A 72089-nucleotide genomic window follows, 5' to 3' on the forward strand; every position below is an offset into this window, starting at 1 on the left:
CAGCCGCCCGGCTCCCGGGCGGTCGCCATAGTTACAGATCCGACATGCGCCGTACTATTACGGCACATGTCGGGAAGGGGTTAATAGTCTTTGGGGTCTCATGTTCCCCTCATTTGGTGACAACTGGACACATATTGGGCAGCGATCTCCACAGTGGCCTCTTCTCCCAGTAGGATGTAGAGTTTCCTCTTCTCATCTGCAGATTTGAAGTCTGGAATGTGGGCAGAGAGTCTCAAAAAGTAGATGGCCCTCATTGCTGAGTATTTGGTGCAGTGTAGCAGGAGGTGGGTCTCGTCTTCTAGGACCCCTTGGTCACATTGTTGGCACAGTATGTTCTTCCGTGGCTTGTACGACTGCCTGTGCTGCCACGTTTCTATCTCCAGACTGTGGGCGCTCAATCTTTACCAGCTCAGGGCTTGTCTATGTTTGGGGTGGGGTATTTTTTCCAGGTATGTGGCCATGGTGTAGTTCTGCAGTGACTGGTATACATTGAGTTTCTTGAAGTTATTTATTTTGTTTCTCCATTCTTCAATGTACCGCTCTTTGTTTTCATTTATGGTCACCTTTATTTGGACCTTGGTCATTGTCTGTTGGTGGTTCTGGTTTGGCGGTTGGCTGTTGTTTGGTGCCAGGTTTTTTTTCCGAGTTCTGTGGTTTAGCCAGGCTTGGTGGTGGTAGGAGTCGGGATTGCTGCCTTGAATGTGCGCCTGGAATACTAGTATTCTGAATGGTGAGGGTCCTTAGCCTTAAAGATATCATCCCTGGGGGTCACAGGCAGCAGAAAGGTTAACATTGGTAATTTAGGGTTAAGGTCCCTTACCCTGGAGGGAAAAGTGGGTTTAATATTGCATCACCTTGTGATAAAGGCTAATAGAAGAATAGAAATCTAAGCCACCGCAATACCAACTGGACTAGAGAGACTGATAAATCTTCCCCTGTTTTTTTTTTCCATACAAATTTGTAAAACTCATGGCACAGACACAAAGTGAATGAACCCATAAGCAAGTCATGGAAACCGCTGAGCATTTCACAATGTGTGATCACAATGGTCGGAGGATGGACAGAAGGGCATTTTTGGCCACTAGGCAGCAGGTTGTGCCCCCTTGCTGTAGAAAGTAGAATTTAATCCCATTATGTCTTGTTCAGTTTTTCTTTAAAGGCTATTTTGTGAAAAACGGGAGTGAAGAAGTGGTGGAATGCAATTTCAACCTTCCCGGGCCGGACGTTTGTGAATATTACGATATACAGAATGAAGAAAAGTGGGTGTGTCAGAGGCCAAAAACTCTACCGTGTGACGCCTATCGGGACCACGCATCTGGAGGCCGCCGAGATGTCCTAAGTAAAATAGAGAAAACGTTTTTCTCAAAGTAATCAATTGTTTTATTCCCATCTAGATCATTCTGCTTACAGTTACAGGACACGTTCAGCTCTGTTGTGTATATCACGTCACCCAAGAATGGCATTCCTTTTGACAAAAATTTAGATTAATCCATAGAAAATTAAGGTCAGACTGCCAAACAACACGTACGCCCCACCACAATGGCCAATGGCAGCCTGACCGGGTGGACCGATTCTTGACTTTGTATGTTACGCTGTGGTTAGGGTTGAGCGATCGGGATTGGAAAAGATTCTGATCAGCGATCGAGCAAATTTTACGATCGCGATCGGAATTCCGATCCCGATCTTTTCTGGTGGGATCAAGGTCAGAGGTTATTTCAAGACCAACCCAACCCTATTCATTTATATATCATTAATGGGGTTGAGCGATCAGGATCGTGAAAGATTGGATCCCGATCGGCGATTGAGCAAATTTTGCGATCAGGATCAGCTGGAAAATGATCGGAAATCAGATTTTAAAATCAATCCTGAAATCTCAAGATTGTCTCAACCCTAGCTGTGGTCTTACTCTCAGTACAGCAACAGGAATGGACCGATTGTTGACCAACAAATGTGACAGATGTCTCACAGAATTGTGGCCTTAAGGTTTAGAAGAGAAATAGTCGCTGCCCCTCATGGCTAAATCCCTGTCCACATGTGATGGCCACTATCGGAACAATTTTGTTGGAAATTCATTTGTCAGTCCTTTCCCTTATTTAACCGGTTAAGGACCAGGCCCAGAAGTACATTAAGGACCGGGCCTCTTTTTTCAAAACTGACATGTGTCACTTTAAATGGCAATAACTTTGAGACGCTTTAACTTACACAAGTGATTTTGAAATTGTTTTCTCGTAACACATTATACTTCATGTTAGTGGTAAACACTAATCAATATTTTTGTATTTATTTATAAAAAAACTAGCAAATTTGATGGAAATTTGGAAAAAATTGCAATTTTCAAAATGTGAAATTCTCTGCTTTTCAGGCAGATAGTCATACCATCCAAATACATGAATAAATATTATCTCCCATATCTCTGCTTTATATCGGCATCATCTTTTGATCGTCTTTTAATTCATTTTGGACGTTACAAGGCTTACAAGTGTAACAGCGATTTTCCAGATTTACAAGAAAATTCCTCAAACTAATTTTTTAGGGAACACTTCAGTTCTGAAAGGAATTATAAAGGCCTATATAATAGAAACCCCCATAAATCACCCCATTTTCAAAACTACACCCCTCAAATTATTCAAAACAGCATTTGGGATGTTTGTTAACCCTTTAAGCATTTCATAAGAATAAAAATAATATGGAGGTCAAATTTAGACATTTCATTTTTTTTCACTAATACATTCATTTAGACCTAAAATTAACACATTCACAAAGGGTTAAAGGAGAAAATGCATCTCACATTTTGTTATGCAATTTCTCCCGTGCACAAAAATACCCCACATGTGGGTGTAAACTGATTTTTGGGCACACGGCAGTGCACGAAAGGGAAGGAGTGACACTGGGTGTTTGAACAGCATATTTTGCTGGAATAATTTTCAGGCACCATGTCACATTTGCAGAGCCCTTAGCGTACCAAAACAATGGAAACCCCCCAAAAGTGACCCCATTTTAGAATCTACACCCCTCACAGAATTCATCAAGGGGTATAGTCAGCATTTTGACCCTACAGTTGTTCCACAGATTTTACTAACATTGGAATGTGTAAAAGAAAAATTACTAAAATGTCACTTTATCCCCAAAGTTTTCATTTTCACAAGGGGTTAAAGGAGTAAAAGCCCCCCAAAGTTTGTTAAACAATTTATCCTGAACACGGCAATACCCCATATGTGGCCATATTCTGCTGTATGGGAACATGGCGGGGCTCAGAATGGAAGGAGCGCTATTTGGCTTTTGGATGGCAGATTTTGCTGGAATAATTTTAGGTGCCATGTCGCATTTGCAGAGCCCCTAGAGAACCAATACAGTGGAAACCCCCTAAAAGTGACCCCATTTTGGAAACTACACCCCCCACAAAATATATCAAAGGGTAGAGTGAGCATTTTGACCCTACAGCTGTTTCACAGATTTTATTAACATTGGGACATGAAAATGAAAATTTACTTTTTTTCCAACAAACTGTCAATTTAGCCCCAAATTTTTCATTTTCACAAGAGGATAAAGGAAAAAAAGCTCCCTAAAGTTCGTTACACAAATTCTCCTGAACACAGAAATGCCCCATATGTGGTCATAATCTGCTGTATGGGAACATGGCGGGGCTCAGAATGGAAAGAGCGCTATTTGGCTTTTGAAGGGCAGATTTTGCTGGAATATTTTTCAGGTGCCATGTCGCATTTGCAGAGCCCCTAGTGTACCAATAAAGTGGAAACCCCCTTTAAGTGACCCCATTTTGGAAACTACACCCCTCATAGAATTTATCTAGGGGTTTGGTGAGCATTTTGGCCTCACAGCTGATTCACAGATTTTATTAACAATGGGACGTAAAAATGAAAAATTACTTTTTTTTTTCCAATTAATCGTCCATTTAGCTCCATATTTTTAATTTTTTTAATTTTGCAAGTAGCTGAAGAATTAAAAGCCCCCCAGAGTTTGTTACACAATTTCTTCTTAACACGGCAATACCCCATATGTGGCCATAATCTGCTGTATGGGTATACGGTGGGGCTCAGAATGGAAAGAGCGCTATTTGGCTTTTAGAAAGCAGATGTGGCTGGAATAGTTCTCAGGTGTCATGTCGCATTAGCTGAGCCCCTAAAGTATCAATACAATGGAAACCCCCCATTGTGACCCCATTTTAGAAACTACACAGGTGACAGTAAACTGGAATTTACCAAAAAGTGACCCCATTTTGTAGGGACAATTTTAGGGCCTCTGCAAATGTGATGTGGTGTCCAAAAACAAAGAATATAAATCTGCACTCCAAAAGCATATATCGCTCCTTCACATCTGCGCCCTGCTGGGTACCCAAATAGCGGTGTATGCCCACATGTATGACACTGGTGTACCCCGGATAATGTACTTAATGCCATATGTGGGTATAAATGGCTGTTTGGGCACAGCCGGGCACAGAAGGGAAGGAGCGCTATTTTGGTTTTTGGAGCACAGTTTGGTTTTAGGACACCATGCCACTTTTGCAAAGCCCCTGAATTGCCAATAAAGTGGAATCCGCAGACATGTCACCCCATTTTGGACACTAGCCCACTCATGGGATTTATCAAGCGGTGTAGCGAGCATTTTTCACCCTTGAGTGTTGCATTTATTTAGTTTCCAGAAATGAAATCACAGCTGATAATGAGAAGTTAAAAATGAAAAATTTCCAGAGATTCGCCATTTTAGTGCCCGATATGTTGTGCCCAACTTATGTCAGCAGAGACACTCCAAAAACTGGTAAGCGGGTATCCCGGGCACAACAGCTTTTAGAGCGTTCATCTCTGATACAAGGCGGGCACAACATGTTACGCACAGAAATGACGTATTCCTGGAAAAATTGGCATTTTCACTTCTCACAATCAGCTTCGTATTCATTTATGGATAATAAGTTATAGCAACACTTGGGGGTTAAAAATGCTCTCTGTACCCCTGGAGAAATCCTTCAGGGGTGTAGTTTCCAAAATAAGGTCACATATCAGGGGATTCCACTTTACTGGCATTTCAGATCTACAAAAGTGTCATGGCATCCAAAAACCAAACCGTCTGTGCTCCAAAAACCCAATAACCCTTCTTCCCTTTTGCGTCCAGCTGTGCCCTAATATCAGTTTATACCCACATATGACATTACGTCCGTTATCCCGGGTACACCAGTGTCATACATGTGTCATACATGTGTCATAAATTGCAGTTTGGGCGCACAGCAGGGCGCAGAAGCGATGGAGCGCGATGCGGCTTTTGGAGTACAGATTTTGATGTTTGGTATCTGGACGCCATGTCATGTTTGTAGAGCCTGTAAGGTACCAGAAAAGTGGATTCCCCAAAGGAGTGACCCCATTTTGAAAACTGCACCCCTCAAAGAATTTATCAGGGGGTGTAGTGAGTATTAGTATCCCAGACGTGACTGCACAGCGGATGGCGAAGAGGGAATGTATAAGCGGTGCGGAGAACATTGCAGACACCAAATTCCCTACTATGTCCCAGTAGCTCCTATGATTGGGGGAGTCACTCTGGGGGTCACTTTGGGGGTCACTTCTGGTGTTTTTTCGCTCATAAGCTGTAAATCTGGGGTGTCCCCTGATATTCGCTCGCACAGCTTATATATTCCCTACCTGCCGCAGCCAGTTGTGTTCTAATAATTTGGCGATTTTTGGGGGGTTTTGCCTTGACATTGCTAGATGCTATATTTTCTTTATTTTTCTGGTGACATGGCCATATAAGGGCTTGTTGTTTGCGGGATGAGATGCATTTTGTAATGGCACCATCTTTGGGTGCCTACAACTTATAGAATACATTTTATTAACTCTTTCTTGCTGGATTAAAAAAAAAAAAAAAAATCAATCCTGCATTGAGTTTTACATTTTAAATTTTGCGCCATGCAGCGTACAGTATAAGTAACATGTGTCCTTTATTCTGCGGGTCGGTACGGTTACGGCGATACCTCATTTATGTTATTTTTTTATGCGATACTAAGTCTGCAGAACAAAAACACATTTGGGGACATAAATCAGTGATTTTTGCATCGCCATCTTCTGAGAGACATAACATTTTTATTTTTCGGTTGACAGTGTTGGTTGAGGGCTTATTTTTTGCGGGAAAATGTGCGCTATTTTTTGGCACTGTTGTGGTGTGAATATGACTTTTTGATCACTTTTTATAGCATATTTTGTAGGATGAGATGGCAAAAAATCATTATTTCCGGCGAGTTTTTTCCGTTTTTTTTTTCCGACGTTCACCGTGTACATTAAATATTATTTCAGTTTTATTGTACAGGTTGTTACGGACGCGGCAATACCAAATATGCATTGCTTTTTTTAATTTTTAGTGCTTTTTTTTATATAATTCATTTTGTATAGAAAAAAGGGATTTTTGGACTTTAGAACTTTATTACTTTTTTCATACACTTTTTTTTTTTTTTTTTAACTTTTTTTTTACTTTTTCATGTGTCCCTTTAGGACACTTGAATCAGTTGATGCTTTGATGAAAGCATCAGCTGATTCTACACAGTAGCAGACAGGACACGAGCAGGACATGAGCCTGCTCGTGTCCTGCAAGCTGCAGAGGAAGTGAGACACATCGCTCACTTCCTCCATCGGTCGGCAGGATCACCAGGTATGTGGGGGCTCCGGTAGTCTGGGGTCACTGGCCAGACCCCAGACTACCTTCTACTGACATCGGCACCCCCCGATCTCGCCGCGGGGGGTGCCGATCGGGTTAACTTGTCGGCGGATCCCTTTCGATCGCGCCGTGATGTTTGACGGCGCGATCGAAAGGGTTAACACGTCCAGTCGGACTCAGTTCCGACTGGACGTTATGGAGGAAGGGGTTAGGTGTTAGTAACACCTAACCCCTGTCCCCCCCACACCCCTCCCCCCGCCAGAAAGGTACCTAAAGGCCGGACGTATTTCGGCAATAGTCCGGTCTTTAGGTACCAGCACATGAGGCCGTAAATTTACGTACGGCGGTCCTCATGTGGTTAAACAATGGAGACAACAGGACCTAGGAGGTGTCTAATAGTCTAATACATACCTTCACTGATAGTCATTGTAGCCACGTATGGCTACCCATGTTTTTTTGATACCAATATAAAGTCATTGACTTTCTTCATAACTCTCTTTGACTACAATGGAAAGCACCTTGGTGAATGCATGGGTGGCCAACTCTCCGCTATGTTATATGGGTACTAATTTTTTGCTTAGACTCTTCTACCAACATGGCCTTGTTGTCTCCTAGTTGTCATTTCAGTCTCCTGGTTGAGTCAAGTCAGTCTAAGATATGTTAGTCTATATTCTATTTATATACATGGTACATAACCCGACGAGGACGTGAAGAGTTTAGATGAAACCAGAAGCCAAAACCAATTGCAAAACTCAAGTAATTTTTTTTTCCTTTCTTTACAAGTTCATTGATTGAACAAGAAATTTCTTCAGAAGTCAAGTCTTTTAATGTTCTTCCTCAAAAAGAAGATTTCAAAGGTATGTTCTATCTATCTATCTATCTATCTATCTATCTATCTATCTATCTATCTCCTATCTATCTATCTATCTATCTATCTATCTATCTATCTATCATCTATCTATCTATCTATCTATCTATCTATCTATCTATCTTCTATCTATCTATCTATTTCCTATCTATCTATCTATCTATCTATCTATCTCCTATCTATCTATCTATCTATCTATCTATCTATCTATCCATCCATCTCCTATCTATCTATCTATCTATCTATCTATCTATCTCCTATCTATCTATCTATCTATCTATCTATCTATCTATCCATCCATCTATCTCCTATCTATCTATCTATCTATCTATCTATCTATCTATCTATCTCCTATCTATCTATCTATCTATCTATCTATCTATCTAACGGTCTATCTCCTATCTATCTATCTATCTATCTATCTATCTATCTATCTATCTCCTATCTATCTATCTATCTATCTATCTATCCATCCATCTATCTCCTATCTATTTATCTATCTATCTATCTATCTATCTATCTATCTATCTCCTATCTATCTATCTATCTATCTATCTATCTATCTATCTCCTATCTATCTATCTATCTATCTATCTATCTATCTATCTATCTATCTATCTCCTATCTATCTATCTATCTATCTCCTATCTATCTATCTATCTATCTATCTATCTATCTATCTATCTATCTATCTATCTATCTATTATGACCCCCCTCCTATGTAGTACATCCCCAACCCCAGAACCCCTTCTCCATCTGGGTCCCCCTCCATACACCCCTGCACATCAGCATGACTTCTATGATTTCTCTGCTGACATTTAGGACTATTGTAATTATTGCCATTCATTGAAATACTGTATGTGAACATGTTTGATCATAAACAAAAGAAAAATTTAAATTCAAACTTTATTTTTTTTATTTTTTTTCATAAAAAGGTTACACAGGCTTTTTGCAATTATCTTTGATTGTTGACATTCTGCACACAAATAATAAAGAAGCTTTACATTACTATTACTAAAACATGAAATTTAACTTTTTGAAAACAAATTTTATAAATCAACAAATGAAAAATCATAAAAATTTCAACCATTTTAGAAAGAAAAAGGAAAAAACTGAACATGTTCATGTGTTTTTACGTTGAGTACAATAATAAGACACATGTCCTTTACAGATATTTTGCACATCCAGCACATGTCAGATTAGTCTTATTGTCACAGGAAGATGGACAGAAGCTCCATCTCTTCCTTTTTTTGCTGGTCGCTGTGCTGGTGGAGGCCGTGGATGTGGAGTCTCTTTCTTGAGCATGCTGGACACTTTTTACAATGGCTGCTGCTCCCTCACTTCTGGGGGTCACTTTTCTGCTCTCAATATATGGCCTCACCAGGGATTTTCCCAATTCCTCAAGAAATAATCTTCTTTTATGCAGCTTATTCCGGTTCCAATCGGGGTCGATTTCTCTCCATAAGACAAATGCATTGTATGCAGAAACGTCCAGTATGTTATAAAATAAAATCATTGGCCACCGATTGGTTTTGCGTTTGCATGTATATGTTGATATTACTTGGTCTAAAGTATCAACTGCTCCCTTTGTGGCATTATAATCCAGAATAATGTCAGGCTTTCTGTCTTCTCTATCACTTACGGCATTGTCATAGTGCATTGTGCTCATGAGAATTACCTGTTTGGTTTTTTTCGGAACATAAGAAACAACAGTTGTATTTCCAGAAAAATAAAAAGTTGAACTGTACACCTCTCTCTTGCTAAGGATACCTTGCGGTAGTTCAGGTTTGTTTTTTCTCAGAGTACCCAGCATGGTAAGTTGTTTTTTCTTCAACATCTGGCCTAGTTGATAGGATGTAAAAAAGTTGTCACATGTGACATTTTGTCCTTTTAGTCCATGAGTCAAATCTAGAACAACACGCATACCCTGATTTTTTTCAGGTCTTTCATCAGGGGCTTTTCCTGTATACACTTGAACATTTAGAGCATATGAACTTTTCCTGTCATAAAGTGTCCAGATCTTGATGCCATATTTTGCTGGCTTACTTGGTCTATATTGTCTGAATGGGCACCTACCTCGGAATGCCACCAGTTGCTCATCAACAGTTACATTTTCACCACTATTATACAGTTTTGGTAGAATCTCTACCCATTGATTCCAAACATTTCTAATAGGGGCTAGTTTATCTTTAGCTCTTCTTTCCATTCTATCTGTTTTAGAATCAAACCGCAGTACTCTCGAAATGTCATGAAACCTTTCAAGACACATTGTAGCTCTAAATATGTGGCGACCGGTTTCGCAATTCCACAATCTTTTACCCTTTGAATGATAGACAACCAGTCTCCTCTCTCACAAACAGACTAGTAATTACTTGCTTATTGATAAGAACAGTGAAACCACCACCAGTTTGGAGACGAAGTACACATAAAAAAACATAACTTTTGCAGTCAGAAATAATCAGAGACCCGTAGAACAGTATAAAATGCTAATATAACAAAAGAACCGCTCAAACCCCTTTAAATAGAAAGGAATGGAAACATACTTGATTGAAGGCTGCTGCGGATAAATCCCCGACTGGAGAGGATGCAAATGCACGATGATGGAACCGAAGAAAATAAGATATCCAGCGCCAGAAAGATTTTTTAAAAATTAAAACTTCACTTTTACTTCATAAAAAATAAAATGATTGCAAAAATGGATCCACTGAGTAATACAAAGATAGTAGCTTACGCGTTTCGGGGCTTCATAGTATGCCCCTTACTCATAACTTACTAGTTACCAACTGAACCCACATTATATAGCTAGTTAGATCCTCCCACATTTGATTTCAATTTAACCCTAGACATGCTATACATATAAGGACATGTAAAGTTCACACAATACAAGGAACAATGATCAAGGAGCATAAGAGATGCAATTGTCACATTTGTATAATACAAATATTGAGGAAACATAATATAAACTCACCAAGACCTGTCTCAAGTTGTGAAAGTCTATCCAAGTCGGCGTATATCGCCCAAGGCCCGCCGCACGTCTAGCGAAACAGTCTCGCGATACCGGATCACATGGAACATCACATGACGTGCAGCGGGATAAACTCAAACACCAGTGTAGTATAATTGACATAGACAGAAAACAAACACAAAAAGAAAAAAGGCCGATGAATAGACAAAAAAAGAGTATAAAATGCTATCGGGTCATATTGACCCGAACAGTACAAGTGTAACAATCAGCGTGTAGCAAAAAGTAAACAAAAAAGATAAACAAAAAAAAAAAAAAAAAAATGTAGAGCTCCACAAATGAGGAAAAGTCAAAGAACCACTAGTTTCAAATCCTCATTAAAAAAAATCTGCAGGGTCTCAAAAATCATTTCGGGTCATATTGACCCGAACAGAACAGCAGGGTTAAAATAAAACTTTGCAAAATATTAATGGTCAAATCAAATAATGTTGCGTCATTTACATAACTTCTACCATCCAAGCAACAAAACTTTTTATTTTTTTAGCTAAAAAACTTTGTGTAATGGGGCTGAAAAATCCAAATCCCTCAGGATTTTATTACCAGGACACTTGGACTTCCCACGTCTGCTCCAACCGAGAATTCAAAAATGTCACTGATGTAACAGAATGTCTCTCTGGAAAAATGCTCTACATGTTCGGAGACTCCACACTGCGCCAGTGGTGGGAATATCTGGTCAAGTTTGTTCCAAGTAAGTGACCTACATAACCCTTGGCTTCTGAGATGGACTGTTGCTGTTTTTGTTTTTTGTTTTTTTAAAAATTCTGGAACAGAACAAAAGCTAAATGTGTGCTCGCTAAGGTTTTATATTATATATACTAGAGTGATGTCTAGCATGATGGAAGAAGAAGTTGTATTGTATCCTCCCCCAGTGAAAAAAGACATGAAATATACAAGTGGCCGTACAGTACTATAGCACACATTTCTGAAAAAAATTGAAAATTTTTGAGTACAATTCCATTGAGCAGGAATGAAGCAGCCACTGTTTGGCCATTGTGTTACACAATTGTTTTTTTTTTTTTTTTTTTATTAAGTCGGATTCCACATAATTCACAAAATAATGGAAAATCACATCAAAATATTCACAAGATTTTTGTCTGGAAAATATTAAAAATTTTAAATATACTAAATAAGTTGACATAAAAAAAAATATATAGAAAAAAAATATTAAAGGGGCTCTATCGGCAAAATTATGCTGTATGAGCCCCACATACGTCTAAATAACTGTAAAAATGAATATGCAAATGTACTTACCCATGCACGGTGGACGGTCTTGCACTGTTCGACGTCATCTTGCTGTCACGCCTTCCTCTTCTTTCCTCTTCCAGCAACGCCCTCCTGTCTTGGCTCTTCCAAGCCTTGATCTTCTGTTCTTCTGGAATGAAGAGGTTTGCGAGTGTACTGCGCATGTGCAGTACGCTCGTGTAGTTCTAAGGGGAACTTAGAACTACTACAAAAATGGCCCTGGAGCATGCGCAGTGCAGCGCACACACGGGATTTGAACCAAACCCGCCAGAAGAACAGAAGATCAAGGCAGGGAAGAGCCAGGACAGGAGGGCGTTGCTGGAAGAGGAAAGAAGAGGAAGGCGTGACAGCAGATGACGTCGGACAGTGCACGACCGCCCATCGTGCACGGGTAAGTATTAGAGATGAGCGAACACTAAATTGTTCGAGGTTCGAAATCCGATTCGAACAGCCGCACACTGTTCGACTGTTCGAACGGGTTTCAAACCCCATTATAGTCTATGGGGGGAAATGCTCGTTTCAGGGGTAGGCAACATTCAATCAAATTCTACTTACCAAGTCCATGAGTGAGGGTCTGGCTGGATTCTTTTCCCTGCGCAGCGTCCCCACGTCCTCTTCTGGCCTTGAATTCACACTGCTAGGCATCAGGCCTAGGCACAGGCGACTGCGCATGCGCGGGCATGCGCAGTGGGCTCTGCCCAGGCCTAATGCCTAAGCAGAGTGAATTCAGAGCCGGAAGAGGACGCGGGAACGCTGCACAGGGAGAAGACTTCTAAAGGTAAGAGAAGAACCAGCGTTGATTGGCAATGTATAGCATTCTGCCAATCAACGCTGGTTCTGCATCGAATCCTAACTTCGAACAGCTAGTAGTGTTCGATCGAGTACGAGTATTTCGAATACCGTAGTATTCTATTGAATACCTACTCAATCGAATACTACTCGCTCATCTCTAATAATATATATTATAATTATTATTTATTTTCTTTCTTTTTTTTCAAACAGCTTTGAGGCAAATCAACCTTCACGTATTTCACCAGACAGGTCCGCTGTTAGCGACGGACCCGGATCATAATTACGTAGTAGAGTGGAGAGCACATCAGAAGCCGCTCCGTATGGGACGCATCGCAGTTAAAGAGCTGCACTACATTGCTACAGAGGTGGATAGACTGGGAGCTCGTCAAGGGATGGTCGTCGTCTTGACTTGCTGGAGCCACTTTCTGACCTACCCTATAGCATTTTATGTGCACCGCCTGCGGCACATCCGGGAGGCTGTAATTCAACTCATGGAACGCAGCCCCGATACAAAGATTCTCATCAAATCGGCCAACACTGGATATAAATTCCCCTTTGGCAGTGACTGGTTGTCCTATCAGTTGGACATAGTCATGAGAGCTATGTTCTCCGAGCTGCCAGTGACCATACTAGATACCTGGCAAATGACGACTTGCCACCGATTACCAGAAGATCTTCATCCACCAGAGATCATAATCAGAAATGAGGTGGACCTCATGCTGTCATTTATATGTCCTAAGTAATTGTAACATCTCATGTATACAGCTCCTATGCAGAACCATGTGTCTCTCATGGTTACAGACTGCAATAAAGTCTTTATAATCTGATTCTGCCCTCATACTGCCATCTACTTGTCTGCCATCTCAGTCATACACATCTCTAAGTCCTTTCCAATTGGCTGGGAGTCTCAGTAACAGCTGGACATGGCACTGCTACTCTCATAGAAGTAAATAGGAGCCATTGAAGAAGATATCACTGTGGGATACATTGCGGGTGATGTATGAAGACCAACCTGATGATGAGTTCTGTATATATGCTTAAATATATAGTTAATTAGAAGATATTGAATGAATTGTAGACAGTCCAACTAATGTACGGGTCAATACTAAGAAGTAAAGTGTCTTTGTGTAGGGGTTTCAGGTCAGACACCATGACTATCTTTTCGGTTTGGTATACTACACTGCACAAAACTCTCTATATCAAACAAAGAAAGCACATAGCATCAAAAGGCACGGATGTCATAATGCATGTTTTACAACCATCTTTGCGCAAGAGTCAGGGAACCAAGAACAGTTTGACATCAATCATGCTACAGTCACCCCAATAAATTGCTCACGTGCACAGGGCAAAGATGCACGTTTCCAGTTGAAACATTGTGCTGTTGAGAAGGTCCAGACACTGAACTCATTACCCAAAGGGGATGAGGTGTCATCCTTGGTGTCTACATGATGGCGGTCTTGCCACAAACCACATTGTACCCCTTGCCTCGGGTGAGAAATTATGACTGTGCATAGTTATTTGTTTTCAAGATGGCGGGGGGGCTGGGACTTCCCTTCTAATGATATTACTCAGGGAGGAAACTGGGAGAGTTATCTGGCCTCATCTGGGGAAGAAGGTCTCTTTGTCCTAGCCATCATGTAGGAGACACATGCTCTGTGGTCTCTCCAAAGCGTTCTACTTGAGGAAGCCATGTGAGGAGGTGGAGAACTCTTACTGACTACGTATGTACCCTGAAGCCTAGGAGACAAGCTTCAGAAATGTGTTTGGTATTTCCTTTCTATCTTTTATTCCCATTTTATTTTATGTATTGTATTGCACTTTAACTGTATTTGCTTATTATCTACTGATACGCAATTCTGTACATGTCAGTGGCCAGTGTCAACCCACTCGGGTTAATAAATATATAAAATGTATAAGGCTTGTTTCATATTATCCTATAAGACCCAGACACACTTGTGGGGTGCGAGTAGAAAGTAAGGAAGAAGGATGATCGAAAGGTGTTCCAAAGTGGCTTTGGTAAGGTGGTATCCTTCACACCTGGTCAAAGGTGTAAGGCTTTCTAAAGGGGGCTAGGTTAGGCTTCCTTCAAAAAATGTTCATGGAGTGGACCCCTTTATCAGATACCTCGAGCTGCAGTGAAACCTTTAATCTTCCCAACTTCCTGCCAAGCTTAAAAAAAGGTCCCATCCGTGGTTACATGTGTTTGTGTGACTGAGGGACTGTTGGGTCCCTGGGATATGGAACGCCAGCCTTCCAATTACTGGTTCCAGCGGAGGGTGCACCTCATTGATAGAAAAATGCATGACTCCTCTTAAATGAAGTGAATTATCCATAGCCTAATTTTTTACACAAAGTGTCTTCACAGTAGCTTTTCATGACTTATACGCCGCAAAGCCTCCTTGTAGGGTATCATAAATGTATGCCATTTTTTTGTATCTCTGAAATTATAGAATAAGCTTAGCTTGCTGTGCTACATTGTATCCATAACTCCTATTGGCCTCTATGGAACGTATGGAAACAGTGTAGAACATGTGGCTGTTACTCCAAATCCAAACTGAGATGAAATGAGAAGACGCCCTTAAGTGGAATTTTACAATTTATTCTGCACCCCTAACCAATTATTGGGGATACCTGTGTATTATTATTATTATTATTATTATTATTATTATTATTATTATTATTATTATTATTACTATTATTATTATTATTATTATTATTATTATTATCATTATTATTATTATTATCATTATTATCATTATTATTATTATTATTATTACTATTATTATTATTATTATTAACTTTTATTATATATATATATATATATATATATATATATATATATATATATATATATATATTTTTTTTTTTTTTATTTTTTTTTTTTTTTTTTCAGTTTACTAGACACCCCCTTTGGCTTGCGATGCCTCATTTGCTATTGATCAAGGGTAGAGATGAGCAAACTGATTCTAGCAAGCCAAGTTTGTAAGGGCAAGCCCAAAATTTTCTGGATTTACTATCTATGACCACATTTATACTTGAAAGAGTCGGAACATCCCATGTGACTGTAGAAAAGGTAGATAGACTGTAGCTTACCACTTGGACGGACTTTCCTGGAGGTGCAAGGGATGTGACTGCTGAGGCCCAATCACAGACCTTAGCAACCCCCATGGGGCCTGGGATATCACATAAGTGTCCTGAAGATGCCTGAAACTGACCAAACATGCCTGGGAATGCACAACAGATGTTGCAAGGGAGCCGGGGATAGATGAGGAAGATGAGTAGCAATTTATATTATTTTATTGCACCTCAGTCTGAAGTGAACGTAGCAGCGAATCTTGCAAATATTCACAAAACAAATCTTGGAACAGTAGAGCATGTCTAATGAAGGGTTAAAGGAGTTTTTCTGGGATCAGGATATTGATGGACTATCCTTAGAATATGAAGTTGGTGGGAATATATATATATATATATATATATATATATATATATATATATATATATATATATATATAGGGATATGGGGATAGGGTGTTATGAAAAACTACCAAGTACCAAACTAGATATCCCCAACAGGAACATTATGCAAATCACTTTCCAAATGAATGTGAAAGATACTGTATGTTGGGATAAGGGTGGGAGACTATACACTGTCTACCAATAAGTATTTGGACACATGTGGTCCGAGCGGCAATTACAGCCTCAATCCTCCATTCCATTCGGCTTGGAGAAGACAGGTAAGTTCTTTCACCGATTTTGGACAGCTGCTGCACCCCTTAGTTTGGCAATCCAACTCATCCCTGAGGTGCTCGATAGGGTTCAAGTCTGGGCTTTGGACAGGCCAGTCCAGTCCGTTAACCTGATTGTCACTGTACCAAGCCATGGTAGACCTCATTACATGACAGATGGTGTAACATTGGCCCGACCCATAGAACTGCCATAATGTAAGAAGCACACTGTTATCTAAAATAGTGCAATAGACATCGGAGTTGAGTTTACCATACACTGGGACCAAGGGTCCCAGTCCATTCCAGAAGAAACACCCCCAGACCATAACTCTACCTCCGCAGAACTTCACTGGGTGTCCAAATACTTATTGGTAGACCATGCGTAAGACTAGTGACTAGAGATGAGTGAGTAGTATTCAATCGAGTAGGTATTCGATCAAATACTACGGTATTCAAAATACTCGTACTCGATCGAGTACCACTTGCTATTCGAATGGAAAAGTTTGATGCAGAACTAGCATTGATTGGCCGAATGCTATACAGTCGGCCAATCAACTCTGGTTCTTCTCCTACCTTTAGAAGTCTTCTCCGTACAACTTCCCCGCGGCGTCTTCCGGCTCTGAATTCACTTTGCCAGGCATCGGGCCTGGGCAGAGCCGACTGCGCATGTCCGTTTGTAGTGCCTGGCAGAGTGAATTCAGAGCCGGAAGACGCCACGGGGACACTGTACAGAGAAGACTTCTCGGAGGATCCAGCCCGACCCTCACTCGTGGACTTGGTAAGTATAATTTGATCAAATGTTGCCTACCCCTGAAACAAGCATTTTCCCCCATAGACTATAATAGGGTTCAATGTTTGATTTGAGTAGTTGAATATTGAGGGGCTACTCGAAACGAATATCGAACCTCAAACATTTTACTGTTCGCTCATCTCTACTAGTGACCCCACTGACTGTCATGTGTATACTGTACAAAGTATAGTTCTGATGCCTTTAGCATAGTGATAGGGACCCTATGACTACGAAAATGTTCTTGGATCCACAGGGACCTTGTTATAGAGCAAGAGGAGAAAATTACTAAATTATATCTGTGTACATTAGAGATAAAACAGTCCCTCAAGCTACTTATTGCTTCAGGACAATTCCTGGTGGGCCCCCCTAAGATGTATAAATAGGGGGATACATTGTGCCGTGATTCACAGAATATTATATAAGACGGAGATGCTTCATAAATAATACAAAAAAATATTCAAAAATATTCACAAAAGAATTGATTTGTAATCCGGTCATATCACGTCACATTGAGGTCTGGTCTTATTTTTTTTTATTATTTCTCCCTGAATTTATAAGGCCGTGGTGGATCAGGAAACGACCACAGAAAAGTCATGTTTTTGGTCTTCAATGGACGTGTCATCTTATTCTGCTACGATTTGTACATTTACAAGGACTGTTCAATGTTTTTATATTGTTGCTTATATAAATATTTATTTTCCAATGTTTTTTTCCACTAAAGTATAAGTGCCATGCAATTTCTTTTTAACTATTGTGTCAGGGTGCCGAAAGGGTTGAAGCTGTATCTCTGGTTTGATCTTACAGTTTACGTTTCATACGAAAATCTGATTCCCATTTGTGTTCTTAACTAGTGATACTTCTGTTTTTCCCCAAATTTATTTATTTATTTATTTATTTTTTGTAACAGCTACATCTGTATATACTGGCAGTACACAGTGTATACATGGCAAATTCTCACTAGCAAATCTTAGAGCACTACTAGGGACGACTTTAGAGCCTTTTTTCTACCAAATGTAAAGTAGGTTAAGAAAGTGTATTACAAAAATGTTCTTTAAACACAATACTATAGAAAAGTTAAAAAAAATACACTTTGTTTCACATCTGTGTAAAACAGTGGAAGGCAGGCTACGAAAACTCCCAACACTTAGACCTTAAAGGGTGGCGTAGGAAGGTTTTTGCAATGACGACTTGGATACAGTATGTCCTATTACGGAGGTTTCGCCTTACTTTTGTACAGGTTTGGCTCTGTGGGAGTTGGATGTGTTATTATTGTTTATGTGTGAATTATTTGGAGGGTTTTTTGCTCTTTCTGGACTCAGAACTTCGGCACATTAGCCACCTCGGCACCATCTATAGCTACTCCCTTGGCACTATGGGCATGAAGACAAGTTTAGTTTCCATCTCTACCTAAGACCCCTTACACATCGGCACTAAGCCTATACACCATTGCCCAGAGCCTATACAGCTCCTATATTTCAGAGCACTGGAGTCCATTCTCCTTCAGACTGTATGAGTATAGAGGAATTCTCCATTAGAAACCTTGATGTATCCTTCCTCTGTATATTCAGAGCCCAATAGATCATGGCAGAATGAAATCAGATGTATATACAGGTTGAGTAGAGGTCTTGTGTACTGAACCCACCTCTTTACAGTTTTCAGGGAGACATAATCATTTATCATTGTTTTCATGTTGTTTTAGATAATGCAGGAGATAAATCTGACCGCCATAACTGTGATCCATCTCCTGGGGTTTCAGGACACCCATAGCGTTACATTCACAATCTTCTTCCTGTTGTTGGTGGTTTATTGTGTGACAATAGGTGGGAACCTCCTGATCATTGTACTTGTGTCCTACAGCAGAAGCCTCCATACTCCAATGTACTTCTTCCTCACACAACTCTCGGTGTCAGACCTCATCCTGGCCACTGTTATTGTTCCCAATATTCTCCATACGATTGTGGATAAGGACAATATCCTATCTGTTCCAGGCTGCATCACTCAGTTCTACTTCTTTAGTGTCTCTGAGTCTGCAGATTGTCTTCTCCTGACTGTCATGTGTTACGATAGATATTTGGCAATTTGCCGCCCTCTGCACTATACACTTATTGTCAATCGCCGATTCTGCCTGACAATGGTCGTGGTGACTTGGATGACGAGCGCTTTCATGATGTTAATTCACACATTGACAATATCCAAGCTCAGTTTATGTGGCCCCAATAGAATTGTTCATTTCTTCTGTGATCTTGATCCCATCCTTCAGCTTTCATGCTCGGACATCTCAGTGGTTAAGATAGAGGTGATGATGCTGAGTGCGGTGTTGGTGGGAATCCCTTTCTTCATCATCCTTATTTCATATATTTGTATCATAGCCACCATATTACAGATCCCATCCACCATTGGCAGACACAAGGCTTTCTCCACCTGTAGTTCCCACCTGATTGTAGTGTCCATGTATTATGGGACTCTTCTTTGTGTTTACTTGGCTCCAAACAGACCTCAGTCTATGAACGTAACAAAATTCCTGTCCTTGATGTACACAGTGGTGACTCCATTGATGAATCCCATTATATATAGTCTTCGAAACAAAGATTTACAGAATGAGGCCAAAAAAGTCATTTGTGGATTCTATAGTAATATAAATTAACAGTGACTTAGACAGACCACACACCTGCTACGAGGTCTGTAGGCCAAGGGGGACCAAGAGCTTTACTGTCCCATGTTCTATCCAATACCCAGAATTTTCTATACAATAGAGATGTGGCTATAAATGCCATCTGCCCCTTTTTGTGCATGGAGAGGTAGGTAAGAGCACCCCCTATAACTCAAAGACCTGCAATAATGATCTTTCCTCTGTATTCGAGGGATGGTGGTGTCATATTGGTGACATATACTGGCTGAGAAGGAAAGACTTCAGCGATCCTTCATCACTTACTACAACTAGGAGAAGTGGTTGCTACTTAAAGCTCCTAAGCAAGTCAATGATGATGTTGAGTCACTGATAGGAGAACATGGAGCTCGAGAAGCTAGTTTTACTCCATACAGGGGGCAGATTCAATAAAATTATTTTTTCTTTTCTCCTGAAGAACCCCAACTACCCAATGAATCTCACCAAGTCTACTTTACTGCCTCTCCCTTCAAAAAGTTCATGGAACCCATTTGCCAATGGCAACATAGTAATAGTAATATTCCTTCGTAATCCATCCTGACAATTGTACAGATCACTGGATCTACATAGTAGCCATCCTGTATATTTAGCTAATACGTGTTGTCTAACGTGTTGGCTATTGATACTATAGGTGAATATGAGAAACGTTTTAATGTATTATAGAAGGAAACACCTTTCTCTACTTGTCATGTTCTCTACCAGAAAATAAGTATAAAGAGTAACACAAGTAATGGATAGTATCGGCGAACTGGTGAGGTCAACTGTGCATGAAGAAGACTGAAACTAGCGGGATGGAAGCTACAAGTCCTCATTGTATGGCAACAATGTTCTCTCATCTCTACTGCTGATATCTTTGTCCTCACTATTCTGAGAACCCGCCATAGAACATTATTAGTAAATGGGTTGAAACATAATAACATCTGTATAAATCTGGTATCACCGTAATTGTAATGACTCGCCGGACAACGTTTCCATGTTATATCTAATGTAGAGTGAATGTAACAGGAAAAAAAATTGCAAAAAACATTGATTTGTATACACTAAGTGTTACTGTGTATGGAGTACGAGGCTGTGTAACAGTGGGTTCACACCTGTGCCCGGTCTCCGCTTTAGGCAATCTGTCGGGTTTCCGTCTTCTGCCCGAGACACTGGACAGGAGACGAAAACCCAGCAGTCTGTTTACAAAATCATTTACTTGACCGGCCGTGAGCGTCTTGTGCCTCTCTGCGGCGCAACAGTTTTTTTTTTTTCCTGCATGTCCGACTTTGTGTCCGGTAATAAAAACTGGTTTCACCGTGGAGAAGCACAAGACGCTCACGGTCGGACACTTTGCAAACCCATTCAAGTGGGAATACACTTCTGTAATTCCTCCCTATCCTTTCCTTACACTTCTAATACTCTTTCCCTAAACTTTGAGCAAAATATTAGCTTTGAAGTCTTTTCTACCACTTTCCCTAATGCCTGCTGATGTTCCTCCCTGTACTAAGTAGAATGGAAAATGCCTGAACCTAAGATGGCGGAGGGTATTTATAGGGCTGGTACATCACAGGGCTGGCTGGCTGCTGATTGGCTGCAGGCATGGCATTGTGGGTGATCCCTCGTTCCCAGAGTACCTTGAAACAAGTCTTAACATGTGCAGCGGCCATTTTATAAAAAATGCATTTTGTTACCAATTCGGATTAGTATTGAATCTAATTTTTCCTGAAATTAGGAACAAATTCCACTTCATCAGCTTCAATTCGCCCCTCTCTAATCATCATCATTTCAAAACAAATAAGGGTCATCCTCATCTCCTGCCTGTGAAATATCAATCCACCCCCCCATGCTTCCAAAGTCTTCCTCCTCCCCCTCCAGTCTAAAAGTCCTAGATCCTCTACCATGATGACCCAGACCCAGTACTTTATACTCTTACAGTTCCTCTTTTCATACAGATTCCCAACATTCCCTCGGTGGGGACGGCACCCATGACCTCTGAGGGTAAGTTCACATGGTTATTTTTGGACCGGAACCTAAGGCGGAGGCTGCCACAGCTTCCGCTCCAAAATACGGGTACAGTGTTGGCCAAAAAAGTATTGGCACCCCTGCAATTCTGTCAGATAATACTCGTGTTCTTCCAGAAAATGATTACAATCACAAATTCTTTGGTATTATTATCTTCATTTAATTTGTCTTCAATGGAAAACCACAAAAAGAATTGTCAAAAAGCCAAATTGGATATAATTCCACAGCAAACATAACATGAGGGTGGACAAAAGTATTGGCACTGTTTGAAAAATCATGTGATGCTTCTCTAATTTGTGTAATTAACAGCACCTGTTACTTACCTGAGGCACCTAACAGGTGGTGGCAATAACTAAATCACACTTGCAGCCAGTTGAAATGGATTAAAGTTGACTCAACCTCTGTCCTGTGTCCTTGTGTGGACCATATTAAGCATGGAGAAAAGAAAGAAGACCAAAGAACTGTCTGAGGACTTGAGAAGCAAAATTGTGAGGAAGCATGAGCAATCTCAAGGCTACAAGTCCATCTCCAAAGACCTGAATGTTCCTGTGTCTCCTGTGTGCGCAGTGTCATCAAGAAGTGTAAAGCCCATGGCCCTGTGGCTAACCTCCCTAGATGTGGACGGAAAATAAACATTGACGAGAGATTTAAATGCAAGATTGTGCGGATGGTGGATAAAGAACCTCGACTAACATCCAAACAAGTCCAAGCTGCCCTGCAGTCTGAGGGTACAACAGTGTCACCCCGTACTATCCAGCGTCAGCGTCTGAATGAGAAGGGACTGTATGGTAGGAGACCCAGGAAGACCCCACTTCTTACCCAGAGACATAAGCCAGGCTGGAGTTTGCCAAAACTTACCTGAGAAAGTCAAAAACCGTTCTGGAAGAATGTTCTCTGGTCAGATGAGACAAAAGTAGGAAAAGGCCTCAACATAGAGTTTACAGGAAAAAAAGAGGCCTTCAAAGAGAAGAAGACGCCCCCTACAGTCAGACATGGCGGAGGTCCCTGATGGTTTGGGGTTGCTTTGCTGCCTCTGGCACTGGACTGCTTGACCGTGTGCATGGCATTATGAAGTCTGAAGACGACCAACACATTGTGCAGCATCATGTAGGGCCCAGTGTGAGAAAGCTGGGTCTCCCTCAGAGGTCAGGGCTCTTCCAGCAGGACAAGGACCCAAAACACACTTCAGGTCAGCACTAGAAAATGGTGGTGAGAGAAAGCCCTGGAGACTTGTAAAGTGGCAGCAATGAGTCCAGCCCTGAATCCCATAGAACACCTGTGGGGGAGGGGGAGAGATCTCTTGGTGGCAGTTTGGAGAAGGCCCCCTTCACATCTCATGGGGGAACCTGGAGCAGTTTGCCAAAGAAGAAGGGTCTAAGATTCCAGCAGAGCCTTGTAAGAAACTCATTGCTGGTTACCGGAAGCGGTTGTGCGCAGTTATTGTGTCTAAAGGTTGTGCTACCAAGTATTAGGCTGAGGGCGCCAATACTTCTGTCCACACCAGTTTTGGAGTTTTGTGTAAAATGATCAATGATTTGACTTTTTTTTCATTCTCTTTTGTGTTTTTTCATTGCAAGCAAAATAAATGAAGATATTACCAAAGAGTTTGTGCTTGTGATCATTATCTGGGGGACACTGAGGATTATCTGACAGAACTGCAGGGGGGCTAATACTTTTGGCCAACACTGTATAATAAATGGTTAAGTTCACTACCATCTTAGTTGTTTATTCTGTGAACCCCTCTGAGAGCCCCATAATATCAGGACGCTGCCGGTGACTACTGGGACCAGCAGTCTCTTTTGCAATTCCTTGTGGGGCCCTTAGTAATGTCATGCACCAGTGTATAAATGTGGGCACCGGTAATTCATTGTCACGTACAGGGGAATCGCTGTCGCTTTGATCTATGAGATATATTTTCTGTTTTTACATAAAGGATTGATGTTTTGATGGGAAAGAGATCCAATAAATGCAAATATCAGGGAACGTGAGTGAAGGGAACACTGTAATGATGAAGTCAGAGGTGAGGATTGGTGCTCATAGTGCATATATGAAGAGATTATCATTGTTACTACATTCACAGTGAGACGATCAAATATGCAAATATGTGAACGTGTTACAGATTTCTTACGAGTTCTCGCTTTGTTCCAGTCATACCAGAACAGGAAAGGATCTTCTCCAAACTGTTCCCACATAATGGGAAGCAACAATATCCAAGATGTCTTGGGCTGATGAAGCATTAAGATTGCTTTTTATTGGGAATAAAGGGGAGGACAAACTCCTGAAGAATAACTCCATCGCATTACTATTATTAACCATTATTTCTGTGATCTTTCTCCCTTGACCCAACTCACTTTCATAACTTCTACATATATTTGCATTATCTCTTCTATCCTTGGGATTCAGTCACATACCCGGAGGCAGAAAGCCTTCTCCACCTCTAGTTCCCACCTGACTGTGGTTTCAATATTCTATGGGACACTCTCCATCACGTATTTACTTCCCACCAAAGTGCAAACCTTGAAATTCAGTAAAGTCTTCTCCATACTGTACACTGTGGCCACCCCATTGTTAAACCCCATTATATACAGTCTGAGGAATAAAGACATCAAGCAGGCATTTACTAAATTGACTCACAAGTGATCTTTCTGTACAGAGAACTTGTTCATGGTGCAAAATAGAAGAGTCTTTAGGGACAACACACTTGAGAAGTAAGTCTAGAACCTTCCTGTTAGATACAACAGTATCATTGCCGATTCTGAGGCTCCTTGCTATTAGACACTGCCGACTCACCAGTAAGTGTACTATATATTGTGTGATGAAGTATATTTGTGGCTACAAGGCTGGTTGTGAAATCATCTAATGTTTCTGCACACCTGTCTCTGATTTTATACTTACTGAAAGTTGTTGTAGTTGTAGTTGGTCTAGTGATGGACTAAGAACATTATGAGAGTGATTTTGTAAGTATTTGGTTAACCTTCAAGTTTGGTTTCAGAAAGTTATACAGAAAGATAATTTGTGAAACTATTTAGTAAATGCTTCCTGGACATGTTATTATTAGAGATGAGCGAACAGTAAAATGTTCGAGGTTCAATATTCGTTTCGAGTAGCCCCTCAATATTCGACTACTCGAATCGAATATTGAACCCTATTATAGTCTATGGGGGGAAAATACTCGTTTCAGGGGTAGGCAACGTTAGATCAAATTACACTTACCAAGTCCACAAGTGAGGGTCGGGCTGGATCCTCCGAGAAGTCTTCTCCGTGCAGCTTCCCCGCGGCATCTTCCGGCTCTGAATTCACTCTGCCAGGCATCGGGCCTGGGCAGAGCCGACTGTGCATGCCCGCACTACAAGGGGACATGCGCAGTTGGCTCTGCCCAGGCCCGATGCCTGGCAGAGTGAATGAAGAGTCGGAAGACGCCGCGGGGAAGCTGCACGGAGAAGACTTCTAAAGATAGGAGAAGAACCAGCGTTGATTTGCCGACTGTATAGCATTCGGCCAATCAATGCTGGTTCTGCATCGAACTTTTACATTCGAATATCGAGTAGTACTCGATCAAGTACGAGTATTTCGAATACCGTAGTATTCGATTGAATACCTACTCGATCGAGTACTACTCGCTCATCTCTACTTATTATTATATTCTAGTTATCATCAGAGCTAGGGTTGAGCGATCGGGTTCGGAAAAGATCGGATCCCGATCGGCGATTGAGCACATTTTATGATCGGGATTGGCTGGAAAATGATCGGAGATTTTAAAATCGATCCTGAAATCTCAAGATTGGCTCAACCCCAGTCAGACCCCAAAATATGATAATGGTAAGTCCAGAGAATCTGCTGACCTCCCCACCCCAAAAAAAAAAAAAAAAAAAAACAAAAAAAACACTGATACGTTCCTAGGTTCTTCTGTGGTGGTCTTCTATCCTTTGTGACCTTGGTGTCTTCTGGCCTTCTCACTACCATCAGGTCATCACTGAGGCCTGATTGGGCCTTAGCAGTCACGTGGTGGGGAACATCAACATTGTGATATCACACCGCCATATCAACAATGCCCCCAAGTGACGCAGACTCCAGCGGTGACCTGGGTCTACTGGGGGACACATATGAAGGACACATCCAAATTTTAAGTGTAAAGGTGTGATTTCTACAGTCATATAGCTATCTTGTACTTACTAATTACTTATCTACTAAATGTCTCAGCCATGAGGAGTATCACAAACCATTGAACATGAAAAGGCCACAGTGTTTCTGTAAATTTCTATTTCTTGTAATAGAAATAAATAGGAGCTACATGAAACCCCCATAGCACAACATGCCGTACTGTTTTATAATCCCTCTATGGGACTTACCATCTACTCAATTAAACTAAAGTGGCGCCAATCATCAATGTCTGCTGCTACATGGGCACAATATTCCAGCACATAGAATTAAAGGGATTCTACCATTAAAATCTAATTTTTTCTCACTAACACATGTATTGTACACAGGTATTGTAAGCGGCCATTTTCTTGTGGCCTGTGGGTATGCGCAGTCGGCTTTGCCCTAGGCCTGAGGCCTAGAAGTTTGATGTCAACCCCAGGAAGAAGACGCGTGAAGACCCCATTCCTGAAGAAGATGGAAGTGGCACTGGAGAGTTCTCTTGCAGCATTGGGGACACTCCCAATGCTGTGTGAGTGCTGGAGCCAGCCCCCAAGTGCTGTGAGAGAACTCATTTGCATACGGGCAAAAACTGGGATTTCTATGGAACGGCATCGCGGGGAAGACATCTAAAAGTAGGAGACGAATAGTCTTGCTTAAGACTATTCCTACGTGTTAGCGAGAAAAAAAAAAAGATTCTAATGGTAGAATCCCTTTAAGAAAGACGTAATTCAAGGTGAGAGTCAGGCAGCATGCTACAGATCGGACCCCAGGGTAGAAACAATTAGAGGCAAGTACCGGGCAGGAGCCTGACTCCAATGCAAAACCTGTAACATTTGCCCCTACAATCATAACATGTGTGATTTATACGCTCTGTCTTCTTATGTGACCGAGGGACCTTTGTAACAAGCACATACTGCTCTGTGCACGAGTCATGATTATTCTGCTTCACGGAATTCTAAAGAAACATAAGATATAACAACTTATCATTTATTGTTTTAGATTTCATGTTGTTTCAGATAATGCAGGAGATAAATCTGACCGCCATAACTGTGATCCATCTCCTGGGGTTTCAGGACACCCATAGCGTTACGTTCATAATCTTCTTCCTGTTGTTGGTGGTTTATTGTGTGACAATAGGTGGGAACCTCCTGATCATTGTACTTGTGTCCTACAGCAGAAGCCTCCATACTCCAATGTACTTCTTCCTCACACAACTCTCGGTGTCAGACCTCATCCTGGCCACTGTTATCATTCCCAATATTCTTCATACGGTTGTGGATAAGGACAATATCATATCTTTTGCAGACTGCATCACTCAGTTCTACTTCTTTGATGTCTCAGAGACTGCAGATTGTCTTCTCCTAACTGTCATGTGTTACGATAGATATTTGGCCATTTGCCGCCCTCTGCACTATCCACAAATTGTCAATCACCCATTCTGCCTGACAATGGTCGTGGTGACTTGGATGATGAGCGCTTCCGTGGTGTTAATTCACACTCTGACAATAATAACCAAGCTCAACTTTTGTGGCCCCAATAGAATTGATCATTTCTTCTGTGATCTTGATCCCATCCTTCAGCTTTCATGCTCCGACATCTTAGTGGTTGAGATAGAGGTGACAATGCTGAGCGCGGTGTTGGTGGGAATCCCTTTCTTCATCATCCTTATTTCATATATTTGTATTATAGCCACCATATTACAGATCCCATCCACCATTGGCAGACACAAGGCTTTCTCCACCTGTAGTTCCCACCTGATTGTAGTGTCCATGTATTATGGGACTCTTCTTTGTGTTTACTTGGTTCCAAACAGACCTCAGTCTATGAACGTGACCAAATTCCTGTCCTTGCTGTACACGGTGGTGACTCCATTGATGAATCCCATTATATATAGTCTTCGAAACAAAGATTTACAGAATGAGGCCAAAAAAGTTATTTGTGGATTCTATCGCAAAACAAACTACCCATGACTTATAGGACATTATAGTCAACATATCCAAAAACTCTAGAAGAAATCCTGTGGTCCTAGATAGAGATGAGTGAAGTTTTGAAAAATTTGAAAAATGGTTAACGGAACATTCGACATTTTGTTGGCATCTCATTGTTAAACCCAATTATATATAGTCTAAGAAATAAAGCTATCAAGCAGGCATTTACTTATTATTTCACACAATATCTCTCTGTACATGGGGCTAGTTCATGAAAAAACAAACAGAATGTCTTCAAAGGGAAATTTATTATAGAACCACATCTAGCACCTTCCTGATAGATCATGAGTAGGGTTGAGCCGATCTTGAGATTTCAGGATCATTTTTAAAATCCGATTTCCGATCATTTCCATCTGAACCCGATCCCAATCCAATTTCCGATCCTAACGCAAGTCAATGGGATTTTTTAATGATCGAAGATCAGATTTTAAAAACGATCCTATTCACTACACAGCATGGAGCCCAAAAATTGAACGCTTCAATTTTTGGACTCCACGCTGTGTAGTGATTGAAAAAAAATCCCCCAGCTACTTAGTCCCTCCCACTTACCTGCAAAGAATCACTGCGGCTCCCCGTTCTTCTCGCTATTCTTCTTTCTCCTTCACATGTCTTCAGAGCGTCGTGTGCACCCCCGCCTCCCAGGCTAGTGTTAGAGATGCTGGGAGTAGGCGGTGCTTGTTGTGGCTTAGGAGAGTGCGGGTGGCGACATGTGAGTGCATCACTCACGTATTCCCTCCCAGTACCTGCCCACACTCTCCGAAGCCACAAGCCCTGCTTTCACTGAAGGCATGTGAAGGGGAAAGCAGAGGAGCGAGAAGAACAGGGAGCGACAGCGGCAGCAGATCTGTGCAGGTAAGTTGAGCTATCAGTTTTGGAATTCCGTTCCCGATCACAGTATTGCCTGATGACCACAAGTGACCCGTCCCATTGTTCCTGTGATAAATAAACCAGGGCCACATGATTTAAATCGTGTATTCCTGAGTTGCACTATAATGTAAGGTAACTTTGAGTTTATTACAATTTCTGTGTTTTTGTTTGCCCATCCACATTTTGCAGTTGTTCTCAATGGGATGCTTTCTGGCCATGGACCCAAAACTTCAATGCTTTGTTCACCAAGCAACCTAGTTACTTTTTCCTTAAAATGATGATCCATCATGCTGGGAAAGCATTGTTCATCTCAAAATTGCTCCTGGAACATTGGGAGAAGTTGCTTTTGGAGAACATTGAGATACCATTCTTTATTCATGGCAGTGTTCATAGGCAAAATTTTAAGTTAATCAACTGCCTTAAATTAAAAGTAACCCCACCCATGAATGCTCAGGTTGGTTTACTGTAGACCTAGCATAGAACTCATGGTAACATATCCAGACCATCATTCTTCTAGATTTCACAAAGGGAGTTTTATCAGAATAATACGTTTACTACAGTCCTCTGCAGTCCAATCTCTGTACTTGCTGTATAATAAATAGTGTGTGACACTGTCAGGGCTCCTAGAACTATAGATATCTATAATACATAGTGTATGACACTGTCAGGGCTCCTAGGACTATAGATATCTATAATACATAGTGTATGACACTGTCAGGGCTCCTAGGACTATATATATATCTATAATACAAAGTGTATGACACTGTCAGGACTCCTAGGACTATATATATCTATAATACATAGTGTATGACACTGTCAGGACTCCTAGGACTATATATATCTATAATACATAGTGTATGACACTGTCAGGACTCCTAGGACTATATATATCTATAATACATAGTGTATGACACTGTCAGGACTCCTAGGACTATAAGATAAGATAAGATAATCCTTTAATAGTCCCACATTGGGGAAATTTCAGTGTGTTAGAGCAGCATAGTAATACAGGTACAGGATAATACAGAGTAATATATTACAGACGTAGACACAGATAAGCTGAGAAGAGAAGATATACTAGGAGGCCATAGCAGGTAAGGAAAAACAGAAGAGAAAGAGGAAGACCTCATGGTCATCGTCATAATCATTAGTTCTCTGTGCGGAGTGATCTTCGCTTGGTCTGATGTAGATTATACAGCCTGGTCGCGGTTGGAAGGAAGGACCTGCGATAGCTCCTTCTCACACTTGGGGTGAAGCAGACGGTTGCTTACAGTGCTGCCAAGTCCCATCAGGGTCCCATACATGGGGTGGGATTTGTTCTCCCACATGGAGGTCACCATGGACAGTATCCTTCTGTCACCCACCACCTGTACTGGGTCCAAGGGGCTCCCCAGGACAGAGTTGGCCCTCCTGATCAGCCTGTCAAGTCTATTTCTGTCCCTGGTTGATATACTGCTTCCCCAGCAGGCCACACCGAAAAAGATGGCTGAGGCAACCACAGAGTTGAAGAAGGCCCTAAGAAGTGGCCCCTGGACTCCGAAGGCCCTCAGCCTCCTGAGCAGGTAGAGTCTGCTGTGGCCCTTTCTGTGCAGCGCCTCCAGGTGATCAGCCAGTCTAGTTTATTGTTGAGGAGCACACCCAGATACTTATAGGTCCTGACTATCTCAATACATGTTCCTTGGATCTCCACCGGGGTCGGAGCACCTCTCCGTTTACTAAAGTTCACCACCATCTCCTTGGTAAAAGGAAAATGTTTGTTTTGGTACCGTGTTAGCCAGTGGTTATAAAATATAAAAAACAAAAAAAACTTCGCAAGTCTTCAGTAGGTGATACCTTTTTTAATGGCTAACTCATAATGATGACAGAATATGACGTTTCGAAGCTTTCCTCTGAGCTTCTTCTTCAGATATAACTAAAAAACACTCTGTAGAGGCTGCATATTTATAACTGGACACAGGGCTAGAATTACAGGAGGGAGGGGGGAAGAGGCTTATTACTATATACTTATAACAACAAACAATCAATTGCCAGATCCCCCAGTTCTTATCTTAATGGCTGTCTTAATGATGTGTATAAAAAGACATAAACCCACGTGAGATGTTCATCCCATTGTCCAACGTCTGGAATAGGGTCATGGCCTTGTACTCATAAATCAGTCGCTGTTTCCTTGATTTAAAGTTCCCTTTTAAGATCAAGATTTTCAATGGTGCTTTACATTATTATATTAATCCCATGGTGCTCTGTACATTATTATATTAATCCTTTGGTGCTGTACATTATTATATTATTCCCATGGTGCTGTACATTATTATATTAATCCCATGGTGCTCTGTACATTATTATATTAATCTCATGGTGCTGTACATTATTATATTAATCCCATGGTGCTTTACATTTGGGGGTTACATACAGTACACAGAATATACAGGTAGATATAATACTAACAATGACCGACTGGCACAGTGGGGTAGAGGGCCCTGCCCGCGAGGGCTTACAATCTATGAGGGAAGGGGGTAGAGACAGAAGGAGAGGGGGGGAGACTGTACAGGTGGGGGTGCGGTGATAGTGTTATTGGAGGTTGTAGGCCTTCTTGAATAGGGGAGTCTTCAGGGCCTTCTTGAAGCCTGTGATTGTGGGGGTCAGTCTTATGTGTCGTGGTAAGGAGTTCCAGAGTATGGGGGATGCACGAGAGAAATCTTGGAGACGGTTGTGTGAGGAGTGGATGAGAGCAGAGCGGAGTAGGAGGTCATTGGAGGATCTGAGGTTACGTGTGGACGGGTAGCGGGAGATTAGTTCAGAGATATATGGAGTGGACAGGTTGTGGATGGCTTTGTATGTTAGCGTTAGTAGCTTGAACTCAATTCTCTGGGCTATAGGTAGCCAGTGGAGGGACTGGCAGAGGGGAGCAGCCGATGAGGATCGGGGGGTGAGGTGGATTAAACAAGCAGCACAGTTTAAGGTGGACGGGACGGGGGCGAGGGTGTTAGCTGGGAGTCCATGGAGAAGGGTGTTGCAGTAGTCTAAGCGGGAGATTATGAGGGCCTGGACGAGCATCTTAGTAGTTTTGTGGGTGAGGAAGGAGCAGATTTGGTGGATGTTTTTGAGTTGGAGGCTGCAGGAAGTGTTGAGGGCTTGAATATGTGACTTGAAGGATAGGTCAGAGTCCAGGGTAACCCCAAGACATCCGGCCTGTGGGACAGGGGTAAGTGGGGTTCCATTAACTTTGATAGATGGGTCAGGTGGAGGGGTCATACGGGGTGGGGTGAAGATGATGAACTCTGTTTTCTCCATGTTGAGTTTGAGAAAGCGGGAGGAGAGAGGCTACAGCTGCTAAACAATCTGGAACTCTGGCCAGCAGGGAGGTAATGTCTGGTCCAGAGATGTAGATTTGGGTGTCATCGGCATAGCAGTGGTACTGAAAGCCATGAGATTCTATGAGATGGCCCAGGCCAAGGGTGTAGATGGAGAACAGGAGGGGTCCTAGGACGGAGCCTTGGGGGACACCTACAGAGAGCGGGCGAGGTGAGGAGATGATGTGCGAGTGGGAGACGCTGAATGTGTGGTCGTTGAGGTATGAGGAGATCCAGGAAAGGGCCAGGTCTGAGATACCAAGGGATGAGAGAATTTCTAACAGGAGGGAGTGGTCAACTGTGTCAAAGGCAGAGGAGAGGTCGAGGAGGAGGAGGACAGAGTAATGGTGCTTGGCTTTGGCGGTTAACAGGTCATTGGTGACTTTTGTTAGGGCAGTTTCAGTGGAGTGCTGGGGTCTGAAGCCTGACTGAAGTCTGTCAAAGAGCAGGTTGGACGAGAGATAGGAGGAGAGTTTGGAGTGGACGTGTTGCTCAAGAAGTTTTGAGGCGAACGGAAGCAGTGAGATGGGACGATAGTTGGCAGGAGAGGACGGGTCGAGGCATGGTTTCTTAAGTATAGGAGTGACAGTGGCGTGTTTGAAGGCTGAGGGGAAGGATCCATTGGCTAGAGATAGATTGAAGAGATGAGTTAGGGCCGGAGTAATGACTTCAGTGAGCTTGGGGATGAGATGTGACTGGATCGGGTCGAGCACGCAGGAGGTGAGGTGGGATTTGGAGATTAGGGAGGAGAGTTTTTCATCAGTGATGGTGGAGAAACAGGTCAGGGATGAGGAGCATCAAGTAGTTGGGTAGAGGGGTTGTCAGGGGAGTAGGGTGAGACTGTCAGCTGAGATAAGTGATGTTGGAGGGGGGGCAGGAGGACGGAGGAGGGAGTTGAAGGTGGAGAATAGCTGTTTGGGGTTGCGAAGTAGTTACGAAGTGAATGAGATTCTGGCTAATCCCATCTCCCCTCAACACATTGCAGTATGGCAATTATATCTTCTGAAATCCAGAAGGTTTCCCTGTAGGTATAATAAGGGAAGAAACTCGGCAGAGAAAAACTTTGCGAAAATGCATTGAAAAACATTGCGGAAAAATATGCGTTGTAGTTCCGCTGTGGGTTTTTTTCCGCAGCCTCTTTGAGCTGTATTTTGTTATGTAGGGCTGCAGCCTAACTCAGTATTTCACAATATTGAGTTGGACATGAGGACTACACAGTTGTGGTCTATTATATGATTGTGGGTGGTAACTACAGGAACGACTTTCTTCATCAACCATCTCCAATTAGTTTTAACTAGTCACGTTATAATGGATCACTATCTCAGGCCTCGTTCACATATAAGTTGGTGATCTGTTCAGGGGAGTCCTCATGGGGACCCTCCCCAAATGGACTACTAAACGCACTGGCAAGCAGTGTGCAGTGAAAGCAAATGGACCCCACAGACTATAATTGGCTCCATACGCTTACCGCGAGGTCTTCACAGGGAACATGGAGGGGGCGGAGCGAAGGGGAGGGCGGAGCGAAGGGGAGGGCGGAGCGAAGGGGGCATGGCAGAGCAGTGTTAGCAGGCAGAGGACCTGCTCTCTGCCAGGGTATTTTCCTATCTGCATGTTCCCTGCGGAGATCTCGCGACAAGCACACGGACCCCAGTATAGTCTATGTGGTCCATTTGCTTTCACTACACACCACTTGCAAATGCATTCGGTATTGCGTTCTGGGGGTCCCCATGCTGACTCGCCCGAACTAATTACTGAACGCAGTTGTGAACCAAGGGTTACAAAGTCAGTGAAAACTGAACCAGTTAAATAGGATTTGTCAGAAAATGAAGAAAATCAGCACCAAGCTCCAGATTAACACCAATAATATCGGGGTATTTTTTGCATTTTTGGTGAGCAGCTATAGTAAATGGTTAAGTTCACTACCGTCTTGGTTGTTTTTTCTGCAAACCCTTCTGAGAGCCCCATAATATCAGGGCGCTGGCGGAGACTACTGGGACCAGTTTAGTCTCTCTTCAGTTTTGCAGTCCCTTGTGGGACCCTTAGTAGTGTAACGTACCAGTGTATAAATGTGGGCTCCAGTAATTCACTGTCATGTGCAGGGAAGGCGCTGTGGCTTCAGTCCATGAGAAATATTTTCTGTTTTTACATGAAGGAGAAGAGCGACCGGGCCCAGATACAGTAACAGCCATCAGGAAGCCTCAGTGAGCGGAGGACACTAAGAATGACCTCAGAGGTGAGGGTTGTTTTATCATTTTTGCTCCAGAAGTTTGGGGTACAGACTACAAATATCAAGGCTATTAAAGGCTTCATTATTGCAAATGACCTGACTATGCAAATATAAAGTGCGAATAATTCACGGAAATATGTAAAGCATATAACATAACATTTCTTCCCTCTCCCCTGTACTGCAGACCCTGACACATATTAAATATCATTTTTTTCATTCAGAATGCAATGTGATTTTTATCAAATTTCTTAGATTTTATTCATTCATCACAAATTCATGTTTGCATATATCGCTATTTTGTATCATTTATTACACTGCATATACGCTGCACTTTTGTATCACCTATCAACTCACTGTTGAATGTATTTTGGCATAAATTGTCATGTATTATGCGTTTCATAGGAAAGTCTGCAATTCTCACATGTTCCGGGACTTTGCTGTTACATATTCCTTGTCACTTTGCATTGGACAATGTGTGTGCATCAGACTCTGATACACACGGTCAGGTCTCTGCTACAAATGATGCTGTAAAGGGGATATTCTGGGCATGCTCCATATGATGATATAAGCACAGTATTCACTGCCATTCCAGGCCACTATTAAGTATGAGAGATAATATTTATTGAAATGAATACACAATGTAATATATACAGTTTGTGAAGATATTAGGAGAACCTGCAATGAGTTACACAGAGATGACTCAACTATCAGAATACATATATATATATATATATATATATATATATATATATATCGTGATAAAGTGACAGTCAGGGTGCTGGAGTCCCATATATATCTCCGCCAGGTTTATCTCTGTATGGTCCAGGGCAGATCTTGAATAGGCCTCAACCCCAGGTGTGGGTCATAGTCCCATGAATGGGTCATAAAAGGCTGCAGAGCCTGCACTCCAGGGCAGATCCTGGATGCGAGAGGAGGTGCCTGGGTCTGTCCTGAAATACTGAGAGCCTGGTGAGACCTAAGTGTGATATTTGTTTCTTCGTGTGGCTGGTAGTAAGTCACATGTATAGCTAGACTCATCTTTTTTAGTTAGTTCTCGGACGAGCAGAATTTGGTTCAACATTTTTGTACCTGAAGTGAAGGTTTATTTTATTTTGCTATTTTTCAAATAAACCTGTTTGCACCAGACATTGTGCCCCTGTCTCTGACTAGCTGGGTCCGCACCATTGCTGCTACCAGGCTACCATCCCCACTATATATGAATATATATATTGAATATTTTTATGCAGAACACTTCATTTGTCTTTATTTTTTTTTCCTATAAGGACTATTTTGAGGTTGAACTTAAAAACAATACGAGCACAATTACTTCAGTCATTATCTTGGGATTTTCTGATATTGGACGCTTCAGATCGATATTTTTCACTCTGCTCTTACTGGTCTATTGTGTGACAATATGCGGGAACTTCACAATCATCACCCTGGTGTCCACCAGCAAGAACCTCCACACTCCTATGTACTACTTTCTCACCCATCTCTCCATCTCTGACATCATGTTGATCACAGACATTGTCCCGAACGCCCTTTATTGCTTACTGGTTGAGGTGGGAGTCATGTGTTTTCGATGCTGTGTTGCGCAATATCACTTTTTGGCTGTGGCTTTATGTTTGGAATGTCTTCTTCTCGCCATCATGTCTTTTGACCGATATTTGGCCATATGTAGTCCTCTGCATTACACTTCTATTATGAAAATGTCATTTTGCCAGAATATGGCTTTTTTTTCTTGGATTTTAAGTTTCCTAATAATTTGGGTGGAAACAGTAACCATTCACATGCTGGACTTTTGTGGACCCAACATCATCCACCATTATTTTTGTGATTTTTCTCCAATAATCCAACTTTCTTGCTCGGACACTTCAATAGTCGAACTTGAAATTACGCTGTTTTGTATCCCTGTAATAATTCTACCCTTCATTTTCATAACTTCTACATATATTTGTATAATCTCTTCTATCCTTCGGATTCAGTCACATACCCGGAGGCAGAAAGCTTTCTCCACCTGCAGCTCCCACCTGACTGTGGTATCAATATTTTACGGGACTCTCTCCTGCACGTATTTACTTCCTACCAAAGGACAAACCTTGAAATTAAGTAAAGTCCTCTCTTTACTGTACACTGTGGGCACCCCATTGTTAAACCCCATTATATACAGTCTGAGGAACAAAGACATCAAGCAGGCGTTTACTAAATTGATTCACAAATCATCTTTCCGTATATAGGACTTGTTTGTGAAGAAGCAAACAGGACAGTCTTCAGGAGCCAACACGTTTCAAAATCACAACCTCATTGTTAGGTGTTAAGCCATCGCCGGACCACGGTGCTCATCTGGTAACTGTTACAAATATTGTTTGATGAACCAAGATATTAGGATTTGTGGAAACCAGGCTGGATGTGAAATAATCTTCCAAAAATATCCAAATTGCAGAAGGCATGTCCATTGATGATCCTCTGCTCCTGGGCCTCCTGCTGTTTTAGCATAGCTGAGTATTTGCTGCAGTGTGCCAGTCAAGCCAGTGCTCTGAGTTCCTCTGGTTACTAAAGAGTTAATATTTGTTGCTCTTTGGATTGACATCCTTCCTTGACAATCAAGTCTGGGGTGGATTACTGATACGCTTAATATAGTTTACCAACCCTCTCTTGGAATCTTGATATTAGTCTCTTAGAGCATGCTAGTATTATATTGTTTCTCTTATTATCTAGTTCTGGCCTTGCTTCCTCCTTTGGTTCTTCTTCTGTTTCCGATTCTGTACTGCCGATTGGTTGTGACCCGTGTCTGTATTGATCACCTGTGCCTGTTCTGTTTGTCTTGTTAGCGTTTTCTGTATTCACTTGTATTATAGGTAGGGATCATCACTCAGTTGTCCTCTACAGCCTAGGGTAGTTGTGGCAAATGGGTAGGGACTGAGGGTGGGTCAGGCATTAGGAATCACTGTCTCCATTGTTTCCCTTCTTCCCAGGTTCCAGCAGCAGATACTGGGAAATTGTTTAATGGGCAATTTCCTAACAAATATATTGTAGAATATCAAGGTAGCTAAGCACTTACAATAGAATTCAGTCAACAGCTATTTGTTTTCTCACCGCAGTCACGTATTTGGTGTTTGGAGACTTCCACCTGTTGATGTAACACAGCCTGACCCTGGGTCCTTTTCCTGAAGTTCCCTTGTTCTGGCATTGGATTTTTTTGACAGGCCCTGTTCCTGGCATCTTCTATTTACTCTTCGATTTCATCTGTGGACTATTGTGGTCACTGCTCTTAGTGTCCATGCTCCTGCTTCCAGCTCTTGGTATGTTTTTAGTCTCTTGGTCCTATTCCACACCCAACTCCACATCTGGTGTCAACTCCCAGAGTAGTCTTGTCTCATATCCAGTCCTGCTATTCCAAAAGTACAAATTCAGACCTATTGACTTATAAACATTACTCCGATTGCTGAGACATCGCTATCAATGGTGAAGCTACTTAGTTGTCTAACTAGTTGCTTATTTTCTTCTTGCTGCATCTGCTGCATTCACATTTTTGCCTCATTTTAGTTATAGTGAATCCTGAATTTTTGCCAGGCTATTTTATTTGCTAGATTTAATAAACTAACCGTATCACAGTGGTCATATTTATTAGAGATGAGCGAACAGTAAAATGTTCGATATTTGATATTCGTTTCGAGTAGCCCCTCAATGTTCAACTACTCTAATCGAATATCGAATCCTATTATACTCTATGGGGGAAAAATGCTCGTTTCAGGGGTAGGCAACATTCGATCAAATAGAACATACCAAGTCCACAAGTGAGGGTCGGGCTGGATTCTCCAAGAAGTCTTCTCCGTGCAGCTTCCCCGCGGCGTCTTCCGGCTCTGAATTCACTCTGCCAGGCACCGGGCCTGGGCAGAGCCGACTGCGCATATCTGCACTACAAGAAAATGGCCGCTTACAGTCAAAGTGGCCATTTTCTTGTAGTGCGGGCAAGCGCAGTCGGCTCTGCCCAGGCCTGATGCCTGGCAGAGTGAGTTCAGAGCCGGAAGACGCCGCGGGGACACTGCACGGAGAAGACTTCTAAAGGTAGGAGAAGAACCAGCATTGATTGGCCGACTGTATAGCATTCGGCCAATCAACGCTGGTTCTGTATCAAATTTTTCCATTCGAATAGCGAGTGGTACTCGATCAAGTATGAGTATTTCGAATACCGCAGTATTCAATCGAATACCTACTCGATCGAATACTACTCGCTCATCTCTAATATGTATCATTAATGACAAGACTGTATATTATGTAGGCCTACACTTATAATGGGTTCCATAAAGAATCAGAGTTGAGTAACAAAGAGCTGTTATAACAAGAATCTAGGAAATGTTTTGCTATATCATACCAAAACGTTAAACTGCCTTTCTCTCCTAGGAATGAAATATAGGAGGGGGGAAGCCAGGATAGGAAGAAATAGCTATTAATTCCAATAGCAAATCATGTTATCCAGCCCCATTATACCATGTGAAAGTGTATTATTGTAGCAAGCTGGGTATACCACATATCCTCATAATATTTACATTTTATTTCCTTTGGGAAGCAGAGCTATATTCCCCCATTTTGTCTTTATAGCGAGGTTCTAAGAACAAAGCCGCCCAGTACTCATCCTTCTACTTGATGCTAATAATGCACTTGTAGCAATGTAAGCAGCAGAGCATACAGCCTGCCATGCTTGTCGGTGTATGTGTGAAGCCAGGGGCCAGCCATGATTGGTGTTCTTGTCCAATGTGGTGCTAGTCATCATTATTATCATATTGAAATGGATAAGGGTCAGATTCCATCTTTGGCTGTGCCTGGGTCCCCTTTGCAACACAGGAAGAGTATTACTCCTTTTCCCATCTAGGAATCTCATTTACTCTACAATAATGGCTTTGACTCTGATCCTCATTCTCCTCCATCAACATAGAGTGATGATGTTTGTTCTTTGTTGCGAGATCACATTCCTGATGTTGCAGTTATCCATGCTGAAAAATTTGGTGGCTTTCTTAAAGGGCTTGAGAAGCTAGCAAACTTCTCCTAAGAGTTTCCAATTAATTATGTCAAAGTCACATATTGTGCCTTCTATGTGCAATATCATTTACCCCCTTCTGGTGCTAACACATACTCCAGCATGTAGAATATACAGTTCCTCTAGGATGGAACTTTGCAGATAAGGGGGTGCAAAGGAAAACCGTTTTATTACTACGAATCGAGCAGATTATTTTTTTATGATGGAAAAATGGCTTAAATGCACAGATTGTTCTAGCCATGATGAAAACCTTGTTTAAGCCACTAAATAGGTAAATACTGCCGTGAATAGTGCGATGAATCACCAGATTAAGGACATGCGCTATGCAATAAAAATGTGCATTGCAACATCAATATTGGTGCCATCATCGCTGGCAATGCTGCCCAGTTTTAGTTGGCAAGGAGCCATCCAGCAGAATTCTTGCTGCAGTATAGAGTGAAGCAGCTCTTCTGCCATGTGTCTCCTCTGATGCATGTTCATTGCATGAAGGGGAAAGAGGAGTGAAAGTGATGACTTTCCCTGAAGTGACAGAAAATGGTCCATAGAAAGAACTATCCAGAGGAGGTGAGTGTGCTCTGCATGATGTTGGACTGCAAATTTGCTGTAGAACTCACAACTGACCTTGCTGCATTTCTTGACTGTGGCCACTACAGCTCAAAACTTTGACCCATTGGGCAGTACAACCATGTATTGACCTTGTTCATAATTGGGGCTCCCTGTGTTGACAATGGCATGCTCCTTTTCCCAAACTGATGTATACACAGAAAGGCCAATGTTCTTTAATACATGGAAATATAAAGCAGTTAGAATTTCCTGAAGATAATTCCCAAAAACAGCAGCTAGGGTAAAGGAAGTCAGAGACAGTGAGCCCTAAACCTAAGCCAACGTCATGTCCCTACCTATTTTCCGAAATTGTCCTAAAGACAGGGACAACTGAATGACAAACCCTACTCTATATAAGTGATGCAAAGAACAGGACAACACAACACAGAAGAGGAGTCAGCAAACCAAGGGTCAAAGCAGAGAGACAAAACAGTGCAAATTGCAATCCAAAAGAGTAGTCAAAAAAAGCAAAAAAGGAGAGGTCAGAAAATACAATATAGGAGCAAGGGGAATGCTTAGCAAGGTCAGAGACACAATAGGCAGCAACCATGTGTGGCCTGAATGCCAGTTTAAGGAAGTCCAGAACCCACCCTAGGCTTGATTGGCAGATAGGCTGTCAACACAGAATGACAAGAGTCCAGGCGCAGGTAATCATGAGCAGACATGCCTCTTGAACCACACAATGAGGCCAGAGGACAGCGCAGTAGTTTGAACAGGTGAGGACATAACAGTATCCCCCCTTTCATGAGGGGACACAAGACCCTCATCAGACATCCCAGATTATGAAGGGTTCTGCCCCTGAAATAGACGAATGAGGTGTGGAACCACATCTGCTCCACATGGCGATCACCCTTCCTGTGTACAAGGTACACGAGGTATTGGATAACATTCTGTATCGAACAAGAATCCAATATTTTCTTCACCTAGTTCTCCAGTTCCTCCTGGAAAACGACAGGAGCTGGTGATCCTTGTAAGCACTCTTTATTAGATTGATGTTTGCAATACTTTGGGGCTTTTTGATTGGAGCAGAGTACGTGACTTTTAGTAGCCGAGGCATCTCCTCCCTGACACAATCTAAGGTGTGCAAAGCAATACAATGAGATTAGCACTGAACTCCCCATTTTACCAACTCCCTTTTGGACCAAGCAAAAATAAGGTTATGGAGGACCAACCAGGGGAGCCCCAGAAAGATGCTCCATAACGAAAACGCCTATGTCCTCAGCATGTGCTGAGCCCACTGGCAAAAACATTAAAGTGGTCTTGAATTAAATCTTACCCCTGGCCAGTAGAGCAAAATCCGCTCCAGTAACCAACAAAGCAGTATCCAGCGGCAACAGCTCAATTCCTAAAGCTGAGAAATATGAAAATGTAACAAAGTTTGCTACTGCCACAAAGTCTACCAGGGCCTGACCAGAAACAGGTCTGTCCCCAGAGGACAGAGAAGCAGATAATAGCATTCCTTTGTGATTTTCAGAAAACACCTCTTTGCCTGAGTGCTCCTTCTGACTAGCACTCAGACATAGAGATGAGTGAGTAGTACTCGATCGAGTAGGTATTCGATCGAATACTATGGTATTCGAAATACTCGAACTCGATCGAGTACCACTCGCTGTTCGAATGTAAAAGTTTGATGCAGAACCAGCATTGATTGGCCGAATGCTATACAGTCGGCCAATCAATGCTGGTTCTTCTCCTACCTTTAGAAGTCTTCTCCGTGCATCTTCCCTGTGGCGTCTTCCGGCTCTTCATTCACTCTGCCAGGCATTCGCAGTCAGCTCTGCCCAGGCCTGATGCCTGGCAGAGTGAATGAAGAGCCGGAAAAGCCGGAAGACGCCGCGGGGACGCTGCAAGGAGAAGACTGCACGGAGGATCCAGCCCGACCCTCACTCGTGGACTTGGTAAGTATAATTTGATTGAACGTTGTCTACCCCTGAAACGAGCATTTTCCCCCCATAGACTATAATAGGGTTCGATATTCGATTCGAGTAGTCGAATATTGAGGGGTTACTCGAAACGAATATCGAACCTCGGACATTTTACTGTTCGCTCATCTCTAGAGATGAGCGAGTAGTGTTCGGATCAGCCGATCTGAACAGCACGCACGCATTGAAATGAATGGAAGCACCTGATACTTCCGCTTTGACGCCGGCCGGCCGCTTAACCCCCCGCGTGCCGGCTACGTCCATTCATTTCAATGCGTGCGTGCTGTTCGGATCGGCTGATCCGAACAGTACTCACTCATCTCTACTCATCTCTACTCAGACACAGAAGTTTTTCCACAGGTGTGTGAGGTTTGATAGAGTAATGTCGAATGAGACGACCTGTTTTTTCTACACTACAAACAGGAGATGATGCTCTCATTGAGTCTTGGCATCCACAGTTCCCAGTTGCATGGGTTCCTCATGAGGAGTGATGGGGGAAAAAGTAGATTTTTTAGAAGAGAGAGGAAGAGACAACAGACCCTAGAGATAACAGACCCTACTGTCTCTAAGATTTTCCCAGAGTCTGCGATCAATACGTATGGCAAAAGTCATGGCCTGCTCAAGAGTACGGGGATCAGAGTGACCAATCCAGACCACCTTAATACGATCACACAGGCCTTATTTACAGTGAGCTTTTTTTGGCCAGTTCACATCAACTCTGAGCAATACTCTACGGCAGAGTGATTGCCCTGACACATGGTGAGGAGTTAAGATATCATAAGCCCTGGTCTGGCTAAGCATAGATAGAGTTCAGTGACTTAAACATTTTTCTAAGTCGGTCCACTCCTCTGCCTTGGGGAAGTTTAAGGGCCCAAGATTGTGAATCCCCCTGTAGGAGAGAAATAATCTTCTAGCATTTGAGATTGCAAGAGAAGTGGTGAGAAAATTTGGGGTGTAAATTAATGGAATAAAAACGTGGGATAATCAGTGAATGGATGAATTAGATTTTATTAGATATATAAATTCCCCTTGTTATTAAAGAGGCAATGCATTTTGACATCAGACATCTTCGTCAGGTCAACTAGGTTGGTCAAAGGGGGTTGAGCAGCAGATTGAATGACATTAAAAGAAGGCAGCTCCTTCTGAGATCAAACTCCAAACCACTACACCAACTATTGCTCTATTACTCCCCATTGTGGTCATTAACTTTTTCTGATCTCATTCTCATGTATAAGGGTTAACCCAAAAAGATAATTGACATGACTCCCGAAAAGTTTAAAATTTTTCTCGATCCCTTGAAAAACAATTCGGGAGTAACATCTTAACCCTGGGAATAGACAAGGAAGCAGATGATGCTGAAATCTTAGCTTTGTTCTGGAAAAGGGTATTGACTTGGTTAGTTAGCTCAGACACCAGGATTACCAAACCCACCATGCAAACCACAAGATCCCAAATGGAAGGGGCCACACGGTGGCTCAGTGGTTAGCACTGCAGCCTTGCAGCGCTGGAGTCCTGGTGTTCAAATCCCGCCAAGGGCAAAAAAAAACATCTGTATGTTCTCCCCGTGTTTGCTTGAATTTCCATCCCATATTCCAAAAAAGACATACTGATAGGGAAAAATGTACATTGTGAGCTCTATATGGGGCTCACAATCTACATTAAAAAAAAAAAAAAAAAAAAGATCCCGAATGGAATCCATGTAAAGTGGTTGGCTATTCTGTCACAATTGCTCAAAGGTAATTCCTAATAACAGCTGTTAGGGAAAGGGAAGACAGAGAGCCCTAAATCTAGGTCCATCCTGTGTCCCTACCTATTTGCCGCAACTGTCCTAATGACAGGGACAACTGGACAACAAACTCTACTCTATATCAGTGATATATAAGTGGCAGTAATGTCAGTGATCGACTGCTAAGTGTTAGAAGGAGCGCTATTGAAGTCTTTCCTTGCTGCTGCGTTTCGACTGTACAACTAATACCGGGCTAAGCAGAGATCATTCTATACAGAGAACTGAAAGATCCTGAAGTTGGGATATCCCTCCTACTATCCTCTTTACCTTTATATTTTTTTCTGTACCTACTGTCACTGTAATGCCTCTACTGTGGAACTTTTGTATTTGTGTTTTGTATTATTATTCTATTATCTAGGCTGCTGTAACACACTGAATTTCCGCATGGTGTGACTATTAAAGGATTATCTTATTTTATTGTATCTTATCTCTTCTCTTATCTTGCAAAGAACAGGAAAAGACAACCCAACACAGAGGAGCAGTTAGCAAGCCAAGGGTCAAGAGAGAAAAAACAGTACCAAATTGCAATCCAAAAGAGTAGTCAAAAAAGCCAAAAAGCAGAGGTCAGAAAATACAATTTAAAAACAAAGGAAATGCTTAGCAAGGTCAGAGACACAATAGCCATCAATCATGAGTGGACTGATAACCAGTTTAAGGAAGTCCAAAACCCGACCCAGACTTGATTGGTAGATAAGCTGTCAATCACAAGCACACAAAAGTTTATCCTAACAGTACCAACACAGAACAAGAGTCTTAGAACAGGTAATCATTAGCGGACACGCCTCCTACGCCGTGCAATGAGGCCAGAGGACAGCACAGAAGTTCAGGTGAGGCCGTAATACTTAGGCAATTATTATTTTTTTCTTTTAGATTAGCAGAGGCTACACTACTATGCATAATTGCTCTTAAAAAACTCCATAAAATATGTTTTTCAGATTAACACCAACGTTCCATCACACTGTGTATTTGTTCACCAGAACAGAAAAAAACCAACCCATGAAATTAAAAAAATATTGAGTATATAGATGAAACTGCTCTATTGCACAACAGACAGACCAAATTAGATTATTGGCAGTGGAAGGGTTAACTATTCCATCTGTGAAAGCAAATGCAGCACAGATTTCCCCTCACTATGATCCTATCCTACTTTTATTGATTTTTTGCACTAGCCTGCCCATGTAATTATTTGATCCTCTAAATGTTGCAACAACTTCACAGAGTCCTAGACCCTTGTCTACCTTTGTATTTCCTGGTGACCATTTTCTAATAGTTTAACAAGTTTTGGTCATCCAAAACTAAAAGTAGGACAAATGAAGAAAAGTTTTACATTTTTAATGAAAATCTGAAGTGAATAGTTAAAATTATTTTTGTTTTTCCTGTGAAAACTTTTCAGCCCGGTGATGACAGATACTATTGAGACTATGTTAGTCTCTCTACAATTTTTAGGTCCTTGAGGAATCCTTGGTTGTGCAGGGTACAAGTGTATAAATGTGTGTTCTGGAGACTGAGTATAATGTACAGGGCGATCACTGTGGCTTCTGTCTGTGAGAATTAGATTCTGTTTGGGCCTAAAGGAACATGGATCTTCAAATGAGAAATGAAGGGAAGACCCTAGTAAAGATCTCAGAGGTAAGGATTATTTCCCTGCAAAACAAAATTCTAATATTATCAGGATTTTATGCAGGGTTATGACAAGTATTTTCAAATTTTTGGTTAGTATTCTTTCAAGCAAAAAGCAAGTGCTCACACATGCACATACATGTAATAAAGCGTTCTTACAGCCTCTATATTGTACAAAGTTGTAATAGACTTTTAAGGAGCCTTATCATACTGTCATAGCAGAATGTAGGATTCCCAACAGGAGGAAGATGAGCTGCTGGAGAGAGACAGAGAGCAGACAGAGAAGATGAGACCATTACGACCCATCTGCAGCATCCAGTGAGTGTTTGATCTCACAACAGAGTTGGATTTTTCTTTGAATTATTCTCCAGCTCTGTTATGAGATAAAGATAAGAGAGATTAGATAATCCTTTAATAGTCCTACAGTGGGGAAATGATCTCTCGCTTTTCTCCTTGCCTCGCAGCCTCTTCTCCTCTCCCTCTCATCTCCATATACTTCATTCTGAACAGATCTGTGACTAACTTACATGTACAGATTAGAGAATTCAGAATCAGTGATCATTACAGACAAGAGGACAAAAAATAAAGAATGAAATAAGAATGTTTATGTTCTATTCATATGTTAAATAAAAACTAAAAGTTCAGTTACTCTTTAGGATCGACCATCTTTAGCTCTGTGGGGGTACAACATTGGGGTCCAGTATTAACCATCAGTAGCCATTTCATTGTTTACATGGGGCACCATTTTTTTATAGTGTCTATTGATCCCAAAGAGAAATAATAAACCTCTATGAGCCAGATACCAGCTGTCCCTCATTAGGTGGAAAATATTTTCTCGAAGACGGACAATCGGAATACGTATCGGTACAAAGATTTCCTCAAAATCCAATCCTGTTATAATAAGTTTGCATTCCATATACTATCTATAGCTGCTTACTATGACTTTAATACAACATCATGATTTGCTTTCACTGTCTTAAGGTTAAACTTGAAAGCAATTCAAGCCCAATAACGTCAGTACTTCTCTTGGGATTCTCTGATATTGGACGCTTTAGATTGATATTTTTCACTCTGCTCTTAGTGATCTATGGTGTGGCAGTATGTGGGAACCTCCTGATCATCACCCTGGTGTCCACCACCAAGAACCTCCACACTCCTATGTACTTCTTCCTCACCCATCTCTCCATCTCTGACATCATGTTGATCACAGACATTGTCCCGAATGCCCTTTATTGCTTACTGGTTGGGGTGGGAGTCATGTGCTTTAGATGTTGCATTGTCCAATATTACTTTTTTGCTATTGCTTTATGTTCGGAATGTCTTCTTCTAGCCATCATGTCATTTGACCGATATTTGGCCATTTGTAGTCCACTACGTTACACTTCCATTATGAAAATGGTGTTTTGCCAAAATATTTCTTTCTTGTCCTGGATTTTGAGCTTCTTATTAGTTTCGGTGGAGACAGTAACTATTCACATGCTGGACTTTTGTGGACCCAACATCATCCACCATTATTTCTGTGATCTTTCTCCCTTGATCCAACTTTCTTGTTCCGATACCTCAATGGTTCAACTCGAAATTACCTTGCTTAGTATTCCTGTGGTGGTTCTACCCTTCATTTTCATAACTTCTACATATATTTGTATAATCTATTCGATCCTACGGATTCAGTCACATACCCGGAGGCAGAAAGCTTTCTCCACCTGCAGCTCCCACCTGACTGTGGTTTCAATATTTTATGGGACTCTCTCCAGCACGTATTCAGTTCCCACCAAAGTGCAAACCTTGAAATTAAGTAAAGTCCTCTCTTTGCTCTACACTGTGGGAACCCCATTGTTAAACCCCATTATATACAGTCTGAGGAACAAAGACATCAAGCAGGCGTTTACCAAATCAATTCACAGATTATCTCTTTTTTGAAGAACATTATTCTGGCATAGAGGGGTGATATTTAGGCAAACATTTGGATACTTTCCTTGTTCACCTTGTGACACTTTGTAGATGGTGTGGGGTGAGGATCGTGCAGGTGCCTTAGTCTTGCAAATTTATAAAGGTTAGTTCACCTTTTCCACCGTGTGGATTTTTCATGTGGCTATCCATGACGGGAAGCCAATGCAGTGCTGAGTTCCTGAGTAGGCCTGAAAAAATCAGTAGCGGAAAAAAACTGTGAGTGACTCTCATGGAAGTGAATGGGAGGCGTTTTTGCAGGGGACTTTTGAGGCCGATTCCACGACAAAATGAACATACCCTTAGAATTCATGCAAGTTTTCTGATGTGAGTTACATTGTAAATCTTACACTAGTTCCTAACTAGCGTAAATTTCCATTTTGGTGCAAAGACAGTGAACAGATTTATTCACATAACTCCGATTCCCTACACAAGATAGCCAATTACATATGACTAAGGTTGAGCGATCAGGATCAGAAAAGATCGGATCCGGATCGGCAATCAAGGAAATTTCACGATCACGATCGGGTTCTGATCCCGCCTAAAAAAGATTGGGAGTGGAATGCTGATCCTGATCGCTCAACTTACCTGCATGGAAGCGCTGCTGCAGTGCGTGCCACAACAAGCCCTGCCTACTCCCAGCATCAGTAGCACTAGCGTGGGTAGCGGGACCACATACGGTGCTCTGCAGACATGCGAAGTAGAAAGAAGAGGAGCGACAGCAGCGTGGAGTGGCAGCGGCAGTGCTTCTGTGCAGGTTAGTGGACAGCAGGGAGGATTTAAGTAGCCGGGGGATTTTTTAATCACTACACAGCATGGAGTCCAAAAATTGAAGCCTTCAATTTTTGGATTCCATGCTGTGTAGTGAATGGGATCATTTTAAAAAAATCCCATTGACTTACATTAGGATCGGAATTGGGATCGGGATCGGGTTTGGATAGAAAATGATTGGAAATTGGATTTTAAAAACGTTCCTTAAATCTCAAGATCAGCTCAACCCTACATATGACACTCCGGTCTTAATAAATGTGTCCTCACGGGGTCAATACATTTCTGTGCCATATTTCATCCCTTCTTGATTATTGGAGAGTATGATTGATATTATGTGTCCTTGTTGTTACACGTTGTAGCCTCATTGTAGTCATCTAGTGATTATAGCATATATTGTGTGATGGATCAGGAAGTTTTTGGGGGGTTCTTTTTGTGATTTCATGGCTGGATATAAAATACATTTGTCTTCAGTTTACATTTAATGAAAGAACATTGTGGGAGCATTGATTGCTACATGGCGTTCCGAGGGACTCTCTAACCCATTTCTAGCCCCAACACATCCTTAGCAATATCAAAGTGACAGCAATAGATATAGGTTTACAGATGGTAACAAACATCATGTTTAAACAGAGAAATTTTTAATACTTTTTAGAATATCACTGGGTTTTTTGGAGCAAGAACAGGCCAAATAATACTGAATCATTTTATGCCTCAAAATTTAATAAAACTACTACCATGTTTCCCCGAAAATAAGACCGTGTCTTAAATTTTGGTCCTAAAGGTATGCTATGTCTTATTTTCAGGGGATGTCTTATTTTATTTTTGTGTGCGGCTGCCACCACTGCGCTACGCTGAAATGTGCTCGCTGCACAAAGACTGCATGAAGAAAAACATTGCAGCCGGCTGAACGCTGTGTGCGGTGCTCCGTGTGCACAGGTATGTCGGCTGCTGCCGCTGCTGTGTTACATTGTATCCACTGTTCCTACTGCTGTGGGATGAGCTGGGAGAGTGGACTCCCCGCTGCATATGATGCTTAGTGTATGCACAGCGGCATCTCCCAGCTCATCCTACCGATGCAGCAGCAGGAACAGTAGATACAACGTATTGCAGCGGCGTCAGCAACCGGCATACCTGTGCACATGGAAGATCGTGCACAGTGTTCAGTCGTCTGCAATGTTTTTCTTCATACAATCTTTGCGAAGAAAGATTATTATTATTGGGGGATGTCTTACTTTCGGGGGGTGCCTTATATTAGGCAATTCAACAAAACCTCTGCTATGTCTTACTTTCTGGGAATGACTTATTTTCAGGGAAACAGGGTAGTAAAGTGTATAACTTCACTCGATTTCTTTGGTACTTTGGCAAGAGTATACATTTTCATAGTGTATTGGCTACAAGTACCATGTGGCTTGACTAGATTGTCTATTTCTGATCTTGGACACAGTAAAGATTGAATGAGAATTGTGATTGAGGTCTTCGCTGCCGGCTGCTCTAACCATGTGACAGAGGGAGGAGTCACTCCAGCACTGAGTACTTCACTTGGCTACAATCCCTACAACATTATCTGTGCATCATTCTCTATTATCTTTCTCAGTCTGAATATCTGACCTGAGATACTTCTATGTCTCTAATCTCGCTCCCCCCACAAAAAAAAATTAAATAAAATAAAATAAAGGCGTATTATACAAATAAAATCATCAGATCTTTGTGAATAAAAATGTGGGTTTGGGAAGGATTGATGCAAAAATACATTTTTTTTAAATTATTTTTTTAGTTTACTTTTTTGTATTTGTGTATATATAGAATAATCATTGTTGTTCACTGTTATAGGACATTATCAAAGGAGTGTATATATGTATGCATTACTTACTCATTGTAGGTATGTTATTAGCCATTATCAGAGGATTGTATACATGCATATACACCACTTGTCCACCGTTAGGCCTCGTTCACATCTGCGTTGATAATCAAAATAATAAAATATTGAATTTGGTAATTTGTGTAATTGGATCATCTTCTCTTAAGCCACATGCTGAGTGCTGCAAAATCCCCAAAAAGAGAGTTAAGAAAATGTATTCAATGTGATTAAAATACTCCAAAATGGAGCCATCAAACACTACAAATTGTTCTAGAACTGCATAAGGCTATATGGATCATGGCGTGCAGTGGTGTAAAAACACAAAAAGTGACTTACTGACTAACTTGTGTTTGGCCTTAATTACTAAGATGTTAAATTCAGTCCTGTCAAAGGATTTTAGGATTTTGAGTTTGTGAGGGTTTGCTCACACTATCGTTTGTATTCCGTCCGCAAGGAAACCGCATGGAGACCCCCCGAATGGAATACCAATGCTAATGCAAGTGCTGTGCAGTTAAGCACATGGAGCCTATAGAGTATAATGGGCTCTGTGTGCTTGCCATGCACTGCCCGCACAATTCCTTCTTGCGGGCAGTGTGCATTATAGTTTATGGGCTCCATGTGCTTTGCAAGCACATCGCTTGCAATTGTGATTGCATTCGGTCCAGGGGGGTATCCATGCAGACTCTTTGCAGATGGAATACAAACACTAGTGTGAACCAACCCTGACATTTGTCATCTGTGAGATCTCCCCTGGGTATTTATAAGTGCTATTATTGGTAAGTGGTAGCATCTAGGGTAGTAAAACAGGAGACCATACAAATTCATAAATTGAGACCACCAAATTCTACAGTCGGTGACACAAAGAGATCTATAAGGGGCCACACAGTGGCTCAGTGGTTAGCACTGCAGCCTTGCAGCGCTGGAGTCCTGGTGTTCAAATACCACCAAGGGCAAAAAACCATCTGCAAGGAGTTTGTATGTTCTCCCCATGTTTGCATGGATTTCCATCCCATATTCCAAAGACATACTGATAGGGGAAAATGTACATTGTCTGCTGTATGTGGGGCTCACAATCTACATTAAAAAAAAAAGTTCAATAAGTTATCTGGAGGTAACGTTAGTACTAGGGATGAGCGAAGCAATTCTGCAGACAGGTAACCTCCGATCCTCCAAAGACCCCCTACTCCAAACTGCTCTTATCTGTTCCTCACACAAACTGGTCTCCAAGATTTCTCTTTTGCATCCCCCATACTCTGGAACCCCTTAACAAGAAACATAAGACTGACCCCCACAATCACAAGCTTCAAGAAGGCCCTGAAGACTCCAATATTCAGGAAGGCCTACAACCTCCAATAACACTACTGTTACCACATAACTATCTGTACAGTCTCTGTCCTCACGTTCTGTCTCTATCGTTCCTCCATCACAGTCTGTAAACCCTCATGGACAGGACCCTCTATCCCACTCTGCAAGTTGGACATTGATGATATTGTATTTGTTTTGTATATTTTGGGTACCATATGTAAACCCTAAAATGTAAATCACCATAGAATTTATGGTGTCATATAAATAATAAATAAATAAATAAATAAATAAATAAATAAATAAATACAAATAATAGAAATACATTATGTGTTATAGATAGATTCCTAGGAGTCCTAAGAGTATTCTACACTATGTTTTATAGATAGGTTCCTAGGAGTCCTAGGAGTATTCTACACTATGTTTTATAGATAGATTCCTAGGAGCCCTAAGAGTGTTCTACACTATGTTTTATAGATAGGTTCCTAGGAGTCCTAGGAATATTCTACACTATGTTTTATAGCTAGGTTCCTAGGAGTCCTAGGAGTATTCTACACTATGTTTTATAGATAGGTTCCTAGGAGTCCTAGGAGTATTCTACACTATGTTTTATAGATAGGTTCCTAGGAGTCCTAGGAGTATTCTACACTATGTTTTATAGATAGGTTCCTAGGAGTCCTAAGAGTATTCTACACTATGTATTATAGATAGGTTCCTAGGAGTCCTAAGAGTATTCTACACTATGTATTATAGATAGGTTCCTAGGAAATCTAAGAGTATTCTACACTATGTATTATAGATAGGTTCCTAGGAGTCCTAGGAGTATTCTACACTATGTATTATAGATAGGTTCCTAGGAGTCCTAAGAGTATTCTACACTATGTTTTATAGATAGGTTCCTAGGAGTCCTAAGAGTATTCTACACTATGTTTTATAGATAGGTTCCTAGGAGCCCTAAGAGTGTTCTACACTATGTTTTATAGATAGGTTCCTAGGAGCCCTAAGAGTATTCTACACTATGTTTTATAGATAGGTTCCTAGGAGTCCTAAGAGTGTTCTACACTATGTTTTATAGATAGGTTCCTAGGAGTCCTAAGAGTGTTCTACACTATGTTTTATAGATAGGTTCCTAGGAGCCCTAAGAGTATTCTACACTATGTTTTTATAGATAGGTTCCTAGGAGCCCTAAGAGTATTCTACACTATGTTTCATAGATAGGTTCCTAGGAGCCCTAAGTGTTCTACAATATGTTTTATAGATAGGTCCCTAGGAGTCCTAAGAGTATTCTACACTATGTTTTATAGATAGGATCCTAGGAGTCCTAAGAGTATTCTACTCTATTGTATTCCTTAAAATTTCATCTTTATTCCATTCTTTTAAAAGTTCATCTTCTTACAAGTACAAAGTGTGCAAAAACTCCCCAAAAGTGACAAAAAAAAATCATCACTACTGACGCGTTTCTGGGCGTACTAGCCCCTTAGTTTAGTACACTAACGAAGCACTGGCAGGACTGCCAATTGTCCCCCACTCCAGACGCTGCATAAGACATCCCTCGAAAATAAGACAGGTCATATATTTCATAAGAGAATTTAATATAAGGCACTGTCTTATTTTCGGGCAACAGGGTATCTTTTGTTACATAATAAAGACACAAACAGTCCAAAGTCCAGCACTTGAAGGAAGAAAAATTGCAAGTGCAGATCTCTAGAAAATGTATATAAGAAAATTGTGACATTAGAAAAACTCCCAACAGAATATCGTAAAAACTACCCACAGGCATAGATTAGATTCACACAGGGCAGTGAATCATTGTACATGGGGCAGATCAGACAGGATGCCAGACATGACCATTGAAGTCATTACAGGCTACAGATTAACATAAACACTCCATCACACTGTGTATTTGTTCACCAGAGTAGAAACAAATGACCCATGAAATAAAAAAAAATAAAAATAAATTATTATTATTATTATTATTATTATTATTATTATTATTATTATTATTATTATTATTATTATTATTATTATTATTATTATTATTATTATTTTTTTTTGTTCAGATTAGTTCAGGTTAGATTGTGTATTTGGTGAACAACAAAAAAACCTTATAAATAACAATAATAGTTTTTTTTTGCTTTTTTCTTCAATTTGTATAGTGTAATTAACATTTTGCTGTTAGAAGAGCAGTATGTATTTAATAAGAATAATGAAAAACATCTTTGTCATGATTGGCTTGTCACTGAAGAGTATGTTTAAAGAATGTGTATATAGAAGAAACTGCTTTATTGCACAACAGACAGTCCAAATTGTATTATTGTCGATGAAAGGGTTAACTATTCCGTGTGTGAAAGCAAATGCAGCACAGATTTCCCCTCACTATGATCCTATCCTACTTTTATTGATTTCTTGCACTATCCTGCCCATGTAATTATTTGATCCTCTAAGAGGTTGCCAAATGTTGCAACAACTTCACAGAGTCCTAGACCCTTGTCTATCTTTGTATGTCCTGGTGACCATCTAATAGTTTAACAACACAACTAAAATATTGTTACATTTGGAATATTTGGGATAATCCCGGCTCATTACAAAGCAGATCACCAATCTCTAAAAGCCTTGTTTACGGTTGGCAATGGAAAGCAAAAAACAAATCTGGTTCATCATGTTCCCCATACTGCACTGACTGCTGATGCAGCTGATTTTTCTCCTGCTATTTGTGGAAATGGCACGCCGACCGACCGAGGAGGACAAAGGAAGAAAAGTAGAGATGAGCGAACACTAAAATGTCCAAGGTTTGAAATCTGATTCGAACAGCCGCATAGTGTTCGACTGTTCGAACGAATTTCAAACCCCAATATAGTCTATAGGGGGAAATGTTTGTTTCAGGGGTAGGCAAAATTCGATAAAATTATACTTACCAAATCCACGAGTGACGGTTGGGCTGGATTCTCCTTGAAGTCTTCCCCCGGCGCAGCGTCCCCGCGTCTTCTTCTGGCTGGAATTCACTCTGCCTAGGCATCGGGGCCTAGGCAGAGCCGACTGCGTATGCGCGGTCGGCTCTGCCCGGCCTGACGCCAGAGCAGAGCCGACTGCGAATGCGAGGGCATGCCCGCGCATGTGCAGTCGGCTCTGCCTAGGCCGGATGCCTAGACAGAGTGAATTCCAGCCGGAAGACGCTGCGGGGACGCTGCACAGAGAATACTTCTAAAGGTAAGAGAAGAACCAGCGTTGATTGGCAATGTATAGCATTCTGCCAATCAACGCTGGTTCTGCATCGAACCTTAAACTTCAAACAGCTAGTAGTATTCGATCGAGTACGAGTATTTCGAATACCGTAGTATTCGATCGAACACCTACTCGATCGAACACTACTCGCTCATCTCTAAACAAAAGTTTTACATTGTTTATGAAAATCTGAAGTGAATAATTAAAATTATTTTTGTTTTTCCTGTGAATGCTTTCGAGATCTTGGTGATGTCAGATACTATTGAGACTATGTTAGTCTCTCTACAATTTTCAGGTCCTTGAGGAATCCTTGGTTGTGCAGGGTACCAGTGTATAAATGTGTGTTCTGGAGACTGATTATAATGTACAGGGCGATCACTGTGGCTTCTGTCTGTGAGAATTAGATTCTGTTTGGGCCTAAAGGAACATGGATCTTCAAATGAGAAATGAAGGGAAGACCCTAGTAAAGATCTCAGAGGTAAGGATTATTTTTCTGCAACACACAATTCTAATGTTATCAGGATTTCATGCTGGGTTATGATATATATTTTAAAATTTTTGGTTAGTATTATTTCTACATCCACACTATAAAAATAGCAAAACACAAGTGATTTAGTGCTCACACATGCACATACATGTAATAAAGCGTTCTTACAGCCTCTATATTGTACAAAGTTGTAATAGACTTTTAAGGAGCCTTATCATACTGTCATAGCAGAATGTAGGATTCCCAACAGGAGGAAGATGAGCTGCTGGAGAGAGACAGAGAGCAGACAGAGATGATGAGACCATTACGACCCATCTGCAGCATCCAGTGAGTGTTTGATCTCACAACAGAGTTGGATTTTTCTTTGAATTATTGTCCAGCTCTGTTACTAGATAAATAATGATCTCTCACCTTTCTCTTTGCCTCGCAGCCTGTTCTCCTCTCCCTCTCATCTCCATATACTTCATTCCAAACAGATCTGTGACTAAGCTACATGTACAGATTAGAGAATCAGTGATCATTACAGACACTGTTTCCATTGGGTGCCGCTGTTGTCTGGATTTTTCATAGTGTCTGCAAAAAAATAAACCTTTATGAGCCAGATACCAGCTGTCCCTTATTAGGTGGAAAATCTTTTCTGGAAGACTGGCCATCGGAGTTTGACCCTGTACAAAGATTTTCTTGCACAAGGATTCGATCACCCTTATAATAAGTTTGCATTCCATATACTATCTATAGATGCTTACTATGACTTTAATACAACGTCATGATTTGCGTTCACTGTCTTAAGGTTAAACTTGAAAGCAATTCAAGCCCAATAACGTCAGTACTTCTCTTGGGATTCTCTGATATTGGACGCTTTAGATTGATGTTTTTCACTCTGCTCTTAGTGATCTATGGTGTCGCAGTATGTGGGAACCTCCTGATCATCACCCTGGTGTCCACCACCAAGAACCTCCACACTCCTATGTACTTCTTCCTCACCCATCTCTCCATCTCTGACACCATGATGATCACTGACGTGGTCCCGAATGCCCTTTATTGCTTACTGGTTGGGGTGGGAGTCATGTGCTTTAGATGTTGCATTGTCCAATATTACTTTTTTGCTATTGCTTTATGTTCGGAATGTCTTCTTCTCGCCATCATGTCTTTTGACCGATATTTGGCCATTTGTAGGCCTCTGCGTTACACTTCTATTATGAAAATGGTATTTTGCCAGAACATTGCTTTTGTGTCCTGGATTTTAAGCTTCTTAATAGTTTGGCTGATCATATTAACCATTCACATGCTGGACTTTTGTGGACCCAACACCATCCACCATTATTTCTGTGATCTTTCTCCCTTGATCCAACTTTCTTGTTCCGATACCTCAATGGTTCAACTCGAAATTACCTTGCTTAGTATTCCTGTGGCGGTTCTACCCTTCATTTTCATAATTTCTACATATATTTGTATAATCTCTTCGATCCTACGGATTCAGTCACATACCCGGAGGCAGAAAGCTTTCTCCACCTGCAGCTCCCACCTGACTGTGGTTTCAATATTTTATGGGACTCTCTCCAGCACGTATTCAGTTCCCACCAAAGTGCAAACCTTGAAATTAAGTAAAGTCCTCTCTTTGATCTACACCGTGGCCACCCCATTGTTAAACCCCATTATATACAGTCTGAGGAACAAAGACATCAAGCAGGCGTTTACTAAATCGATTCACAAACTATCTCTGGCATAGAGGGATGATATTGAGGTACTTTCTTATAGGAGTCTGTCACTGCCACCAGCTACCGTACTTTAAACTGCTCCCATAGTCCTATAGATGCTGTTAGCAGAATAAAAACCAAACCTTTCTTATGTTTCAGAGCCCCAGGGATGCATAGGAAAAGCACTTTTGTTCTTTATTCAAATGAGGATGTTGGAGCACAGGGGGAGGTTTTCTGTATTACAGCATCGCTGTATCATCACTAAACACGCCCATCCTGCACTCAGCTCCTCCCCCTGACAGTGTGATTTGATCCTTCAGTGTCGGTGTCCTCCCACGTTCATCTTCTATACTATGGAACTAACTATCATGATTCACAAGACTGCTCCCAATCACAACCTTCAAATGCAACCTGAAGAACTGTTTCTTTAGAATTTCATATGATACAATTAATCCTGTGACCATTATGCCACCATATCGGTAACTATTACCAACACGTAATGTGTCCACCTACATTTCCATATAAATTGTAAGCCTGCGGACAGGGTCTTCTTTACTACTTCTATTATGTTGGGGTGATCACCTGGAGGCGCTGCATAGAAAAGGCCACAGCAGGCTATACCTACTCAGGAGGCTGAGGGCCTTCGGAGTCCAGGGGACACTTCTTAGGGCCTTTTTCACTCTGTGGTTGCTTCAGCCATCTTTTTTGGTGTGCCTTCTGGGGGAGCAGTATATCAACCAGGGACAGAAATAGACTTGACAGGCTGATCAGGAGGGCCAGCTCTGTCCTGGGGAGCCCCCTGGACCCAGTACAGGTGGTGGGTGACAGAAGGATACTGTCTGTGGTGACCTCCATGCGGGAGAACAAATCCCACCCCATGTATGGGACCCTGATGGCACTTGGCAGCACTGTAAGTGGCCGTCTGCTTCACCCCAAGTGTGAGAAGGAGCTATCGCAAGTCCTTCCTTCCAACCGCGACCAGGCTGTATAATCTACATCAGACCAAGCGAAGACACTCCGCACAGAGAACTAATGATTATGATTATGAAGTCTTCCTTCTTTCTTTCTTCTGTTCCTTAGCTGCTATGGACTCCTAGTATATCTTCTCTTCTCAGCATATGTGTGTCTACGTCTGTAATATATTACTGTGTATTATCCTGTGTCTGTATTACTAGGCTGCTGTAATATGCTGAGTATCCGCACTGTGGGACTATTAAAGGATTATCTTATCTTATCTCGCTTATTGTACTATGGGATTAATGGCACTATGTAAATAAATAATAATAACCCTTCTCTGCTTTCTCCTTACTCTGACATGATGGCCAATATTTTAGCCGGTTCATGGGAGTCTATATATAATAATCTACCTCCACCAAGATTGCAGTACAAAAACCCATTGATATTATACCTTGGGGGGTCATGTAGTTCAACGTTATGAATATCTTGTCCAAAGGATGTTGTTATCACAAGAAGACCAAATGGTCAAAACTGGAAATCCTCTCGAGTTATTGAGTTCAGGTATATAAGCCCCTTCCAGTACATAAAATCTGCCACAGTCAAAATCAGCTCATGGCATGCAATGGCGTAAAAACACAAAAAAGCTAACTTGGTAATTAAGGCCAAAAACAAGACAGTCACCAAGAGGTTAAATCCTGTACTGTCAAAGGATTTCAAGATTTTGAGTTTGTAAATTTTGTCATCTGTATGGCCTTGTTCACATCTACAGATGCGGACTCCCCAAACAGACTACCGAACGCATTTGCAAGCGCTGCACAGTGAACGCACATGGACCTCATAGTATCAAATCTGAAGTCACAATTGCTGATGCATTGCTACTGGATTTATGTTGAATACTAATTTTCCTTTAACCCCTTAAGGACGCAGGGTACTTTGGGCCTTAACCCCTTCCCGCCGATGGCATTTTTTGATTTTTGTTTTTCGTTTTTGACTCCCCTCCTTCTAAACCCCATAACTTTTTTATCTCTCCGCTTCCAGAGCCATATGAGGTCTTAATTTTTGCGGGACAAATTTTTCTTCATGATGCCACCATTAATTATTCTATATAATGTACTGGGAAGCAAGAAAAAAATTCTGAATGGGGTGGATTTGAAGAAAAAATGCATTTCTGCGACTTTCTTAAGGGCTTTGGTTTTACGGCGTTCACTGTGCAGCCAAAATGACATGTCCCCTATATTCTGTTTTTTGGTACAGTTCCAGGGATACCAAATTTATATGGTTTTATTTACATTTTGACCCCTAAAAAAAATTCCAAAACTGTGTTAAAATTTTTTTTTCCTAAAAGTCGCCATATTCCGATGGCCGTAACTTTTTTATATGTAAGTGTACGGGGATGCATAGGGCGTCTTTTTTTGCGGGGCCGGGTGTACTTTTTAGTTCTGTGATTTTCGGGAAATGTTCTTGCTTTGATCACTTTTTATTCAAATTTTTATCAGAATCAAAACAGTGAAAAAACGGCGGTTTGGCACTTTTGACTATTTTTACCGCTACGGCGTTTACCGAACAGGAAAAATATTATTATAGATTTGTAGAGCGGGCGATTTCGGATGCGGGGATACCTAACATGTATGTGTTTCACAGTTTTTAACTACTTTTATATGTGTTCTAGGGAAAGGGGGGTGATTTGAACTTTTAATACTTTTTATATTTTTTAATATTTTTTTTTCACTTTTTTAACTTTTTTTTTATTTATTTTTTTTGCATTTATTAGACCCCCTAGGGGTGTTGAACCCCAGGGGGTCTGATCACTAATGCAATGCATTACAATGCTAATGCATTGCAAAAAATCATCCTTTCTTTTGCAGGCTGCCTAGACCAGCCTGCAAAAGAGAGGATTTGCAGACAAGCCTGGGAGCCTGTACAAGGCTCCCAGCTGTCATGGCAACGGGACGTCAGCCCTGGAGCATGCTCCAGGAGCCGGCGATCCCGGGAAAAATGGCGGCACCCATGCGCCGCCGGGAAAATGGCGCCTCCGGCGCCTTTGAACGCGGCGCCGGAGGGGTTAATGCCTCCAATCGGTCCTGGGACCGATCGGTGGCATGAGAGCCGGTGGTCTACTGCTTAAAGCAGTAGACACCCGGCGGCTATGGCAGCCGCCCGGCTCCCGGGCGGTCGCCATAGTTACAGACCCGACATGCGCCGTACTATTACGCCACATGTCGGGAAGGGGTTAAGGCTCAGACCCTGCTTTTCAAATATGACGTCTTTTACTTTATGTGAGGATCGCTTCATAATGCATTTACCTATCCAGGTGATTCCAAGATTGTTTTTTCGTGACACCTTCTACTTTATGTTGGTGGTAAATTTTGGTCATTATACTTTGCGTTTGTTTGTTAAAAAAGGACAATATACTGAAAATTACATAAAATTATCAATTTTGAAAGTTTCTGTTATTCTCGTGAAAACACAGACAGTCATAACACACAAAATTCTTCCTAATTAACATTTCCCATATGTCTACTTTATATTGGCATTGTTTCTTCAATGTCTTTTTACTTTTCTAGGATGTTAGAAGGCTTATAACTTTAGTAGCAAATTGTCAGATTTTCAAGAAAATTTCAAGATTTTGTATTCTAGGGACCTATTTAGTTGTGAAGTGACTTTGCCTATAGAATAGAAAACTCCCATACATAACCCCATTTTTGAAACAGTAGTCTTCAAACTATTCAAAATTGTATATAGGAACTTTATTAACCCTTTAGGTGTTCTACAGGAATTAATGCAAAATGAAGGTGAAATTTCCAAATGTCACTTTTTTATGCACATTTTCCATTTCAAACCACATTTTTCTGTAACAATGAAGGGGTTAACAGCAAAACATACCATAATATTTATTTCTGTGATTCTGCAGTTTGTAGAAATATCCCATATGTGGCCCTACTGAGCAACGTGACTCAATACGTGTCCTCAGAAATCAAAGAGCACCGTTATGGATTTCGGGCAGCAATTTCATTAGGATGGTTTTTAGATACCATGTTGCATTTACGGAGCCCTAGAAGGACCACAATAGTGGGAAACCTCCAAAAGTGACCCCATTTTGGAAACTGCACCCCTCAAAGAATTTATCAGGGAGTGTAGTGAGTATTAGTATCCCAGACGTGACTGCACAGCGGATGGCGAAGAGGTAATATGTAAGCGGTGCGGAGGACATTGGGAGCACCAAGTTCCCTACTATGTCCCAGTAGCTCCTATGATTGGAGGGTCACTTTGGGGGTCTCTTCTATTGTATTTTCTCTTGTAAGCTGCAAAACAGGTCTGTACCCTGATATACGGTCGCACCGCTTATATATTCCCCTCCTGACGCATTTGGCGATTTTGGGGGTTTTTTTGTCTTCACATTATACAAGCTATATTTTTTATTTTTGTGGTGACGTGGCCATATGAGTGCTTGTATTTTTCTGGGATATGATGCATTTTGTAATGACACCATTTTGGGGTGCCTATAGCTTATTGGCTATTTTATATTAACTCTTTTTTTGCTGGATAAAAAAAAAAAATCAATCAATTCTGGCATTGGATTTTACTTTTTAAATGTTTTTCCCGTGCAGCGTACAGCATAGGTATCATGTGACCTTTATTCTGCGGGTCGGTACGGTTACGGCGATACCTCATTTATAGGGTTTTTTTATGCATTAGTAATTTTGCCGAACAAAAACCCATTTGGGGACATAAATCAATGTTTCTTTCATTGCCATCTTCTGAGATGCGTAACATTTTTATTTTTCAATTGACAGAGTTGGTTGAAGGCTTATTTTTTGCGAGACAACCTGTGCTTTTCATTGGTACTATTTTGGTGTACATACGACTTTTTGATCACTTTTTATAGCATATTTTTTAAGGTGAGATGGCAAAAAATCATTATTTCCGGGGTTTTTTTCAATTTTTTTTCTTTACGTTTACCATATAGGTGAAATAATGTTTTAGTTTTATGGTACAGGTTGTTACGGACGCGGCGATACCAAATATGCATTGTTTTTATTATTTTTTAGGTGTTTTTTTTATTTAACTCATTTGATATAGAAAAAGGGAATTTTGGGGCTTTATTAATTAATTAATTTATTTCACACACTTTATTAATTTTTTTTTACACTTTTTTTCACATTTTTTATTTGTCCTATTAGTGTACTTGAACCAGCAATACTTTGATTGCTGGTCCAGTACTATAGCCTGCAATACACGTGTATTGCAGACTATAGAGGAAGTGTGTCTATGGAGACGCACAGACACACTTCCAGCAACACAAGCAGGATCAACAAGGTAAGAGGGGTCCTAGCAGCCCGGGGTCACTATCCAGATCCCGGGCTGCATAAAATTCATCAGGGCACCCCCCGATCTCGCCGCGGGGGGTGCCCAGGGGGGAGGGGTGATGAGCAGAAAAACTCTCTCGATGTCGCGGGGGGGGGGGGGGGGTTGCCATGCGGACTCCCCAAATGGATTACCAAATGCAGATGTGAACCAAGCGTACGATCTGCCCTGGGTGTTTATACGTGCTATTATTGGAAAGAGGTTTCCAGAGATCCCCTTTAATAAAGACACAAACAATAGCAAAAAATAACTCCTTTATTTGCATATGAATAAAAAATACATCCAGAAAAAGCAATTAAAAGGCTCATGTGTACAAACAGTAAGAGATTAATCTATAAGCCCAACCCTTAAAGGCACAAACATTACAAGTGTAGATCTGTAGAACATGTTTGTAAAGAGATTGAGATTTGTAACCCCTTCCCGACATCCGCCTTACTATTATGGGGGATGCAGGGTATTTAAACATGGCGGCCGCTCGGGAGGCGGATGGCTGCCATAGCTGCCAGGTGTCTACTGTTTTATACAATAGACACCCAACGCTAATTCCCACAAACAGTGCCCACACTGATCGTGGGCATTAACCCCTCCTGTGCTTCGGTCAACAAGCTCCGGGTTTGGGATTGCGTTGTCATGACAGTGGGGAGCCTGGTGAAGACTCCCCGACCTGTCATTCACTGGTTTCTATTGCAGGCTACTCTATGTAGCCTGCAACAGAAGCCCCAGTATTTTGCAACACATTGCAATTGCATTAGCATTGCAATGCATTGCATTAGTGATAAGACCCCTAGGAGGGTCTAATAAATGAAAAAAAAAAAGTTAAAAAAATATAAAAAAAATAATAAAAATTGGATTCTTGCTAAGGAGTTAAAATGTAAATAAAACCATATAAATTTGGTATCCTCGGAATCGTATTGAAACACAGAATACAGGGGACATGTCAGTTTGGCTGTACAGTGAACGCCGTAAAAACAAAGCCGTAAGAATATTTCACAACTGCAGTTTTTCTTCAAATCCATTTCTTTCTGAATTTTTTTTGAGATCCAAGTACATTGTACAGAATCACTAATGGCGGCCTCATGAAGAACAACTTGTCCCGCAAACATTAAGACCTCCTATGGCTCTGAGAGCTGAGAAATAAAAAAAGTTATGGGGTTTGGAAGGAGGGGCGTCAAAAACAAAAATCAAAAAATGCCGTCGGCAAGAAGGGGTTAACCAACTCCAACAGAATATGGTAGAAATCACCCACAGGCATACATCACATTCATACAGGATAGTGCGTCATTGTACATAAGGCAAATCAGACAGGATGCCAGACGTGACCATTGTACTCATCGCATAGCCACCAATAATAACCCCTTACCAGTGGAAGTCTGGGGCCCGGAGGCAACTTTTGTTACACAACAGACAATCTGTGATCTTAGACAACTCTGACATTCTATAGTCAACCTCTCAGATGCCATGGTCAGTTGTGACTCCAGGATCTGAAGGGTCATTTTTTGGGACATGCTCTATTTTGTGCATTTTGTTCATTTTGTGGACTACCACTACCCATGGAAGCCTTTGGGTCAGAAAAGAAAAAAATAACCATTGACTATACATGACCCGAAAATGGACAGGATCTTCACGTTTCCAGATGAAATGGATGTGTCAATAAGCCCTAAGTCACTCACAACATACATTGGATCGGTGGAACATTGGATCGGTACATTGGCTGGATTTCCCAGCCCAAACCAAGTAAAGAGCATGGAACTTTTTGCAGAATAATGGTCTATGAGCTAGGAATGCCTACTGGTCCCATATTGTACAGTATACAGTACAGATAGTAGGAACATGAAGAGGCAGGGATTCCCTGGAACAAAGATCACTAGGCTGCATGGGGTCCTGTTGTAATTGGGAAATCCAGCTGAAGATGCCAAATGTACTGACTCAGACTCCACTTTTTGCATGGGGCCTCACTCATCGCAGGGAGGTGTGTGTTTATTAGACCAGGACTAGCAATATTCACTCAAGACATCCTGATATTGGATGGTCCATTCTGAAACATGGAAACTATAATGGTACCCATTGGTATACTTTGTCTATTATTGCAATTTTTTTTTCCAGGACCACTGGAGTATCCAGTGGAATATTAACTCACAAGGCTCTAATAGCAGGGGATGGGGTAACACCCCAGTACATAGGAATATTTAGCTTTAGATTATTGTATTATCCAACACATTTTCAACATTTCTGGAGCTATCTATTGAAAGTTTAACAACCTTGTTCAGCCACATGTCTCTTGGAAACCTCTTTTTGCAGTGATGAATGTTTCCATCTCATCCTCATGGGTCATTTTTTTGTAGTAAGACCAGTTCTCTCCTCCATACAGGCACAGCCACCACTTCCAAACATATACCCTCTTCCATTGCTACAAGCTGGACCTGAAACATTTGGATGTTCAAAATGGGACTTAGCCTCTGAGTGGCTCCAAAAGGTCTGCGCATGCTCAGTAGGGAAAGAATGGCACTTAGCCTCTGAGTGACTTCAAAAGGTCTGCGCATGCTCAGTAGGGAAAGAATGGCACTTAGCCTCTGAGTGACTTCAAAAGGTCTGAGCATGCTCAGTGGGCCAAAAGCTGGACTTAGACTCCAGACAACTCACTGCACGACGCCGAGGGCGAGGGTTGGATTGGCCCGCTGGTGGAGCTATGCACTGGACGGGACCCCATCCTAACACCGTAACACAGGTCATAACCAATTTCGCAGGGATACAGTTGAAGTCCCAGTGTTAGAAGCTAGGGTCCCACCCCGTATTCAATATTAAAGAAGAGAGCTTCACACAGCTATGTGCCACCAAATAAACGTGTTTTTATTGGTAGAGCGTCCACACGGTCACAGGTAGGAACCTCCTCCCCTTCCCTTGCTGTAACCCCATACAACGAGAGGGGATCACTGGTAGTTAACATCTCTTCAAAGATTTTGAGTCCAGCACAAATCGATTTGCTACAAAAAGGCTTATCGTTCTGTCCCACTTATGGATTTAATCTGTTTCAACATGATTTGGATATGCATAGATTGTTTAGATTACTTAGATTGAAAGTACATTTTTCAAAATCTCCATGTATTTCTACCATGCATGACCTACCTAGCCTAATATCATGTAAAGAATTAGGCTTAACTATGAAAAGTACTTTCTTACCTCCTAAAAATTCCCCTGCGGTTGAAACAGTTATCTCTTTAATTCAAAAAGATTTGGAAATCTTTCGTGGTAACATTGAGAAAGATAAACATACTTGTGCATCTAACCTTTCCCAAAACGATAGGATAGCACTACAACAGTTGACTAGAGATGAGTCTCTAGTTTTAAAACCCGCCGACAAAGGCGGTGCGATTGTTGTCATGGATAAATCCAATTATATAAAAGAGATCAAAAGGCAGCTAGCTGATACTGATGTATATACCCCTTTACACCATAACCCCTTACCGACAATTGTGACCCGCATCAACGGAGTTCTAACCAAACATTTGGCTACAAATACGATTGACAAATACACCGCCAATTTTCTCAATAAACAGGACCCTATTACTCCAGTTATCTACATACTACCCAAAATTCATAAATGCCTGACTGACCCTCCTGGTCGTCCAATTGTGGCTTCCAGTGACTCGGTCCTTTCTCCACTCTCCATTTTTGTTGAAAAAATACTAACCCCATACGTGAAAAACACTCGTTCCTTTTTACTGGACACATCTGCATTTTTACATCTCATCCACAGTATGGACACACCCCAACCAGATGCACTTCTTGTCACACTTGATGTAGTTAGTCTTTACACATCAATCCAACATGACAAAGGCATAAGGGCAAGCCGCGCTCTGTTGGAATCTAATAACGTGAATCCCAAAATCATTGATCTGTGCGTTGATCTATTAGAAATCATTCTTAATGAAAACTATTTTATGTTCCAAGACACTTTTTATGCACAGAAACGCGGAACCGCGATGGGCTCAAATGTGGCACCCCCCTATGCCAACGCCTACATGGCATTGTTTGAGGAGTCATTTATATACACCAACATCTTATTCCGTGAACATGCTACAACTTGGAAAAGATATATAGATGACGTCTTCTGCATCTGGACAGGATCTGTCACGACCCTTATGGAATTCGTTGATTATCTCAACAACATCTGGCCCGAGTTGAAATTTACACTCCATTATGACACCAAAAGTATCAGTTTCTTAGACACGCTTATCACCAAATCCGAAATAGGCGAACTTAAGTCTGATATTTTTAGCAAAGAAACTGATCGCAATAGTATCTTACACTTTTCCAGTTGCCACCCAAAACCTACAAAAAATTCTCTTCCAAAATCCCAATTCCTACGGGTAAAGAGAATAGTTCAGGACACCAATAAAAGGGAACTTAGGTACAAGGAAATGGAGAATAAATTTTTAACACGGGGTTACCCCAAAAATTTTTTACAGAAACCCTTATAGAGGCCAAACAAGTTGCCCCAACTTCACCTAGCCCCCGACAGGAAGACAGGAGGATCACCTTTGTACATTCGTACCATCCTTTTAGCTACAAAGTACACAGCATTATAAGGAGACACTGGCCTCTCCTGTCCAAAGCATATCCTGAAATCCCTGAATTTCAGAATAATTTTCGCGCCTGCTTTAAACGTCCCAAGAATCTGAGGGACAGATTGGTTAGAGCTGACCTAGGATCAGAGATTAAGGAACCTCGCCAAACCTTCTTAAGTAGCCAACGACATGGTACCTTTCCATGTCTTGGCTGCCAGCAATGCTCCAATGTACTTAAAGGCGATAACATTTACCACCCCCACTCAGGTCAGACTTTTCCCATTCATGATTTCTTCACTTGTAACACCAACTTTGTAGTATACCTCATTAAATGTCCATGCGGTCTCGCATACGTTGGGGAAACTACCCAACGTGTGCGAGACCGCATTAAGCAACATAAATCTAACATTCGCTGTCGCAATCTGCTGTTACCTATACCATCACACTTTATTCAGGCAGGGCACAGTATCTCCCAACTTAGATTTCAAGTTCTGGAGCACGTGGAAAGTCCACGTAGGGGGCGGTAACAGGATTACTCTCCTCAAAAAACGTGAGGCTCACTGGATCCATAGATTACAGACTATGGAGCCACGTGGCCTGAACCGAGAGTACGAAATTCATGCTTATTTGTAAACCAATGTTCTATTTTCTTTGTAGACAACTCATTAAGTGACATGTCATTATTTTACTATACTTACCTGTATGTACTTCATTTCACAGGCTCGCTAGGTCCACCTCTGACTGGCCCGTCTGGGCCCGCTTACTACAGTATCCTTACGGAAACCATTGCATTTTTTCATTTTTATTTTATTTTTATTTTTTATTTATTTTTTATTTTTTATTTTTAATTTTTATTTTTTATTTCAATTTTATGCTTTATTTTTTATTTTACTATTTCTTTACTTTTTTCACTTTTTTTCATTTTTTCATCTTCTCATTTTTTTTACTTTTTTTGTATTTTTGTTACTTTTTGGTCGATTTCTCTTGTTGACCTTCACTTTTTTATTTTTTATCTTTTATTTTTTCATCTTTATCATTTTCTTCATTCCTATTATTATGTTGTCCTCTCTTTTCTTGCTTCTTCTTCTTTGTTCTTTTTCTTCTTCTTTCCTCCTTTCTTCCTCTTCTTTTTATTGTTGTCATTCATCCCTCTTTCTCCTTTTTTTGTCACAATACTGGTGTATCCCCTTATCTTTTATTTCTCTTACTCTCCTTTCTTTTCCTTTTCTTCTCTCTGGCTCTTATGTCATGTTATACTCATTAGTCCATTCCTTCCTCTTATCGTTACTATGCTCCATATTCAACTTACTACATTGCTCATAATCACCTCGGGTCCTTTTCCCCTGCATCATCGGACGATTGAAGCACACGCATGCGCTTTCCGTTATTCCATTTTTTGATTTTTTTCACTAAGTCCCTCTTTTGAGCTACTGCACATGCGCGGGTCCGCTCCGACACGCGCACGCGCACTCTTTACCTTACCCGCACTTCCGGGTACACGCACACACGCTACGGATCACATGTGATCCAGCGCTCTATTTGAAACAGGGGAGACGCCACTTATCAGCGCTTTCTTGTGGTGTATTACCCTTTTCTTGTGCGCATACCATCATCTACCATTGTTTCATCTTCCCCACCTGGGGAGCGGGTTTTCCGGATAGCGGCAGCAGAGGTAAGGACCCCTAGAGACGAGCATCCATGTCATATTGATCTACTACACATGCTTGGTTCTAATCAGAACCTTATGGTATTTTTAGGCAGTTGGATTCCCCTCTACCTGCTGACTCGAGTCATTATTGACTATCTGCATCTAACATACAGGTATTGTATTTTTGTGTTTTCTGTTCAGCATTAGAGATGAGCGAACAGTGTTCTATCGAACTCATGTTCGATCGGATATTAGGCTGTTCGGCATGTTCGAATCGAATCGAACACCGCGTGGTAAAGTGCGCCATTACTCGATTCCCCTCCCACCTTCCCTGGCGCCTTTTTTGCTCCAATAACAGCGCAGGGTAGGTGGGACAGGAACTACGACAACGACGTTGAGAAAAGTAGGCAAAACCCATTGGCTGCCGAAAACATGTGACCTCTAATTTAAAAGAACAGCGCCGCCCAGGTTCGCGTCATTCTGAGCTTGCAATTCACCGGGGACGGAGGTTTCCATCCAGCTAGCTAGGGCTTAGATTCTGGGTAGGCAGGGACAGGCTAGGATAGGAAGGAGAAGACAACCAACAGCTCTTATAAGAGCTAAATTCCAGGGAGAAGCTTGTCAGTGTAACGTGGCACTGACAGGCTCAATCGCCGCAACCCAGCTTTCCCAGGATCCTGAATGGAATACACTGTCAGTGTATTCCCGTATACCCGATATATACCCCGATACCCGTTCCAACGGTGTGCCCCCCCACCTTCACCCCAGAAATACCCTGCAAGTCCCCTAGCAATAGAATTGGGGCTATATACACCCACAATTTTTACTACTGGTATACAGTGCCATTGTCTGACTGGGAATTCAAAGAATATATTGGGAATACAAATACCCTCATTTCTTGCTACTGCCATATAGTGCCAGTGTCTGACTGGGAATTCAAAGAATATATTGGGGTTACGTGCACCCACAATTTTTACTACTGGTATACAGTGCCATTGTCTGACTGGGAATTCAAAGAATATATTGGGAATACAAATACCCTCATTTCTTGCTACTGCCATATAGTGCCAGTGTCTGACTGGGAATTCAAAGAATATATTGGGGTTACGTGCACCCACAATTTTTACTACTGGTATACAGTGCCATTGTCTGACTGGGAATTCAAAGAATATATTGGGAATACAAATACCCTCATTTCTTGCTACTGCCATATAGTGCCAGTGTCTGACTGGGAATTCAAAGAATATATTGGGGTTACGTGCACCCACAATTTTTACTACTGGTATATAGTGCCATTGTCTGACTGGGAATTCAAAGAATATATTGGGAATACAAATACCCTCATTTCTTGCTACTGCCATATAGTGCCAGTGTCTGACTGGGAATTCAAAGAATATATTGGGGTTACGTGCACCCACAATTTTTACTACTGGTATACAGTGCCATTGTCTGACTGGGAATTCAAAGAATATATTGGGGTTATAAATACCCTCATTTCTTGCTACTGCCATATAGTGCCAGTTTCTGACTGGTAATTCAAAGAATATATTGGGGTTACGTGCACCCACAATTTTTACTACTGGTATACAGTGCCATTGTCTGACTGGGAATTCAAAGAATATATTGGGAATACAAATACCCTCATTTCTTGCTACTGCCATATAGTGCCAGTGTCTGACTGGGAATTCAAAGAATATATTGGGAATACAAATACCCTCATTTCTTGCTACTGCCATATAGTGCCAGTGTCTGACTGGGAATTCAAAGAATATATTGGGGTTACGTGCACCCACAATTTTTACTACTGGTATACAGTGCCAATTTCTAACTAGGAATTCAAAATGCGCAAGGCTCCCGGAAAGGGACGTGGACGAGGCCGTGGGCGAGGTCGGGGGAATGGTTCTGGGGAGCAAGGTAGCAGTGAAGCCACAGGGCGTCCCGTGCCTACTCCTGTGGGGCAGCAAGCATTGCGCCACTCCACAGTGCCAGGGTTGCTTGCCACATTAACTAAACTGCAGGGTACAAACCTTAGTAGGCCCGAGAACCAGGAACAGGTCTTGCAATGGCTGTCAGAGAACGCTTACAGCACATTGTCCAGCAGCCAGTCAGACTCTGCCTCCTCTCCTCCTATTACCCAACAGTCTTGTCTTCCTTCCTCCCAAAATTCCGAAGCTTTACAGAACAATAACCCAAACTGTCCCTGCTCCCCAGAGCTGTTCTCCGCTCCTTTCATTGTCCCTCAACCTGCCTCTCCACGTCACGATTCCACGAACCTAACAGAGGAGCATCTGTGTCCAGATGCTCAAACACTAGAGTCTCCTCCATCTCCGTTCGATTTGGTGGTGGATGACCAGCAACCCACCCTCATCGACGATGATGTGACGCAGTTGCCGTCAGGGCATCCAGTTGACCGGCGCATTGTGCGGGAGGAGGAGATGAGACAGGAGTTGGAAGAGGAAGTGGTGGATGATGAGGACACTGACCCGACCTGGACAGGGGGGATGTCAAGCGGGGAAAGTAGTGTGGATGTTGAGGCAGGTGCAGCACCAAAAAGGGTAGCTAGAGGCAGAGGCAGAGGTCAGCAGCTTAGGCGAAGCCAGGCCACACCCGGAATCTCCCAAGATGTTCCAGTTCGTACCCAGCCCCGAAAAACTCCCACCTCGAGGGCACGTTTCTCGAAGGTGTGGAGTTTTTTCAAGGAATGCGCCGAGGACAGATATAGTGTTGTCTGCACAATTTGCCTCTCGAAATTGATTAGGGGCTCTGAGAAGAGCAACCTGTCCACCACTTCAATGCGCCGTCATTTGGAATCCAAGCACTGGAATCAGTGGCAGGCAGCAACGGCAGGACAAAGGCCGCCTGCCGTTCACGCCACTGCCACTGCCTCTGCCACTGCCTCTGCCTCTGCCACTGCCACTGCTGACTGTGCTGGCGATGCACTCCAGAGGACGAGCCAGGACACCACTTCATCTGCCTCCGCCACTTTGTTGACTTCTACCTCATCCTCCCCTGGTCCTGTCTTATCTCCTTCTCCTGCACCATCAAAGGCACCATCAGGCGTTTCTTTACAACAACCCACCATCTCTCAGACATTGGAGCGGCGGCAGAAATACACTGCTAACCACCCACACGCGCAAGCCTTGAACGCCAACATCGCTAAACTGCTGGCCCAGGAGATGTTGGCGTTCCGGCTTGTTGAAACTCCCGCCTTCCTGGACCTGATGGCAACTGCGGCACCTCGCTATGCCGTCCCTAGCCGTCACTACTTCTCCCGGTGTGCCGTCCCCGCCTTGCACCAGCACGTGTCACTCAACATCAGGCGGGCCCTTAGTTCCGCGCTTTGCACAAAGGTCCACTTGACCACCGACGCGTGGACAAGTGCATGCGGACAGGGACGCTACATTTCACTGACGGCACACTGGGTGAATGTAGTTGAGGCTGGGACTGCTTCCCAAACTGGCCCGGTGTACCTCGTCTCCCCGCCTAACATTCCTGGCAGGGACACGAGAAGAACACCCCCCTCCTCCTCCTCCTCTACCGCCTCCTCCTCCGCCACCGCCTCCTCCTCCGCCACCGCCTCCTCCTCCGCTGTTAGATTGACCCCAGCTACGAGTTGGAAACGTTGCAGCACTGGCGTTGGTAGACGTCAGCAGGCTGTGCTGAAGCTGATCAGCTTGGGGGACAGACAGCACACTGCCTCCGAGGTGAGGGATGCCCTCCTCGATGAGACGGCAATATGGTTTGAGCCGCTGCACCTGGGCCCAGGCATGGTCGTTTGTGATAACGGCCGGAACCTGGTAGCAGCTCTGGAGCTTGCCGGACTCCAACATGTTCCATGCCTGGCCCACGTCTTCAACCTAGTGGTGCAACGTTTCCTAAAGAGCTACCCCAATGTTCCAGAGCTACTGGTGAAAGTGCGGCGCATGTGCGCCCACTTTCGCAAGTCGACAGTAGCCGCTGCTAGCTTAAAATC

General features: G+C 41.9%; 6 protein-coding genes across 6 annotated transcripts in view; all 6 read left to right on the top strand.

Moving 5' to 3' along the window:
* The window catches only part of LOC142204659 (NXPE family member 3-like), a 21560-nt gene extending 8242 nt beyond the window's left edge, over window positions 1-13318 (top strand). The window contains exons 3-6 of the mRNA XM_075275967.1: window positions 1147-1367; window positions 7435-7508; window positions 11026-11229; window positions 12786-13318. Coding sequence (XP_075132068.1) covers window positions 1147-1367; window positions 7435-7508; window positions 11026-11229; window positions 12786-13318 — 1032 coding nt within the window. The remainder of the gene's footprint in view (window positions 1-1146; window positions 1368-7434; window positions 7509-11025; window positions 11230-12785) is intronic.
* Window positions 13319-18792: 5474 nt separating this feature from the next.
* On the top strand, window positions 18793-19734 carry LOC142204323 (olfactory receptor 1M1-like). Its single transcript, XM_075275634.1, has one exon. It carries the CDS (start codon window positions 18793-18795, stop codon window positions 19732-19734), a length of 942 nt encoding a protein of 313 aa, XP_075131735.1.
* Window positions 19735-26915: 7181 nt separating this feature from the next.
* Window positions 26916-27866, top strand: LOC142204324 (olfactory receptor 11L1-like). The gene has a single exon (XM_075275635.1). The coding sequence runs from the start codon at window positions 26916-26918 to the stop codon at window positions 27864-27866; it is 951 nt and encodes a 316-aa protein (XP_075131736.1).
* A 6058-nt stretch (window positions 27867-33924) lies between these two features.
* On the top strand, window positions 33925-36565 carry LOC142204325 (olfactory receptor 5P52-like). Its single transcript, XM_075275636.1, has 2 exons — window positions 33925-33990; window positions 35612-36565. Exons 1-2 carry the CDS (start codon window positions 33925-33927, stop codon window positions 36563-36565), a joined length of 1020 nt encoding a protein of 339 aa, XP_075131737.1.
* Window positions 36566-46254: 9689 nt separating this feature from the next.
* Window positions 46255-47217, top strand: LOC142204326 (olfactory receptor 11L1-like). The gene has a single exon (XM_075275637.1). It carries the CDS (start codon window positions 46255-46257, stop codon window positions 47215-47217), a length of 963 nt encoding a protein of 320 aa, XP_075131738.1.
* Window positions 47218-55650: 8433 nt separating this feature from the next.
* On the top strand, window positions 55651-56613 carry LOC142204327 (olfactory receptor 11L1-like). Its single transcript, XM_075275638.1, has one exon. It carries the CDS (start codon window positions 55651-55653, stop codon window positions 56611-56613), a length of 963 nt encoding a protein of 320 aa, XP_075131739.1.
* Window positions 56614-72089: the final 15476 nt, after the last annotated feature.

This window comes from Leptodactylus fuscus, chromosome 5 (genome assembly GCF_031893055.1).
Source record: "Leptodactylus fuscus isolate aLepFus1 chromosome 5, aLepFus1.hap2, whole genome shotgun sequence".
NCBI lineage: Eukaryota > Metazoa > Chordata > Amphibia > Anura > Leptodactylidae > Leptodactylus > Leptodactylus fuscus.

Excerpts from the sequence above, each read along its gene's own strand:
- LOC142204324 (XM_075275635.1), top strand. The coding sequence starts at position 26,916 with ATGCAGGAGATAAATCTGACCGCCATAACTGTGATCCATCTCCTGGGG.
- LOC142204327 (XM_075275638.1), top strand. The coding sequence starts at position 55,651 with ATGATTTGCGTTCACTGTCTTAAGGTTAAACTTGAAAGCAATTCAAGC.
- LOC142204325 (XM_075275636.1), top strand. The coding sequence starts at position 33,925 with ATGAAGAAAATCAGCACCAAGCTCCAGATTAACACCAATAATATCGGG. Across the intron at positions 33,991-35,611 it reads GGGTATTTTTTGCATTTTTG|GACTATTTTGAGGTTGAACT; the intron begins GTGAGCAGCTAT and ends TTTTCCTATAAG.
- LOC142204323 (XM_075275634.1), top strand. The coding sequence starts at position 18,793 with ATGCAGGAGATAAATCTGACCGCCATAACTGTGATCCATCTCCTGGGG.
- LOC142204326 (XM_075275637.1), top strand. The coding sequence starts at position 46,255 with ATGATTTGCTTTCACTGTCTTAAGGTTAAACTTGAAAGCAATTCAAGC.